The 69,482-nt window shown below is 29.3% G+C and overlaps 7 protein-coding genes across 17 annotated transcripts in view; 3 read left to right on the forward strand and 4 right to left on the reverse strand.

The window, feature by feature from the left end:
* Positions 1-13,979, forward strand: part of LOC119670324 (AMP deaminase 2) — a 43,392-nt gene extending 29,413 nt beyond the window's left edge. For 4 of the 8 annotated variants that reach the window (XM_038080542.1, XM_038080540.1, XM_038080541.1 and 1 more), the window contains 11 exons: positions 7,359-7,660; positions 8,108-8,149; positions 10,474-10,589; positions 10,645-10,739; positions 10,817-10,942; positions 11,006-11,336; positions 11,437-11,600; positions 11,663-11,953; positions 12,014-12,308; positions 13,318-13,428; positions 13,588-13,977. In XM_038080542.1, the coding sequence (XP_037936470.1) occupies positions 7,359-7,660; positions 8,108-8,149; positions 10,474-10,589; positions 10,645-10,739; positions 10,817-10,942; positions 11,006-11,336; positions 11,437-11,600; positions 11,663-11,953; positions 12,014-12,308; positions 13,318-13,428; positions 13,588-13,755 (2,041 nt within the window). In that variant the 3' untranslated portion in view covers positions 13,756-13,977. Of the gene's footprint in view, positions 1-6,998; positions 7,070-7,358; positions 7,661-8,107; positions 8,150-10,473; positions 10,590-10,644; positions 10,740-10,816; positions 10,943-11,005; positions 11,337-11,436; positions 11,601-11,662; positions 11,954-12,013; positions 12,309-13,317; positions 13,429-13,587 lie in introns of those variants that run through there. The other 4 variants (XM_038080544.1, XM_038080538.1, XM_038080539.1 and 1 more) reach the window with 4 other exon arrangements.
* A 467-nt stretch (positions 13,980-14,446) lies between these two features.
* On the reverse strand, positions 14,447-22,626 carry LOC119670326 (transmembrane protein 94). Of its 4 annotated transcripts, none has more exons than XM_038080550.1 (10): positions 22,354-22,626; positions 21,662-22,295; positions 20,868-21,591; positions 19,385-19,544; positions 18,028-18,124; positions 17,202-17,964; positions 15,865-17,003; positions 15,676-15,799; positions 14,877-15,126; positions 14,447-14,811 (listed from the first exon to the last, which is right to left on the reverse strand). In XM_038080550.1, exons 1-10 carry the CDS (start codon positions 22,497-22,499, stop codon positions 14,739-14,741), a joined length of 4,110 nt encoding a protein of 1,369 aa, XP_037936478.1. In that variant the 5' UTR covers positions 22,500-22,626; the 3' UTR covers positions 14,447-14,738. The 4 variants fall into 4 exon arrangements, with proteins under 4 accessions (XP_037936478.1, XP_037936477.1, XP_037936476.1 ...); XM_038080549.1 differs by having other exon boundaries at positions 17,196-17,964; XM_038080548.1 differs by having other exon boundaries at positions 15,865-17,964; positions 19,427-19,544.
* Positions 22,627-22,732: 106 nt separating this feature from the next.
* Positions 22,733-24,813, forward strand: LOC119670327 (actin-related protein 5). Its single transcript, XM_038080551.1, has one exon. The coding sequence runs from the start codon at positions 22,814-22,816 to the stop codon at positions 24,779-24,781; it is 1,968 nt and encodes a 655-aa protein (XP_037936479.1). The 5' UTR covers positions 22,733-22,813; the 3' UTR covers positions 24,782-24,813.
* An 893-nt stretch (positions 24,814-25,706) lies between these two features.
* Positions 25,707-26,907, reverse strand: LOC119670328 (26S proteasome non-ATPase regulatory subunit 7). The gene is made up of 2 exons (XM_038080552.1): positions 26,628-26,907; positions 25,707-26,535 (listed from the first exon to the last, which is right to left on the reverse strand). Exons 1-2 carry the CDS (start codon positions 26,800-26,802, stop codon positions 25,709-25,711), a joined length of 1,002 nt encoding a protein of 333 aa, XP_037936480.1. The 5' UTR covers positions 26,803-26,907; the 3' UTR covers positions 25,707-25,708.
* Positions 26,908-34,350: 7,443 nt separating this feature from the next.
* Positions 34,351-43,064, forward strand: LOC119670329 (protein tweety-like). The gene is made up of 9 exons (XM_038080553.1): positions 34,351-34,488; positions 36,329-36,506; positions 37,804-38,111; positions 38,173-38,936; positions 38,994-39,163; positions 39,294-39,305; positions 39,375-40,155; positions 42,424-42,916; positions 42,982-43,064. Exons 1-8 carry the CDS (start codon positions 34,351-34,353, stop codon positions 42,860-42,862), a joined length of 2,790 nt encoding a protein of 929 aa, XP_037936481.1. The 3' UTR covers positions 42,863-42,916; positions 42,982-43,064.
* Positions 43,065-52,499: 9,435 nt separating this feature from the next.
* LOC119670333 (pyridoxal-dependent decarboxylase domain-containing protein 1-like) lies at positions 52,500-56,270 on the reverse strand. The gene is made up of 9 exons (XM_038080556.1): positions 55,880-56,270; positions 54,960-55,823; positions 54,833-54,904; positions 54,559-54,762; positions 54,432-54,500; positions 54,164-54,370; positions 53,582-54,097; positions 53,322-53,515; positions 52,500-53,234 (listed from the first exon to the last, which is right to left on the reverse strand). The coding sequence occupies exons 1-9, from the start codon at positions 55,952-55,954 to the stop codon at positions 52,946-52,948; spliced, it is 2,490 nt and encodes an 829-aa protein (XP_037936484.1). The 5' UTR covers positions 55,955-56,270; the 3' UTR covers positions 52,500-52,945.
* Positions 56,271-64,081: 7,811 nt separating this feature from the next.
* The window catches only part of LOC119666769 (NPC intracellular cholesterol transporter 1 homolog 1b-like), an 11,446-nt gene continuing 6,045 nt past the window's right edge, over positions 64,082-69,482 (reverse strand). Inside the window, exon 5 of the mRNA XM_038076051.1 lies at positions 64,082-64,232. Coding sequence (XP_037931979.1) covers positions 64,082-64,232 — 151 coding nt within the window. The remainder of the gene's footprint in view (positions 64,233-69,482) is intronic.

The raw sequence follows: 69,482 nt of genomic DNA on the forward strand, positions 1-69,482 counted from the left end.
TAGTTCGCACACTGTTAAGTACTGTTATTTGATTTAGCAGTAGAGTAAAGCAGCCAGAAAGGTTTGAGAAATATAGAATTTCTAGTTCATGAATTGTAACAAAGAATATTTTTTTTTTAAATATTTATTTTGTCACAAACTAATTAATATACTTATATTTTAGATATATATATATATACGTATTAAAAGAAACAATTTTTTATGTAAAACATTTGTTTATTTTGTTTATCATATTTTTTAAATTAATTTCTATTTACAGTTAAAATGACATCTTGAATTTTTAACATAAATAAATTTTTAATAATTATTTTTAGTTTCAGTTTTCTATTTTTGTAACTGCTTGTGCACATTCCATTTTTAGAAGACTTGATCTCTCTAACCTAGAGGATGTGCATCAACATTTATTTTGTTAAGAGTTTTATGCGTCTTAAAAATTGAAAATATGCCAAATTAATTCATTTGAAAAGCAGCTAATTTATATTTTGTAACGTAATTAATTATTAACAATTATTCAATTTAGAGCAAAAAAACTATAAAAGAAAGTTCAATCATTTCAATTTAAGAGATAATCTTTTAGTATATTTTTCTTCTTTTAATTTTATGTCTCATATCTCATTCCTTTCCTTTTTTGAAATGAATGTTTATTAATAACTCAACTTTCAGTAAATAAATTAATTTAAATTTTTTTCAAACCAAACTACTTATTTTTAGAAAAAATGCTGTCAGATATAAAAACTATAATTTTAAATTATAAATTCATAAAATATTTTAGTAAAAATGAAAAAATTTGGTACAATATTTTAATTTTAACATAGAAAATCTATTATAAAGGCATTCTATGAAAATATTTAAGCTTAACATGGTGTTTACACTGGCTAGACTTCGGCAAGATTTCTATGTTCGATATTTTGTTTTTTATTTTTTATTTTGTTTTTTATTTAAATATTTTTATTTTGTATGTGTGAATAAAAAATTGAAAGTGTATACAATACAAATAATCTGGGCAAAGTCTAGCTATTATAGGACGTGGAGTAGTTGAGTGTATGCAATGCCTACACTTTGCCAAGAATATTATGTTCGAATGCAAATATATATAATTTTCGAATTTGTCAGCGAACAATAATTTGTATACGTCAGCGACAAAGTGAGACTATATGCAATAATCTGGCCAAACTCTAACCATTTTAGATACTTAATGTTATGCGTAAAGTCTAAATTAGTTGCTGTAAACATATTGAATGTAGAAAATGGTAACGGCTGTACGCTGTGCACAGAAAAATAGATTATTTATGAAATACGTACAAATCAAAACAGCATAAAAACACAAACAACACAAGTTCAATCCGATCACCAAATACTTTACACACAAAGCAATGCAATGCAATTGCTTTTTTTATTGCGGTTAGGTAGCACTGATTGTCTCTCGACATTTTAGTGCTTTTAGTTAGCAGTTTTGTGCTCTATTAAACTTTTTTTTAATTTTTGGTCGTTTTAGCAATTAGTTGCATTTTGTTTTTTTAGTTAAAATTAGTTGCATTAAATTTTTAGTGATTCTAGTTAGTAATTTTTTTTACTAAATATTTAGTGGTTTTAGTTAGCAATTTTTCTCAAAACATTTTCATTGCATGACTTATTTGCTTTTATAAATGTTGTTGTAAATTTTTTTTATTTTTATCTAATAAGGTTCTTACTTTAAATTTGCATACGATTCTGGTTTTAAATGTTAACTAAAATTCATAATATTTATAAATATTTTGTTGCCATTATTAGTTCATTAATTCCTTTATTCAGCTCTCTTCATGAACATTTACTTTCCATTTTCTTTCCGGCTGGAATGGGGATTAGTTGTGCATATATAAGAACATGACACATGTTTCTCGTTACCTTTGTTTTATTTGTCATTTGGTATAAAGTATCGTCCAATACTCAACTTACCCACCGTATGCATGCCAGCAACTTGGATTTTGAATAGTTTCAGTAAGAATTTTGCATTCAAATGACTTGGAACGTTAGTTATATTAACTGCATTGATTGAATGAACAAAAAGTTGCTTAATATATACTGCATTTCAATTGACTCGAAATTTACTTATATTGCATGAGCATCTAATATCTCACAGCTATTCACAACTATCAACATGGAAATTAGTTTTCTATTCAAATTAATTTATGCATCAAAATATTCGTACGCGGTGTCGTATACGTGATCTTTTGGACTTTTGCATATTTTAGACAGTTTTTTTTTTGTATTCGCGTATTGATTTACAATAAGTTTGTTTGGTGTGAAAAAAATTGTAATAATTTTGTGTTAATAATTTTGTTAAAAAACATTTCAATAAAAAATATTACAGTGTTTGATTTATTAAAAAATGATGAATAAATGAATCTATAAATGCTCCTCTAACATTTATTTCATTATTTGTTAAAGCAAATTTCGTAAAATTTCTACATACAAGTATGAATATATATATTTATCTTTCTATATCTCGTATTTATTTTCCTTTATTTTTCTGTTTCTTATTTCGTTTAATATTTGCTTTGTGATTACAAATCACAAATATGCAACGTCAAGAACTAGAAATTATTGCTAATATTATTTCTTCAGTCAAGGCCGTGTTATTCTAATAATTATAATTGGTTTAGTAAGGCAAACAATCACAAAAGGGAAAAATATATATATGTACTCATTAATGACGTCAGAGTTGGACAAATATTGTATTTATAAATATTGTCCAACATTATTAAATACTTTTCTGCAAGAAATATAGTTCAATGAATTTAAAATTATACAATATTTGTATACATTTGTATACATATATATGTTTCTATACATACGAGCGGTGTTTGAAAAGCTTTGAACTAACATCTGAGTCAACCATTTTAACTGTTATATTGTTTCCTATTTTTAAACGTAATCTTCTCTTAACATAGTATCATTTGCTTAAAACTGCTCCAACTTCTTAACTCCCTCCAATAATGCGTTATGTCAAGGTTTTAAGAATACCCACTTAAAACGGATATAACTTCTCGATTTACATAGGACTTATGAGTTTCGAACCAAGCCTTCAACTTTGGAACCCGGGTGAATTTGATAGAGGGTCAATCAATTCTTAAAAGAATTCATAAATTTAAGACCTGTCAACTACCCACTTAAAACGGATATAACTACTCGATTTAGATAGCAATTATGCGCTCCGAACCAGCCTTCAACTTTGGAACCCAGGTGAATTTGATAGAAGGCCAATCAATTCATAAAGCAATTCATAAATTTTAGATATGTCAACTACCAGTCACCCATCGAAGTTAGGAATTCAATCCAACTCAGACTACAGATACCATGTGCTGTAGTCTATGTGCTTGGGAATGCCCGGCACTGATGCACATGCAGAAGAAACACCTAGGAGGATATTTCATGGATCGTAAGGATCCAAGAGTAGGAAAAATAGGCGCTATACTGTCTTTCATTAAAGAAATCGGACTCGGAGAAACATTCTAATTCGACTAAGGGGCACAATAGATCTTTTAGGTTGCAGTGCACGATCCCTTCTTTTTAATAATAATAATAGTGTATTATTGGACATAAATCCATTGAAACACACCCATTTTTTTTGACCATCTATCTTATTATTAAATTTTGAACTTAGTGTATTCACAACTATTTCGTACAAATTCTTTCCATGCGTCTTTGTTTCTAGCAGAAAAACGTAGCTGGTTAAAAGTTTTCTGTGTCCTGCGAGAAGTAGTCTTCGATCGACCTGGTCTTCTTACTCCATTTCATGACATGAACAATCACATTCATTGGTTTTCTCAATGTGTGATCTAAAATTTTCGTTTTAAACGAGAGACTAGAGAGAAATCGATTAATCACAGACTATATAACACGAACTCATAACAGACTTAAAATATATACATATAATTTCTTATAATACAGTTTTGGTTATTATTTGTCTTAAACACGGTTATATATTTATAATATTCTATATATAGTCATTATTCTTAAAAATATAATAATAATAATTTTTTTAGTTTTATTTTTAATGGATGTTTACACTTATCTTATTCTTTACATTTCTATACTTGTATAATAACAACAGTAAAGTTTTAAAAGTAAAATATTTAGAAATTTTCAGATGACTTGGTTTCCAAAACTCCTATAGTATTCTAATGTACTGTCGTGTACAAATGAACCCGTCTTTCCATTAAATAAGTTGTAAGAGACGTCTGGCTTATATACTTCTTCCCCTTTTATAAAATTGATTTTACATGTTAAAAGAAGAGCTTTCAGACGAGTTGATAATTTTGTTCTTGATACTTTATTTATTTATTGATTTATTAAAATTGTTAATAAATAGGTTTGTTTTTTTTCACTTAACATAACTTTAATTTTTCCTAATCCTTATATTTAATAATAAATTGTAATAAACCTATATATGTAACTATTTATTCTATACAAATATTTTAAGGTTAACACCAGAAAAAAAAAATTACAAGACAAAATGTTTGCCCATTAGATTAGGTATGTTATCCTTACATATAATTGTAGTATAAACAATTATTAGTACTTTTCTCAGCAGTATCTGCAAAAATAAATATTGACCAACAAAATTATATTGATAAATACACAAAACGAAACAATTATTAGTGTAATTTCAGTTGGATACTATATGTAACAATTTGCTGCAGACTATTTCCTTTGTCTATTATGACATAAACACCCTACATGCAGTTTTTGGAATACTCAACGTCTTAATTTTGGTATAAGTTATTACATGATATCTATTTTTGCTGAAAAAGGAGGATTTTTGGGTGTAGGATTGGAACTTTAATACATGCAGTCCAAGTTTTTTAGTTAAGAACATTATCTTTTAAGATATAGGTATAACCTAGAAAAACTTTCCGTTATTTGATCTCTAACAGTAATTGAGAGCAACATGTATTTATCAATTACTAGTGGTTTTGGAAGGTAAACCCGGTCGTTGCTATTATTTGAATATATTTTTTTTTGCCGACTGGTGTTTAGCATCGAAAGTCACAGTGTGAGACCACTTAGAACCACTTTTTAGAAATCAATTGAAAAAATGTGAAAACTTTATTTCAGCAAACAGGGAAGAGAGATGTGGGGGGCTTAATACCTCGCGCGTTCGATCTATATAAGTTCTATAATATAAGTTCTAAGTGCGATTGGACTAGTTATAGACATTGTGACCAGCGTCACGAAAACCGTGATTGTAGAGAGGGATAATAGGGACATTAAAGTGCCACTCATCAAAGTGAATATTTATGTTGTTATGTTAAAAAAAATTTGCTCAAATTTTCGATTATTGTTATTCTTGTAAACGTAGCTTACCGATTTCTAATTATACCGATTTGTACAATTATGTTGGAGTGGAGTGTAAAGGAGTTGGTAGTTTTTAAAGTTTTTAATTTATGGCGTTTTAGATTGTTACATCTGGTTTCAATCTAGATTTACTCTCGATCTGTCAAATTAAGTTACCCAATCGAACATTTTTAGCATAATCTAACATTTTGGTAGTGATATTAGTAGACATTTATATTTTTCATAAATGCATACATCTAATCAAATAACCTTTTATTTATCAAGTTATTTAAAACAGCTGTTATTTTAGGGTAATCAGAGTACCAGCTAATCTGGTAAAATATCTAGTGTTATAAATTAATCTCTAGTATCATACATTTCGTTCGAGATTTACCAATCGAAAATTGCTGTAAAAGTGAATCTCGATTGAGTGATTTACTATTTATCGACAGATTAAACAAAGAAAAGCGGAATTACTTTTTTAGAGAGCTAGTCAGAAACAGAAGATGTTCCAAAGTTTATTTAATAGCCGATTGCTTGCACTTCCTGCATTTGTCACTGGTGCTAAAAACGGAATTACTTTTTTAGAGAGCTAGTCAGACACAGAAGATGATTCCAAATAACTTCTTGCAATTCTTGCATTTGTCACTGTTGCCAATGTTTTGCATCTGCAATAAATAAAATAAATAAAAATACTTTGTACGTCATTTCAATGTAGGGTATTATAAATTCATTGAAGACCAACTACATTAATTCAATTTCTGTCTCACGCAATGTTGCAAATGAAAAGTGATGTAAATTTCCATAGACCTACGGCACGGCATATAAAAGTTTAAGGTTTTTCCGTATGTCTTTGTCACTTGAAGTTTTTCGTGCGAGAAAATATCGTGCAACACGAAATCGTCACATTCATTTGCCTAATGGCACATTTATCTGAGTAGGAGTAGATACGAGTATTTGCCCGCAACACCAACTCTGGTGAAATTCTTGACACTTAAAACTTATAGTGACGTCTACGTTGCTATATATAATACTATTTGCAGACAAATAAATATTAATTCAACTACTTTTAATGTTATTGTTAATAAATAAAAATTTATATTAAAACTTATTTATTGTTGTTAATTGCATTGCTCACACAATACTTCGCTTAGCTCCCTCGTCTAGAACTCATTCGTGTGCGTAATTTGCCAATTGTTGTTCTCTGATTAATGATAGACTCATCAATCGTTCATTTCATCATTGCAAATTGCGAAAAGGTTATTGTTATTATTACAACAATTTGAGCTTCTAGTCAACGTTGCATGGTAATTGGAATTTTTTATTGCAATGTAATAGTGCTATATTGTTATTGTTATTGTTGTTGGTTGTTGTCTTGTAAGGTATTTTATATTTATTTTATTTTATTTTATTTTATTTTATTATTGGTCAAAAATGAAATTTTTCACAACATTTGCGAAATGTTGGTAACTTTTTAAGACTTTCATATTTTTTTATGTTTAAATTCTGAATAGGCGTCTGTCAGAACTGGTAATTGGTATTAGTCGACAGGACATACTTTTGTGGTGATTAAATAATTTTGAATTATTTTATTTTTGTTATAAAATAATTAAGTGTTAACAAAATCCTGCTTGAGTGTGAAAAGTCTTAAATTGTTAATTTTTTTTATTTTTTAATAATTATCCTGAAGGCGAATTATGTCTTTTCTTAATGATTCTTATAATTTCTTTGTGCCGGATTTGTTGTCTCCAAGGTAATTTAAATTTAATATACCATATATATATATATATTTTAAAAAGATATATTTAGATATTTATAGATAGATAGATACTTCCTTTTTATTCAATTTAAAAATTTTTTAACATAAGTAAGTATTATGCCTTAAATGTAAAAACATTGTTTAGAGTTACTTGATAATATATTAAAATAAATAATAAAGAATTGAATAATAAAGAAGTAATACCATAATAATAATAATAATAAATAAAGATAAATAAATAAGAAATAAAATTTAAAACTATTTTTTTTTTTTTTAATTTTAGAGCTATGGGATCTGAAAGATCAACATATGATTTTTCTGAAGCTAATAATATAATACAAGACGAACATGATTTTGCTGCAAGCTTTCAGCGTGTTTCCATATCTGGTGAAGATACAAGTGGTGTGCCATTGGAGGATTTGGAACGTGCTTCCGCACTATTGATACAAGCCTTAGAGTTACGTGCACGTTATATGCAAATGTCTGATCAATCATTTCCAACAACGACTTCCAGATTTCTAAAAACTATACAACAACGAAATCGTTTTAGTCACATTGAACATGAGGACCGCAAAACCATAGCAGGTAAATTATATTAATATTAAATTTTTTATTATAAATTTCTTAAATATTTTCTTTCGTGTAAAGAAGTGAAAAAAAAAATATTTTTTTATTATTTCCACTTTTCCTCAAAAAATATATAATAATAATTTTATATTATTTTTGTATAAATCATTTTTGTAAATTGAATTTTTTATTTTTCAAACCTCATTAAATTTCCTTTGCAATTTTTTTTCAAATGAGAAAAAAACTTTAAATTTTATGTGTGCAATTTTAATATTTAATAATAATAATTAATAATAATTTTTTTACACATTTTCTGAAAGGCTGTAATGTAAATGTTTCTTTCTTTTGGCACACAAATTTTTTTTACTATTAAATTTCTTCTTTTTATATATTAATAATTTATATTTGTATATATATTATTATTGTTTTTGTTGGACATTTTTATTTGACTATTATTCTTTTTAGAAATAATCCGCAAGATCAGTCTTCCCGACATCCAAACGGAAGGTAATTCGTTCGTTGTTTCATATTTCCTCGGCGAGCGAATCTTTATAAGTTTTAGTTTTTCTTATCCCTTGTATGCAATATAAATTTTAAAAATTGTTTTGCGTTAAAATATGTTTGGTTTTTAAACTATTTATTGTTTTAAATTGTTTAAATTCATTTATTTTTAATTGCATTTGTATTTTATTTTCTATTATTTAGTTCAAAATTTATTGCTTGCCATTTTTTTTTTATTTATATGCTTTCTGTTATATATTATTTATTGATTGTTTGATTTTACTGCTTATAACTTAAATGAAGTCTTATAGAATAACACAGTTCATTTACATCGATACACCATAATCAAATATGTAGTTATATAGATATTCTACAAAAATAGTACACGTCTATCAAAATCTTAAGATATAGTTTAATTCACATCTTTGTAGAATTGATGGAATATATCCAATAGATAAATCACTCTCTTTAACTGCTACACATAAAACGTAATTTTCAACTATATAACTCTTCTCAAATATATATAACTTCCCTTAATAACTCTCCAAAATTTGTAATTGAAATGAAAAGTAATTAAATTATGTTTAATTAATCTCACTGATTTGAGCATAGGCCTCACATAAACCTATTGGTTTCTAGGGTTAAAAGCATATAGAACGTCGACACTTTTTGCGAATCTAAATAATACTTCATACTTTATTCCTGTGACGTTCTCCAGCCTCTCAAATTGTGGAAGCCTCAAATATTTTAAGCAGAATTTAAACATCGGAAATGTTCGAAAGTCTTCTTTTTATATAGCGCTCTGTATTTTCTATCTTCGTCACTATTAGCAATCTATCTATCTTGTATGCATATCCCACTAATAGACTGCTTTCAATCAGCATACCTATATTATACTCAATAGTCCTATCCTAACTCTTTCATTTGTGTTAAATAAATAAATTAAAAAAAGTATAGTAGTATAGTAGGTTTTCTAATTACTTTTTAATGCAATTTAATCAATAAAATTTGCGTAATTTGAAAGCAGTCATTCTTTGCTCTAAAATATTAATAATTTTTAACTTAGGTTAAGTTAGGTTCGAATGTCAGCCTTGTGACCAAAGCCCATTTGAACTCAACTAATGGCCCATTGTGATGTCATAATTTATACTTATTTATATGCAGACCAGTAGAATTTCTGAAAGGACAACGTAGAAATCGTTGTTTATATGCAGACCAGTAAAATTTCCGAAAGGACCAAAGCGGTCAGCGTCCGAGCAACGCCAAAAATCATGACTACCGAATTCAAATGAAAATGAACCAACCTTAATATTCAGGATGATAGCTCTGTCAGGTCTGTGAAAAATGGGGTAAAGACTTTAAAAGTTTTTTTCTAGCCATTGATAGAAAATGACATATGAGGTGGAGTACATTTTCCTCCACATCGTCAGAGCTGCAACACTACATTTGTGGGTATTATTTACGGAAAAGCTTGTTTAACGACTTTTATTTAGTTTATTTAATTTTCAGCTTTCGTTTTTTAATAATACAATACGATATCAGAGACTAATTGATTTGAATTTAATTTAATTTTTGAATACGATCGTAGTTAATAAATTTGTTAGCTTTAATTGTGGGGTCTTGAACCTGGAGTAAGTTTTGTTTAGAGTTAGCAGAACAGATCTCAAAGTTTATGATGATCTATTGTCCGTTAAAAAATAATTGATCATAAAATATAATAATGTTTTTAAAATTCTAGTAGAAGTAAAGAATATGTTCATTTGATATATATATATTGCAATTAACACACTTAGTAAATACTATAAGGTTAGAAAAAATTAGTTAATATGCTTGTTGTCTGTCAATAACAAAAAATTGTACTTCTTTTTAAATTTTAGTTTGATATATTGTAATTTTTATTTTTATTATTATTTTTTTTTAATTTTATTTTTACAAATGCGTTAAATTCCTTACACAACAGGACATAGACACATAAAAAATTGCTTCGTTTTCAGCAAAAAGAAACCACTAAGCAAATTTAAACAAAGAGTTTATCTGTTAAAATGTTATATTTTATATTATTTTAATGTTTTTTTATAAATTTTTATATTTTTATAATAAATTATTTATAAGCAATATATTCTATAGCCTAAATTAATCGTAGAATTTTTTTTGTACTTTCATATATTTTTTATGCAAACGTAATGTAAAATTTAAAATTGCAATTCTGCATTTTTAAATAAAAATTGCACCACCTCACAACAACACCACCAACATAAACACAATTGCCATTGACACCAAAAACCACAAACCACATCACCAACGTATTTCGAAATGTGACCAACATGTAGATCATCCCATCCATCCACCCACGGACACCGCTAATCCATGGGATCTAGAATTTCCACCAGATAAAAACTTCGTGATTAAACCAGTTGATGGCGTATTTCACATATATGAAGATGAAGTATACTACAAAATTCCTTTTTTTTTATTCCATATCTCTATTTTCCTTTTTTTAGGTAAGCGATACTTCCATGAATTATAATTATCCAACGTTGAAGGAGTTTGTGAATGACATGCAAATTATGTGCAATATGATCGCCGATGGACCATTGTAAGTTAGCGTAATAAATATTATAAATTTTAATTAATTGATGAGAATAATTTATTTTAAATATTTCTCATCTATAGAAAATCATTTTGTTATCGTCGCCTTTGCTATTTATCATCCAAGTTTCAACTTCATGTGCTACTAAATGATTTGCGTGAGTTGGCTTCACAAAAACAGGTGCCACATCGTGATTTTTACAATATAAGGTAAGTTCAAAATATTGTTTTTATTGATTTAAATATTATTTAACTGTCCCTTTTTCTTTTTAGAAAAGTAGATACTCACATTCATGCAGCTTCATGCATGAATCAAAAACATTTGCTGCGTTTTATCAAAAAGACACTTAAGAAAAGTGCCGCTGAAGTGGTGACTGTAACTAAGGGTCAAGAAATGACATTAGCACAAGTCTTTCAATCAATGAATCTGACTACATATGATCTCACAGTAGATATGTTGGATGTGCACGCAGATCGTAACACTTTTCATCGATTCGATAAATTCAATGCCAAGTATAATCCTATTGGTGAATCCCGTTTACGTGAAGTCTTCCTTAAAACAGACAATTACTTAAATGGCAAATACTTTGCTGAAATCATAAAGGTATTCTAAAAAGCTTTCCAATTTTTGAAATCAAACATAAAAATAAAAAAATTTGATTTTTAATTTATAATAATAAAAAAAATATATGTATTTATTTTAGGAAGTTGCTTTTGATCTTGAAGAATCTAAATATCAAAATGCGGAATTACGTCTTTCGATTTATGGTAAACATCGTGAAGAGTGGACAAAACTCGCCAAATGGGCGATAGATTATAATGTATATTCTCCTAACATACGTTGGCTTATACAAATTCCTCGTCTTTTGTAAGAGATTTCAACAAATGTAAATTAAAACTCCAACTTAATAATTTTTTTTTGTCTTATAGCGACATCTTTAAATCCAATAATTTAATGAGCTCATTCCAAGAAATTTTAAATAACATATTTTTGCCATTATTTGAAGCTACAAATCAACCTAGCAAATATCCAGAACTTCATCGTTTCATGCAACACATAATAGGTTTCGATTCAGTCGATGATGAGTCCAAACCTGAAAATCCACTATTCGATGGTGATATCTCTACACCACCGAATTGGACAGAAGTTGATAATCCACCATATGCATACTATATTTATTATATGTATGCGAATATAACAGTTTTAAATCAATTCAGAAAGTAAGTGTAATAATAGCATAATTAAATAATAATTAATTAATATTATCTAAAATATTTTAGGGATCGTGGCTTGAATACATTTGTATTACGCCCACATTGTGGCGAGGCTGGTCCTGTACAGCATTTAGTTTGTGGCTATTTAATGGCAGAAAATATTTCACATGGTTTACTTTTACGCAAAGTGCCTGTTTTACAGTATTTATATTATTTAACACAGATCGGGATTGCTATGTCTCCGCTATCCAATAATTCACTTTTCTTGAACTATCATCGTAATCCATTACCTGAGTATCTAGCAAGAGGATTAATTGTGTCACTCTCAACAGATGATCCCCTACAGTTTCATTTCACAAAGGTATATAATTTATATATATAAATTTATAATAATAGCTAAGTATGAAATATTTATTTAAAAAAACATATTTATGTATAATATAAAATATAAGAGCATATCTCTTGAGGATTATATATACCCATGATTGTATATTGCATGATTTAGGGTAGACTTTCACTACTCTAAATGTAAAAATTTTGTTTGTTGACATCAAGCAAGAGATGAGTTTCATCACTATAGAAAATCCGATACCAAAATTCGTCACCATATATGTTTCCATTTTGTCTCTATTTTTCAAATAGATTTCACTATTTTAACATATACTGCGGCTGTTAAACGATCTTAGGTGTAAAATGACAAACATTAAATTGGGAGCTCTTTTTGACATACATATGTCATTGAAACATTACTGTTTAATTTAAAGGACGATATCCATTTCGTATATATTTCGATAACCCTATATATTATATTAAATACTAGCGCAGCTCATATTTTGACATTTCTGATATCAAACTTTTGAAATAGTCCAGATTTTCAAATACTAGTTCAAACTAATACAAATATTCGTATTTGTCGAATAGTTTGAATAAAAAATAATTCGATTATTTTATATTGCACTATTAAATACTTCTTTACCGGCGCGTGAATGCAGAGTTATTGCAACTTGGTAACGGTGAAGACGCTGTAAAGTTCACAAAGTCGCAGCGATTGAGATGGATCGGACATATCATGTCGGATGCCGGATGATAGACCACAAAAACGAATACTTCATTTCACGCCGTGACTCGGGAATGTGACCGACGACATCAGAAAAATGGGTATTCAAAATTGGAGGTCTAAAACAACATGCAAAGCAGATTTGTGAAAGTTGGTTGATGTAGCTAAAGCTCACTCCAAGCTGTAACGCTGATGATAATAATGATGATTAAATACTACATATTCAATGAAGATAATTTAAATATGAATATATAAACATTTAAACTATATTTTTTGAAACTACGACTCTAATTAGAACTATCTATTATTTCAGGAACCGTTAATGGAGGAATACAGCATTGCCGCACAAGTGTGGAAACTAAGCTCATGTGATATGTGCGAGTTAGCAAGAAATAGTGTTATAATGAGTGGCTTCCCTCATAAGGTACGTTTGAAATGTGTTACTATTAATAAATATATAATTTTTTGAGTTGTTCGAAGCTTAGAATATTTTAATGTTGAAGTATACTTTTTATTAAATTTAAAAAATAATTAAACTTAAATATGTAAAACTAAAATAACTAATAAAAATTATTATATGTAGGTGAAACAACACTGGTTAGGACCAAATTACACACGTGAAGGTGTGGCTGGCAACGATATAACACGCACTAATGTGCCAGATATTCGTACTGGTTACAGACATGAAACGCTTTTGGATGAATTATCGAATATTTTCAAAGTGCACGAGGCACCAAAGGAAAAAGTTTAAATTTAATATGAAAAATGAATAAAAATCATAGAAGGCAAAACTAACTTTGTTTACAGGAATTAATAAATGTATTATGAATTTACTTAATGTTAATTAATAATAAAATAGCTTTCAATTTTATTTACAAATGTATTTGAATATATCGAAATTATTCATTAGTTATATGCAAACAATTTATATATGAGATTGAGACCAAATTTATAAGCAAGAGCAGCTAAATAGAAAATAATTTTTATTCAACTGCTTTTGAATTAAAATACATTGTATATTAGTAGTATTTTTTTATTGTTGTTATTCTTATATTTATATAAAAATTAAATATACATTGTGGTAAAAAAAATATTTTGTGTACAACATATGAGTACAGAGCAATTTTTAAATAAAAATAAAATAAATAAGTAAAAATAATTATAAAATAAACACTGTTTGATTTTACTATTATTAAAGTTTTACTTATTAATTCACATTTTAATGGCTAGTTTATGATTGCGTGAACACTGAAAAACAAATTTAGTTTCAGAGTAGAAAAGTCTAATTAATTTTAATAAACAAAAAGTACTGATTCTTAAAAATTAGATGAAAATATTAGTTTTAAAATAAATATTAAATACAGTAAAGTATATTAGTTTTACAACATTTATGTTTTACTAAAAATTCATAAAAAAAATCAAAACATTAAAATTAGACAGACATAAGTACAAAATAATATATGTATGCTTAAACAATCTACGCTTAAACAATATGAACAATGTTTAAATTCTAAACTATGTACAAATAATTTCTGTGTTTAACACATAAACATACGAGAAAGCAAATATAGACCATAGCTAACCCAAAAGTTGAGATACAAATATGTCTTTCCATATATGACTTAAATTTAGAATAGAGTCTTTAAAGCTATTGTCACTGTATCTCATTTGCTTTCACATATTTGTTTTTGTCTTTTTCATAAAATTTTTAACGATATTTGTTAACGATTAGTCTTAAAATGGTGAATTCATGCCCAATTTTGTACCAAAATCTAGTCTAGCTCTACGTTGATATCGTGTGTTAACTCTGTTAATAAAAGAGACGCACTAATTAATATATAATATCTTATAAATATATTATTTTATACTTACTTTATTTCTTGCCATTTTGTTAGTTCAGTAACAAAAATACTAATCAAAATACCACAATAAAGAAATACTATAGCAGGCCATAATTGAAAAACTTCATCGTGTATATCTTCATCTAGAAGTACTTGCAATGCGCAGATAATGCCATGCAGTGTTAAAAGTGATAGACACGTTAGTGCCCATATGCGATTTCGAAATGGACTCTTCTGCCAGAGTGAATGGTCACGATGCACGAAGGATGCAGATATAACCACTATTGTATAATAAAATATTTTTAGCATTATTATTAATATCAACTAATATTAAAAATAAGGTGATATAAAAAGTAGTGACGGTTTTTTTTATAGATTTTTAAATAAAAATTTTCTTTATCAAAAATTAGTTTTAATTAAGTATATATTGGTCATTATTATCTATGACCTATTGTCATTTTGCGGGTAGCTTCTTAATTTCTTTGGTGTAGAACTTTTGTGATTAAACGACGAAAAACTTGGCCAAGTGATTTTCAGCGGTTATTTGGTTAGCCAATTTTTTACTGTTAAGAAAGTTTTGCAGACACCGAAACAAACAGTAGCCTTTTCTGTTCGCTAATTTTGGACACAACTGTCTTCACAAAAAATGTAACCTGTTCAAATATATGCTCATTTGTAACAATCAGATTAGTGTTGCAAGATGTGTGGGTACCAACATCATCTAGTTATAAAAAACCGTTGATACTTTCTTTATCACCTAATATTAGTTGAGGTGTTTAGACCGGACTCGATAGTTCGATATTCAGTCTAAATACCACCTACATTATTACCGAAATGCAGCAATATTCCAAGAAATGAGAATATTCTCGCTATATGTAAATTAATGTGTAAATCATCGTCATCTACGTCAATGATTTCAATTGGATGAGCCATAAATGCACAATAAGCTAAAATCTGAAAAGCAAAAATATTATTTATAATTACTTTTTAGTTAGGCTTCAAATAAGTGTTTTACTCACTATAATTAAAATAGGTGCTAAAAATTTGCAGCCATAACACCATAATACGAACCCAAATACTCTTGTATCGTATTCAGTCTGCTTTTTGCCCGTAGCTCGATTCATAATCTTTGGATCTACATCGATATGTGCCAATGCTAATGATATGAGCGGTACAGGAATACACATTAAATATATAACCATAAGTGGTGTTAATATTGGTGGTAAAGATATACATGCACTAAGCATATTGATAATTGACAGAGTACCAGCACAGCATGCCCAGTATTGGATGCAATTCCATAAACCCGAAGAAAAACGACGTGATAACTCAATAATGCCTAGTAAAGATAGTGGATCCTCCCGACTGACGGCTATCGAACATGGCAGTGAATTAAGCATACGACTTAGATAAACTGGTGAAATTGTATTGCCTAAACATTGCATAGGACGCGCAGTCTCACCATTCTCTAATAGTTCTTCATTAACGTACGGATCGCTATATTTATTATCATTACTTAAACCCTTTTGACATGTTTGTTGACGTAATTTATTATTTTGTAAATTGGCCTCAGTGTAGGCAGGCATTTCCTTACAGACCTGTGGATAGAGTGGTTCTACAGCTATACTGCAATCAGCTTGCAGAAATATTTCAGCATTAGTTCGGCTAGCTGAAGAACCTAGACAAACAACAATTTCACCATATGATTGCATTATATCTAACATTTGGACAGTTGCTTCCGCTGAACAATCGGTAAACAGTGAAACTTGTAATGGCACATTATCTACTTTCTCCAAATGTGGTCTTATATTTTCAATGCCGCGAGGTAATTTTGCACGATTTGACATATCGAAATTTACCGGCACACTATGTTCAGTACTATCAGTCAAAATGCTTAGTGAACGACAGTTTTCATCCAAAGCTGAGTCTTGCGAAGGGCGACGTTGTTTGAGGCTCGCATTATCGGGCTCATTATCATTTAATGATTCTCTCGAGCCTACAAGGCTGACATTAGAAGAGGAAGGATTGATACCACGCAACATATTGTAGTTATGATTGGATATGGCGCCTGGCGCAGATGAACTTAGTGTTTTTGAAGACTCTAGATTTGCTGGTGGTAACAGACAATTTAGGTCAGTTTCGTCGTTTTCGCTGGTACCTGCAACATTATGTGCAATTGATATTGGTTGAGTTTGATTCGTTGTGCATATAGTGGGAATACTAGTGAAATCATCAGGATGAGTTATTAATGGATTGGGGGTTATAATGAAATTTGTGGTAGTGGTGGTGTTAGCATGATTTGACTCAATAATGTTCATGTTAGTCGCATTGTTAGTTAAGTCTTTTTTACCAGTACTTTTTGGTGATTGCGCAGTTACAGCAGAAGTTTTATCATCAGTTTCACTTAAAAGTGATATGTGACAATTCCAACCTGATTCCAGACCCATTTTCTCAGAAAAGACGCGTGACCGTAACTCATTTTCTTTACTGAAATGCACGAAACGTATGCAGGCACGTTCTAAATTTTCAACTAATTGAACAATATCTGTTTGGGCTTGATATTGCATTGTTACCATGCCAATAAAAACTTGGTGACATTGCATTTCAAAGCAAGCATCCACATCATTTATATCTTCATCTTTACTCTCAGAAAATAAAAGAGAATCGGTACTGATGCTATGACTTAATTTAGTGTTACCGCACTCAAAATCACAGTGCGCTTTATCTACATGCTGCATACGTATTTTCGACTCGGGTGGTAATTCAAGATAAGCAATAGGTCCACCCTTATGTTGTGCACCATTTAGGGCACTATTTATGCCATGACGTAGTGGACGATATGCAAATGCAGTGCAGTAGGCTGTTAAGGCGCTTCTCTGATAAAAGTCCAAAGCACGTTTACGGTCCTGTGTTGATAATGGTCGAAGGTCTTTACCATCCCAAAAATCATCGCAATAATCTAAGATAATATCTGCAGTGCCCTGTGTAAATAGCGATAAATAGCCACCAGGATTTTCACGCATGACAACCGACAGCGAGTGGGGAAATGGAACCTTTACTTTAGTCGAGAGTTGTAATTGACGCGCAAAACGTATATCACGGCGCACAACGTCTGGTTGCTAAATATTTTTTTTATTTATTATTCAGTTAAATAAAAGTAGAAAAAATTATTAATTAATTACCAAATGTCTATATGAAGCCAATTGTCCTTCTAGCAGGAAACGATCGGTTGCATGATCTGTAAAACCTATCTGCTTAGCTAATTCGCACAGACAACGTCTGCAGCATAAATTTTTAAAATAATAAAAAAATTGGTTTAAAATTTCGATTATTTTAATATTTCTAAGATGATAGTGAACTTTGTAAATGTGAAAGAAACAGGTTATATATAAAATAACAATAATGATATATGAATTTTGATGATATGTAAGTTTTGTGACTGTAATCACTTTAATAAAAAAAATTTACATGTTGTAAAAATCAATTTGAACTGAAAACATAACGAAAAAAAGCACTACTAAATGAAAATCTACATAAGTGACATCAAAACATTAAAAAAGTTATATAGGAATTCTAATAAAAAATATATATTTTATACAAGCCAATATTTAAAGGTATATAGATTAAATAATATCTGATACCAGATAATAATAATGCCAATACAAAAGAGTCATCAACCTACAACATACAAAATGTTGATTTAAATAAAATTTTTGTTGTTGTCTTTTCAGTTCTAATCGAACCCTACTAACTTTTAAATAGTTTATTTTCCTCATAAGATGCGTTACTTTCGGCAAAAAAAAAATTAACATTAAAATTTTTTAATCATATTTTAAAGTTATTTAAGCCAATATTTAAAGGTTTACATACAACTACAGCTAATAATGATGTGCCATACATAATAGACATCAACCCACTAAATCTTATACACTAATTCCAATATAAGAAATTATGTTTAATATTTCAAGACTACTTAAGCAAATAAACTGAAAGGTAATAATGATGTCACTTATGTTTTAAACTTAATTTTAAAGCAAAAAATTTATGATGTGTAGAAAATTTGCCAATTACATGCACTAAAAATGTAACTGAATCTTAAGAAAAAACAATAACAAAGGTAAAAACTGAACAACATATTGTTTAAAACAAATACTGAAATTAAATTCTTAATTTTTCTGACCTGGAGAGCGGCTTCGCAGTTTCATTAAACATAACTTTTAGTTTAAAAATTATTTTAAAATATTTACAAAAAAATTGCTATAAATTATAAGTTAAAAGCTTTTAAGTATGTGTATATGTATATTATATACAGGTACTGTTTCATAAAAAAAATTATAATAATAATATATAAAAATGTTTTCTTTTTTTGAATTTTGCTTCCTTGTAGAAATTGTGGTTTGCTTTTTTGCGCTGAAAATCAAACATTTTGGAATTTTTATACAACAAAATACAAAATTATAAATTCCAATTCAGTCATTTATGTTTAAATAAAGTAAAAACTATAGAAAATCAAGCAGAAATGAAAATGAAACTACGTACCCATGCAAAAATGTATTCATACTGGTCTCAATCATCGCATACCGATTTGTTACGGGAACCAGATCTTTATCCAACGTAGCAACTGCGGTGACATGACCGCAAAACTGAGAATAATGCGCGTGCGTAAGAGGAGAGCAAGTGTTGACCAGTATAGCAAGTCCTAATAATAGTAAATTATTATTAGTTTTATAAATTTATATTATATTTTATTTTTAAAGTCAATTATGACGAAAGAAAATTTTTTTTTAATAGTAAGGTTTTTTGATAAAACAAAATTTTATAAATTCAAATATTTCCTAACACTAGAAACAGCGTTGTATGGTCAATCAAATTTCAATAAATTAACTAAAATTTTTGTGGTTGCCTTTTGATTTCTATTCGAACCCTTCTAACTTTTAAATAGTTTCTTTTCGTCATAAGACGCGTCAAGTTAAGTTAATTAAATTTTTGGCTGACCATACAGCTATTTCTAGTATTGCCAAATATTCATCATCAGTTATCCTTTTGGAAATTCTATTTATATTTCATTATACGTAACATATATAATTTTAGGCAGCAAGTACCTAGACTTGAACTTATAACCTGTCAAATATGAAACTCAGAATCAGTGCTAATTAACCAACTGACACAAAGCCGTACTTGACTGCTATTGTTTTGTTAATTTGTTTTGAAAATTCTTTAACAAATTCACTTGCTTTGTTATATTTTTGATAACATTAGACAGTATTTTAATTATTAATTATAGCTCTTTCTTCTTGGACTTTCAAATCAAAACAGGTCCTTGAGTGTTACGAGCTTCTGCAATCACTTGCAGCTCGGAATAAGGTAAGCCTTTACTGGATTCCGGGCCACAGAGGAGTTTTGGGAAATGAAAAAGCTGATGAGCTAGCCAGAATTGCATCAAAAACTGCTTTTATAGGCCCTCAACCCTTTTGTGGAATAAACTGGGCCAGTACAAAACAGATTATCAAGGAAATGAAAAATCATATGCGGCTGAAGTACTGGGTAAACTTTCCAGGACTCAGACAAAGCAAAGCACTGATAACACCGTACTCCTACAAAGACATTCTTAAATACTCAAAATGTAATTTAAGGTTGATAACAGATTTCATTACAGGTCATTATGGTCTGAAATATCACCTTCATAAACTACAATTATCTGCTAACTCGGAATGCAGATTATGCATCGAAGATGAGGAAACGACCATGCACATTCTTTGTGACTGTCCAGCTTTAATAACGCACAGAAGAAACCTGTTTCATAAAGAATTTCTGTCACCAGAACAGATTAAGAACTCTTCTCTAGATTTAGTTCTAGACTTTATTCACAAAGCTTAAGGGGCTTTATTTAATCAATAGTTAAACTGGTACAATAGGTCTCTTCTGGCCGCAGTACCGGCTGTTGGGCAATTTTCACGTCTACTCTCTTAATAATAAAAATAATAATAATAATTATTAATTATATTATATATTTCCCACTTACCAAGCGGTTTTAATGAATTGATATGCGCTTTCCATTCATGATCGTCAAACTCCAAACGAAATGGACAATGTTGGTCATGTGTCAAATCCAGCACTTCAGCGACAATACCTCCATCTTTATTATTATGATGTACTGGTGGTTCGTCGCTTTCAGTATGTAAAGTTGATTGACTATTACTATGTTCCTCCAAATTAATTTCATCGTTTTCGTGTAAAAAGAAAACCTTCTCTGCAGTTGGGTTAGGCCATGATAGTATACCTTTCTTATCAACACAACATAGTGCAGTTATGGAACCTAAAACTTGTACTACATTTGCAGAACGAGCTAGAAGTTGACTATCACCATTCCATAATTTCATCCAATTATAAAATACATGCGATCTCATTAATTTAATATTATCATAGTCGTAAGTGGGTGTATCTAAATCTTCCTCAAATGATGTCTGCATGTGTTTCGGTAGTAGTGCTTGTGGTGTTTTTATAAAACACTGCAACCTGGCTATACCCCAAAGATTCATTGAGATCCACATTATTGGAAATATTAATGGCAGTAATGGTATAACGGCAGCAGCAGGTGATTCAAATAGAATATATTTCCAGTGATGCTGCTCATCATTTGCATTCGCTGGTTTCAGACCAACACCATGCATACGCAATATTCCAGCAAAAAGAGTTAAGCACATCATTAATATAAAGCCCCATTGCTGTATGTATTTTGTAACTAACTATAAATTGTATAGTATATATGTAGATAAAAATACTAATAGGCCATTTATTATTCTAGTCATAACTTACCAAATAACGTTGTTGATTATAAATTGTCGGTGGACGTTTAAGCGAGTTTTCCAAAATTGTACGTAAATGTTCTGAATATGGTGTATTTTCTAATGAGCAAATTAAGTCGGGCAAAGGTGCTCGTGCTACTGGTTTTACAGGTGGATCTGTATTTACAGCCACACCATAAACTTCATTCATTTTGAAACATTTTTTACCTCCAATTTCGCTACATGGTCCTGGCGTCATATGACCAGGTCGAATTACTATGTGATCACCTCTAACTAATAGTGACCAAGGTAAATTTACAATAACACCATCTCGATATGTCCATTGCAAAGTAACACATGGCGATATTGGTGAGCTTAAATGCGGATAATTACAAGGTTGCCAATCTGCAGAAAGCTCCTGTTCGGCAAGCTTTATGTCGATTAGACAAGCACGAGTTTTACGATAAATTTCAGTACGTCGTAAATTATTCTCACGTATTACAAAATATAAATCCAATATTGTACAAAGTGTTAAAGATATAGCTGCCAAATATGAATTCGCTACAAGTAGAGCTATTATCGTTAAGAGAGATGTTGTGATAGCAAACCAACCAAGTGGGCTATCGTATCTCTTTACAAATGCTGAACGTATTTTGCGATAACAACTATAATTAAAAAAATTTAATCATACCACATAATTTATAATAAAATGTTGTACAATACCTTTCATTCGCATATTTTTGTTCAAATTCTAATAGTATTTTCTCTAATTCGTCATGCAGTCTTGATAGTGCAAAACGGGTAGAGAATCCTTTGGTGGTTTCTTTTCCTGTCTCACAACTATTTGCAGTTTTTGCTTTGCTGGACATTTTTAACCTTTAAGCTCACATTGAAACATTTAATTATTTATTACAAATTGTTTTCTACACAAATGATGAGCTATGATGCACTATTTACAGGTACTATTACACTTTGCAATTGAGAAAGGATGAGTATCTACAGACATATTGTCAAAATTTTAATTGACATTTATTGGGATATTTTCTTATCAATAGCCATATGCTGTTTGTTTTGGGATTTTTTGCGGTCTCAACAAAGAATTTCCCACTATATGAAATGTCAAACATGACGCTCTGCGCTTTATAACAAATTTTTGCAAATTCCACAAATTGAATGCTACAAAATGAATATTATAGAATTGAGCGATATTAAAATTAAGCCGGACGTGTTTTATGAATATAATGCAAGTATTAAAGATGAGGAAATTCCACTAGTTATCGATAATGGTTCCTACAAATGCCGAGTTGGTTGGAGCACTTGTGACAAACCATTGCTTGAATTTCGAAATTTAATTGCAAAACCACGCAAAGATCGAAAAAAGGATTTAACTGAGCTACCCGCAGGACCTGAGTTTCAAATTGGTAACGACATTACGAATATAGAAGCTGTGCGTATGCAATTGAAAACACAATTTGATCGAAATGTTGTAACTCATTTTCACAATCAGCAACAATTATTCGATTATACTTTTGAGCATTTAAACATAGAGCAAGATGGGTGTGTACCACACCCAATAGTTTTAACCGAAGCTATAGGTAATCCAAATCATAGCAGAAAACTAATGAGTGAATTGCTCTTTGAGTGTTATAATGTACCTGCTGTGAGTTATGGCATTGATTCACTTTTTAGTTTGCATCATAACAGCTTACATGAAGATGCATTGATTTTATCTTTTGGTTACTTCACCACACATGTCATTCCTGTACTGAATGGAAAGCTGCAGGCGGCCAAAGCTCGACGGCTTAACATTGGTGGTTATCATATAATAACTTATCTCTATCGACTAATGCAAATGAAATATCCAGTGCATCTTAACGCTATTACTATAAGTCGTATGGAAACTTTAATACACAAGCACAGTTCTATAGCGGTTGATTATCAAGATGATTTACGTCAATGGTCTCAGGCAGATTTCTATACAGCTAATGTGAAGAAGATACAGTTGCCTTATACCGTAGCCCAACCTGCTACTACACTAACAGTCGAACAAAAAAATGAAAAGCGTCGGGAACTTGGAAAACGTCTTATTGAGTTAAATGCACGTCGTAATAGAGAAAAGCTTGTGGAAGATGAAGAACAATTTATGATAATGTCAGATATACGTGCATTGCATGAGACTGGCGAAAAAGATAAATTTCAAGCGGCATTGAAGGATAATGAACTTGCAAATCTGCAGGAATTAGATAAACTTATGACTACAGTCAGTGCTCGAATTGAACGCACTAAACAAAGATTAGCAACACCTACAGATAATACAACTCAAGTTACTAAAGAGAAGACAGTTAATATAGCCAAGCCACCACCAGAAATACCACTCGATGAGTGGTTAACAGATTTGAAAGCACAAAGAGAAGAATTGTTGAAACGTAAACATGGGCGAAAGATGCGTCGACAAGACTTGGCCAAGCGACATACTTTAGCTGCACAGGAACGTATGCGTATAATATCTCAACTGGCACGTAATGAAAAAGGTGCTGATGAGTTTGGTATGGATGACAAAGACTGGGATGTGTACAAAGTAATAAGTCGTAATGATGACGATAGCGATAGTGAAGTCGAAAATGAGAAGTTGAATGAGTTTGAAAATATTCTGCGGCATTACGATACAAATTTTGATGATTCAACCTCTGGCACAAATGTTGAGATAACAGCAGAAAATTATCAATTACACGTCGGAGTTGAATCTTTGCGTGCACCAGAATTGCTTTTTCAGCCTAGTATGATTGGAAGCTCTGAAGCAGGTATAGCTGAATTGATTGACTATGTGCTCAAACTTTTTACCCCTGCCGAGCAATTGAGATTGGCCAATAATGTTTTTATGACTGGTGGTTGTGCACAATTTCCGGGACTTAAGCAACGATTATCAAAAGAACTGCTAGAAATGCGTCCATTTCAAACAACACATAATATTATTGAAGCACAAATACCAGATCTCGATGCTTGGCTTGGTGCAAGAGATTTTGCTAGATCAGAAAATTTTAAGAACACAATAACAACTAGAAGTGATTATGAAGAAAATGGCTCTGAATATTTTAGAATACACAATAATAGTAATCTGTTTTTCTCAACACCACAGCAAATTATTCAATAAACTAAGAAATATTTTGCATCGAAATGATATTGTTGTTTGTAATCAATAGAGAAAAAAAAGTTTTGTAATAAAATATGGTATATTAGTCGTAATTGGTGTATAATGTATGAAATCTATAAATATTCCTTTTATTTATATGAGATAGATTTTTTACTTAATATGCCTGGAAATTCTTTGGAAGGTTTCAGCATGAAAGTTGGGCGCACTCTATTAAGAAATAATCCAGCACTATTATTGAGATGTGACGAAAAGATATTAGTCTAGTGGTAGGTTTGTTGTTGGGCCACACGAATTTAGAGAACCACGTTTGAAGATTGAATGTCCCGTTTAATCATTCGTATATCAGTTGTGGTGAGGACGATAAAAGTACCCCCCATCCGCCTTGTTACTACTTAGCGCAGTAAAAGAATTCTAATTCTTCAATTTTTTTTGTATTGAGTCTACTAAAAAGGGCAAGCAAAAACCCGAACATAATTTTATTATTTATAACAATAAACTATATAATAATTTTATTAGTTATATATCATTTATTTGATATAAGCTTTTTATAAACGCTTACTTATACATAAATGAATACTAGCAGTTCATATTGTTTAGTAAAAATACATAACTTGACAATTCATTATTAATACTAACATTTTATATTCATTTAAGTAAGAGATTAGTTTAAAAGTGAAGACTTGCGAATTTGAATTTTTGAAAAAAAGCTTTTTAATTTTTTGAAGTTCATGGTGGAAATTAAAACAATTTTAAATGAAGTAACTAAACTTATTGATAAAAAATTTGTATTTTAAATTTAAGCCAAATTAAATGAATAAATTAATATAATTTTACCCACGTACGCTAGTAAATTAAATTGATTTATGAGTTTGATGGCTATTTGTGTTTGTTTTTCTTTTTTTTGCGTCGTGGTTTTTTCTTTCGATTTTATTTCTTACTACTTTTACTGCCTTCATCCTTGCCCTTATCAGATTTCTCATCAACTTTTTTTTCTTTTTCTTTTGTTTCCTTGTTATCCTTATTCTTAGCATCCTTATCTGCAGCATCATTCTTCTTTCCCTCCTCGGCATCACGATTTGTAAGCTTGTTGTTGATTAAATTATGTAAGGCAATAATTGAACGAACCATAGATGCAAGATAAACAACCAGCATTTGATCATTAGTTTTAACATACATGGTCTCTGTGAAATGATCACTTGTTATATCTGGCAAGAGGTTGAAAATATCTTGCATTTGATAGACTATTTGATGGTTTATTGGTATTTTGCCATCGCCAACACGCTCTAAGTAATTTTTAATATCTTTTAGTTGGGCATTTAAGCCTTTAAGACCCATTAATTGGTTGGTAATTTTTTGTGACAAGCTGCCGACTGTTGTGTCCTTGATATCACGTAACAAATGCTCAACACCGACTTCTTCAGCTTCTTCGGCACCTATTTCACTTGGAACATGTTCAAAAGTTTTACTAGTGGGTGAACCGTCCTCGTGCACTTCTTCAACAGCAATATATGCTTCGGTTGGTAGGCCAAGATCTTTCGGTTTAGCATCAATAATGACTAGCACAGAATTGGGACAGTATCGTCGCACCAACTCATTTATTTCAATATCATTTTGATGCAATTTTGGGCCTGTGTGATACCAACCTACAACACGTTCTCGCGCATTCACTTTTTTAAACATTCCATACATATTTTCCAAATAATCATGATCCAAAAACCAAACTGACTTATCTCTTTCATCCTCATCAAATGGAACTAAAATGTATAAACAGATATATAATATATATTAATTTTAGGCAAAATGCAAAGTTAAAAATATATCTATACATAATAGTGTTATTACTAACCCGCAAAGCTGTTAGATATATCTAGAACACCTTTCGAACGCCAGCTTCCCAATAAAATTCCACATACACGTTTGTGGCTACCAATTTTGCCCATTCTGTTGAAATGATCCACAACAGAAAGCAACACCAAAGGGTGCACAATAACTTTATTGATGTTAACATCCATGACTGGCATTTAATAATATTTAAAAATTATCGTAAGAAAATAAATAAATCCAATGAACACTCAATATTACTAACTTTGCGCCGCTAATACAAAGCAGGGCTTTTTTTGTGGAATAAACGTCAAAAATATTCAAGTCATTTTTATTTACAGCGTTGCCAATTGTTGTTATTTTTTATATATTCAAAGTTGACAGACTTTTACAAAAGGTTTACACACGCGTGCGTTACGCGTGTTTGATTGGTAACGGCTCTAAATATGTACTTATCCGTTTAAAAGATGTTATGAAATAAAATTTATGCAAACGTATAATAAATCTAAATAGAAGAATTTCTATTTCGATTATCCGAATCTTTAATACCCCCCAAACAAATAATTTTGTTAGAAGTAAGTTATTTGCGTTACACATACAAAATATTTTTTGTTGTATATTAAATTATAATTTAACGTTACTTCTCATATTATAAAATATATTGGTTTATAAAAAAAATAAATTAATAAGGTTTTATGATTAAAGAACGTATCAAAGCGTATATGAGTTTAGAACAGGATTAAAAGCTAAACTGACATTGTATTTAATGATTTTCAAATATAATTTCTATTGTTATATGTAAACTAAAATTATCAATACATAAAACTAAAGACTTGTTACGTTGGTTAAAAATATCATAGCAGTTTACGCTATCATATTTAAAACATTTATGGGTTAAACGCTATAAGCGTGTAGGATTAAGTCACATTTGCCATACAAAATCCACACAAAAACATACAATAGTGAACAAAATAAACACGTCACTTTTGTCTTGTTTTCTATTTGCTTTTGGTTTTTTTGTTTTATTGTTCGTTAGATTTAAAAGTTAAAATGTGAATTAATTAAATAATTCTTAAGGCAAAATTGATTTGTAGTATATATAAGCCAAAATTTATTTATAAAATTTCCTACATTTTTTACTTTTTACAAAATTTATTATGAAGGGTTTAACAATTATTGTTTTCAATAGAAACGTAACCATTAAGAATTATAAAGACAAAAAATTCAAATATAATTATTAAAAGAATTAAAATTGGTTAGTTACGTCTTTTATTTAGCGCAAAATGTTTCTAAAATTTGTTGTATGTTGTATAAACTATTAAACACTATTTAAATTTAACCAGTTTAAAAAATGTTTAAGAGTTTTTTTAAGTATTTATAATATATCAAATCAAAGTATCAAAACTGTAAAACTATATTAAAAAATTAACTACAGATTTAAGGGCATAAATAGGTTAAATTATTTACCACTGCTGACGAATCTGAAACATTATTAACAAAATTTTCTAAACATTTTACAAATTGATTTTAATTAATAAATAAAAAATAAATTTTATTTTTATAATATTTTCATTTATAAAAATAAATTTTGATATTAAAAAAAATATATATATGATATTAAAAATTCTTTTTCTTATTACATTACAATTATTTATTTAAATTTTCTGTTGCAAACTAACAACAACTTATTAAATGTTAAAGCTTGTATGTTTTATTATGTTTCCAATACTATTTTACTAGAAAATGTACCATCATCAATTTAAAATCAATCAATTGGAATCATTCGAATTTTACTATTTATTTGTAATTATAAGTAAATAGTTGTTAACTTCAAATAGCATATTATCAATTTATTTTTGCTTCTTTTTTTTTTTTAAATAAAGGTTTGACTTAAATGCATACCATAAGGGCGCGTTAAACGGAGTGAGCGTAATATAAAATGAACCCTCGCCGAACTGATGAGTAAAAATTTTACACAAATAATAAACAAAATGATGAGTACGTTACGCGCTTACAAGAAGAAGAACTGCTACAACAAAAGCATTGCTACAACAGCAATGGACTGCAGGACTTCTCTTTATTTTGTATGGTACGCATAATCGTGTCCTGTGTATAGAGGGTGTGACCGGGTTAAATGCAAAAATTTTTTATAGTTTGTTCGATGCTCAGAATGTGAAGTCCTTTTAAGCGCAGTTATTGTGCGGAAATTAAATAAATTTTATTAAATTATAAACAAATATTGTGTATTTTTGAAAATGCGGAAAATAAAATAAAATCCCGTTGCAGTAAAGTTCGATTAAATAAATAAAAATGAAATCTAATGAATATAAATAAGTGAATAAATAAAAGTAATGATAGTGTTTGATTTTTAGTGAGAAAAATATGTACCTATAGTAAAAATTTTACTACGATTTTTTTTGCAATTAATTAAAATAATAAGAAATAAATGAAATAGTGAAATATGTTTTGCTAATATATATAAAATTTTAGCATATTTTTTTTAACGATAATGCAATTTTGAAATGTAAAAAAATTTACATATAGCAAAAATGCAATGTTAATTTTTAATACATTAAAAACTAAAATAAGGAAAGAATAATTTGTTTTATAAATGTGAAATATATAAAATAAAAAATTGCAAAAAATAAAAAATAAAATAAAAAAAAAATTAGAAGTTGTGCAATTTGTGTGCATTGAATAATTTAAAATTAAAATTTGAAGTCACTCCCTGTCTGCTATAGAAAATTTTAATTTCTATTGTACACTGCTTCTTTTACTTTTTTGTATCGACGACCTCAACACTGCACACTACACCACCAATACATCGCACTGCCATTGCCATCCTACCACCCTCCCACCCGTACTCGCAAACTCGTTAACCCTCGTGTATATGTATGCTGAATGCACGACCATACTCGCTCGTCAGGCATAAAGTAACAAACAGGAACAGCGGGAACACTTGAGTATCCCGAACTTAAAAAGGATTTTAATCAATAAGATACACATAAGCACTTGCCGATATAGCAACTGTATAACAGGATAATTTTGCTTTGCTTTTTGTTACTGTGTTTTCATAACTTTGTTTTTGTTTGCTTGCAAATTTTGTTACTCTCAATGTGAGTATGAGAAGTAATAATAAACAATACTAATATGAAGAGTAAGAGAAAGAGAGTGAGAATGAGAATGAGAAGAGAAATAACACAACACCGTATTTTTATGTGAATTTTAGTACCACACGTAACTTAAAAAATAATTTACATAGATAAAAATAATTAAATAAATTGTTTATATATATTTTTTTATTATTAACATTTCAATTTTTTCCTAAATCTTTTAATAACAATTTGTTTTATCGGCAACTCATTTATTTATACCTTCTCGCTGCGCTCTCTCATATTTTCATGTGCATTAAAAGTCCCGGAAAATGAGAATTCGTTACCAACATGCACTCCATAACGCACACACATATCTAAACATTAATAAATACATACACAGAAACACACTATAATCAAATTATGCTTTTACGTTATTTAATTTTACGAAAGGGTTCCCAACCAAGCAGACAAACGTCCTAGAAACGAAGTGTTCTCGTAAAAGTGCGGTTAACCAAAAAGGACATGCAATTCTTTAACCGACCTGAAGCAATGAAATAAATTTCTTCTTTTTTAAACTTACTGTTCGTTGGACAAAGCAAACAAAAGTGTCTCGTCGTTGCGCATAATCATATTTACACAGCACATAAAGTGCATTTTCTTTAACTGCATAATACTGTTAAAATAGCTCATACTACAAATAAGCTTGCCTCACATAATAAGATAATAAAAACCGCACATAATAATAACAAAAAAAAAAATCTTAATAAAATATGCAAGATGAATGTGATAATAGCAGCCCAAGGGTGCGACGACACCAATTAAGGCTGTCAAACCATTTTGCAAGTATCATTTCCAAGCTGTGCAATGAAGCTGTGCAGTAGACAACTTCAAACAGGACATTCATCAATAAACCCTTCTTTTCTTATAAAAGAAAATACACATAGCACATCACAATCATAACAACAGACACATGCTTGATTTTTGTTCTTGTATATGGACAACAAAATTAAACATAACAACAACAACAATCGAACAGAGATTCAATGCTTCTGACAACACGAGAGTTTAGGGCTTTTTAGTGAGAGCTGCATTTTAGCAACTTCCTGAAATGTAACAATTAATGTGGGCGTAGAGTAGCAAAAAAAAATTCCTGCTTATATCTTTTTCTATTCAGTGTATGCAGGGTTTAGTATGTGTGTGTGTGTGTGTAGCATGTAACATGTAGAAAAGCTGTGCTTAGGGCAACATTAAGTACAAAGAAATAAAAACATAAGTTGAAGGATAAATGAATGTAATGTACTAAATTTTTTTTAATATATCTTTGGAAGAATGGAAGTTTTGATGTTTGTAGTGTGTTGTTTCGAGTGCAGTAAATTGCTGAATTGTTGTCTAAAGCATACTTGACATACTTCCGCTGACTTAAGACTTTGTTTAACTTTAAATGAGTTTACTTGTACGTGAGCTCCGTTGACGTTCTCTGACTGCTAAGGCGGATTGTTCTTTAAGATACAAATATTCTTCAAATTTTAAAATATTTATAGGCTATGACTAAAAAATATAGTTTCTTTTATGAGATTTACGCTAGATATAATAGCCAATATGTCAGATCCCGAAACATTTCTGTAATGTCATATATGATATGATATCATATGATTTATATATGATATATATGCTATAGCTATATACACTGCTTGTCTCAATAAAAAATTTAAACTTAGATTTAACGAGCAATTAAAACATCGGTGGTTGCTACAATTCATGACGATTTTTACTGCAGTCCAATTGTATGGAATATAGTGTCCAGCGACTGTGGTTCTTTTGTATAACAGAAATGGTCAACTTGATTTTTATTATTTTTAGCTACTATAGTCAGTTATTGTAGTGTCTGGAGCACCACTGCAGGAAAGGGGTTAGAATTTTCCCGAGGTGAGACATGCGTATTCCGAGAGGCGAGTAAAATCCAATAGTCACTTCATTCTAGTAGTGAGTGAGTTTTACTTGCGGCATCCGACTGGTGATATTAATGTGGTACAGCGAGGGTCAGGGCTAACAGCTTCAGCTGTCCTGGCGAATGGACCTTGGTATCTTTAATGATTATTCATTTACTTTACTTTAATGAGATTATTGTGTGGGATCCGCTTAAAACTGAAAGTTACGCGAAAATACTAAGTGTATTCAGAGCTATTAGATAGTGATATCTCACTATTGGCACCAATGCAATCCCTTAGAATTCCAATGATACGTGTGTTAAGAACAACGTAGTGTTAAGTTTAAATAGCAGGTAAAAAACCATGGAGTCTGTATTTTGACTGTGCATTGGGAATTAGATTGAGATGAACTATATAAAAAAACTTATTTTTAAATGCAATAAGGTCTTAATAATGATAAATGTGTTGTACTTTTAACACTCGTTTAAATCAATGGATAGATTATTATTTTTAACTACTGGTTTAGAATGATCACATATTTAAGTAAATCCTATTACCACTTTTGTACACCGGTTAGTGATGAATTATTCTATTATAAAAATAGAAATAAAAAATTAGTCTATTATAAAGATTAGTTAACGTTAACGTATTTCGATTTGTTAGTTAAACTGAGAGACTGATCAATATTTTATGTTTAGATTATTGCAATTCACTTGACAGATACAGAGTAATATGAACAATGTTGCATACAAAATTCATACAAAAATATGCTATAGAGTTCAATAAGTCAAAATGTAAACATAATATTAGATTTTAAAAGATTTACATTAAGACCGAAAAGTTTTCGGAAATTCTCATTTAAAATTCGCGCGCTGTATATTTTTCGATATTTTAAGTTTATGTAGTTTGGCAGCAATGTCCTTAATTACTATGCCAAAAATGAGCGCGATCTGTCAGACAGTTCGTTTACGGCAGCTGTTGAAACCAGTTCACCTCAGTAGGGCGTTGCGAAAAAAACAATGGAAAAAAATATTGAACAAAGAGTTTGCATCAAATTTTGTGTTTCGAACGAAATTTCGTGTGCAGAATCGTTGCGAATGCTACAAAAGGCTTATGGGGAATCAGTTTTATCGAAAACTCAAGTTTATGAGTGGTACAAAGCCTTCCAGGACGGTCGTACGACCGTCGAAGACATTTCGCAACGCACTACTGAGGTGAACTGGTTTCAACAGCTGCCGTAAACGAACTGTCTGACAGATCGAGCTCATTTTTGGCATAGTAATTAAGGACAGTGCTGCCAAACTACATAAACTTAAAATATCGAAAAATATACAGCGCGCGAATTTTAAATGAGAATTTCCGAAAACTTTTCAGTCTTAATGTATGTTAGACTGCTGCCAAAGGAATTTAATTCGTAATTCATAGAAATTATAATATGAAAATAATTCACTTCAGCTTGTGTTGCATTATGAAAGTATTTTCTTTGATATAGTTCTTATTTAGCGTTAATTTGCAAAATAAATAAATAAAAGAAAACTATTAAATTTCATAAAAATTTCGAGCAATCCATAAAAATCGCTTAATCAGCAAATTCACTAGTTAACTAATCTAATCAGAATGTTTCCAGCTAATATTAAGGGGAACAGATTTGATTTCCGTTTAACCGTAGAAATAACGGACACTTAAAGTCAACCGACACTGAAAAAAACAGGGCCGATGTGTGGTGTAATCCATTCTCTTAAATTTCTAAAATATTATTTGAATTAATTTGCTTTCTTCATAAATGAAATTTATTTGTAAAAGTAAAAGACAATAAGAATCACTTATAAGTAAGGATTAAATAGATAAAAGGAATATAGTATTTTTTTTCAGACAGGCAAAAATATAGTCATAATTATTTACAAATAATAAAAAATAAATGGAGAAAATACAAATTGTAAATATAAATAGCTATATCACACAGTTTTGTTCCAAAAAAGCAACTGTAATGTAATATATCATATTAATAAATAAGTCGAGTGAAACTACAATAAAAATATCAAAAAAGCGAAAATAGAAATTAAATTAAATGGAATATGAATACATTTTTTAATAAATTTAAACAAACAAATTAATTTTTTAACATTTTCTATATAAAAAATTAAAGTAATTAAACAAAAAAATATAAAAAAGCAAAATATTATTATTTTTATTAAATGATCTCATCCTTATGAAGGTCATCATTTTATTTTGTTTCTAATTACATGCATTACAATATAAACAAAATAAGCGCCATATTGTTTTTCCAATTGTCAGAATATTTGCTTCATCAGCTGATAAAATTTCAGCAAATTTTTTAATTGAACCAAGGTTAACAAGATTTATCAGAGTTTAAAGAAAAGTAACCGAGCTTTCTCCTTAACAAACACGATTACTTAGTTCAGATTTTAAAAATCTGTGTCTGATTAAAGAAAAATGCAATAATATTTTAATTGATTTTACATGAGTTTGAAAATATGTTTGCGTCGATGAAATTGGGTGGTATATGTCGACGAGATGCTTTTAAACATTACAAAATTCTAAAAGTGTTGTTTTCTTTAATTTCAGTGTAAAATGTTTGTGAGTTTTGAAGCAGTAACAAATCTTAACAAAACAAAGACTTTCTTTGTTTAAAGTTAATAAAAAAAAAAATAATAAAATTTGAAAAATAAAAGTCGTAATATAAAAGAGAGAAACTTTGGTAAAGATGGGTGATTATCACGAGTACACCGACCAGTACAAAGTACCTGTGATAGCAAAACTCTTGCATGCCTTGCCGCATTACAATATTACATTTCACAGAATTAACAGCACTTTTAGACCAAACGATGAAATCTATTTGGAGGTTAGTAATAACTAATTATTATTAAATATATTATTATAATTTATTGTTCATTTCACTCACTAAATAATAAACATTATAACTTTATGTTTGACATTAAGGAATCAATATCTTTCGGAATTTTTTGTTATCAATTAATTATTGTTATAAATGAAGCAGACATTAAAAGTCTTTTTCTAGTTTAAATTATTATATAAATATTTATGTAAAAATTCAAATTAATATAACATTATGGTATGTTCATATTAATACAATTAACACGAGATAAATGTGTAGCAAATGTGCCATTCTTCATACAAACACTTACAAAATATACGTAGAGGTTAAATATTTGTAAGTGTAAACGTAGTATGAATATGGGTTTACTCGTTACATTCAGTTTTAATATGTGATATATAAAAGTACGGTTAAAAAGTATTTGGTATTACATATTTGTAACACATTAGTCAGAATGAGAGTGACTTTTGTTCGTTAAATCATTTTACTTCGATTTTAATATAATAAAAAATTCCATACTTTTCAGCAAAACCCATATTTAAAAAACATTAGTGATAGTTATTTGTTCGTTAGTGATATATTTTTTTTCTTCTTAGGTTGACATAATATTGCACAATCCCATATTGTGCAGTATTATTTAAACCATTTCTTTCAGTTAATCTCTATTCACTGTCCTTCTCAAATACTATATTTCCATGGTCCCTGAATCGACGAATTTTGAAGTTAACCATATTTTTTAAGGCAACCCTTTCTTGTTTACCTGATAGGTGTAACCTATAGTTTTTATTTAGGTATATATAGTATTGTTAATAGTTTATCTTATCTTTTATCTAAACTTCGGAAAATCATTTCCGTAATAAGTTTTATTTTTGTATCAAATAAACTTCCTGCACCTGTAGTACAAAGCACTCCTGTCAAGCCATATGCATGATATAACCCGCCTGCAGTTAAGCGATTTTTCTTGAATGCTTCGTTGTTTAATGCAGTGGTATATAAAGACAGGAAAGGAGATTCTTTTAACTACCACCGTCAAAATTGTGGGTAAGAGGAATAAAAGACTGTAAGGTACTCACCACTAGGAATTATTAGCTGATCAGAGCACTCTGTCTTAAATCTTTGTTCACAAAATGTGTCTTAACGGCATTTACTTGTTTTACTTAATCGGCTTAGTAGCTCCTCAGTGTGAAATACAAGTATTTCGAACCAAAACTCTCTTGCTGAGAAACTCTCTCAGTGGTTAAAAACTAATATATAGTATCTTCTTTATTAAAAGTTTAAGCGTGAAATCGCCCAACAATCGATACTGCGTCTAGAAGAGTTCTATTGTACCAGTTTCACCATTGTTTACATAAAGCCCCTTAAAGCTTTGTGAATATATAGTACTAATCTGGCTTAATTTATAGTGCCTCAGTGAAATGGTCTAACATTTACGTTGGTAGCTATGAAATATATCAAGTAAATTTTCTGAACCTTGGATTACAGTCATTCTAAAATATTTTTATTTTATATACACCATAATATATTTATTTACAAAGAAAGAGAAGATAGTTTCACTTAATAAAAAACATTTAATAAAGACATGAACATATTATACTGTCATTCCATACTGTCGTTGGTAATTGGTATATATATTACCATAAACATATTAAAATTTATTTATATTTTTAAAATAATTTAATATTTTTATTCATTATGAAGAAGATAATTTTACTAAAAAATAATATTTTACTTTAATCAAAAAAATTATTTTTAATAAATTTTCTTTACTTTTGATGTCCTTATAAAATTCCTTTGAAAATAATTTATATTTCAAGTGCATTATTTCAACTAATTTCTATCCTTGCAGAGCTTGGGCATTTTGGGCTCAGTTCCAGCAGCGTTGCTCATCATTTCCCTTCTGGGACTGCTTTTGTATTTAATGACTCGATGTTGCGACAGAAAACCGCGACCAGCGCACTCAATAACGAGTCTGAAAGTTGCCCTATCCATCGTCACTGTGATGTGCTGCGCAGCAATTGGATTGGGTAAGTTCACATAATTAAATAAAAGAGAAAAATGCCATTTAGGACCAACCAAGCAATTTAAGTTGATTAGGCTAAAACATTTGTTCAGTAACTCCGGGATCCTATGGGTATTCACTTCTTGCCATGAAATAGTAAAACTTATGCTAGCGTTTAAGTTTACAAAATGCAAGACTAATTTTAGTTTTTGTGTTAATTAAAAAAGTTTGATTGCTTAACTTAAATAAAATTTATTACTTTTCTTCTCGCATTATAACAAGTTCCTTGAAGAAACTTTTATATAAAGAAAATGTAATTATATTAATTTGGCATTAATATGAAGCTTAAAATATAGAATTTATAAAAAAAATCCTTTAGAGGACATTAATAGTTACATTGCAAAAGCTTATAATACGAGAGAAAAAATACTAGTAATTATAAGGCTAATCCATGTAATGTAATATCCATTTAATTAACATTAATATTAATATTAATATTTAAACCTAGGTTTACTTATTGTTCGCATTTTTAATTGATTTTTTGCCATTTTGGTTCCGTTAGATGGCACTTTGACTATACATGTCAACACGTTTTAATGCATAGATATGTTTAAACGAAGTTGAGCTTTGGTTGCATGTGTAATAGAAGTGAATCCGTTAACTGCGTTATTTATAAGTCTTGTCTTGATTATTTCATTAAATGAAGATGGAGAGTTTTATTTACTTTTATATGTTTTATAAGATGATAGTTAAAGCTTAAGATATACGTATACGGAATTAACAAAGTGCAAGAATTACTTATTTGTTTAAACACAATTTCTGTAAATGCTATAAACTGAGCAGCATCATCTGAGGGACTAACCGATTACATATGCAACATCTTTGACGGACACCGTCAAAGATGGTCCGTTTATTAAAGCCCACTTGGTGTATAGTACTCCACACTTAATCAATAATAATAAATCGATAATATTAATCATCGATATAATTTATTATATTTATTAAATATTTAAAAATTTATACGTTAATTTAAAATAACGTTGCTTATATTAAATCCTTTCAAAGGAGCAAAGTTGGTACTTACCTTGGGCTGCATAATGTCTTATACTGATTAGTCGAATGGGTTTACAGGTGCTGACTATATTTATATACATATACATATATCTGTGTTAGCTGGCACTTTGACATTTCCCTGCACTAAATATATTTAAGCTTAGTTGGGTACTTAGTTCAAAATTTACTTCTTATTTATTTGGAATGTTTTTTGGAACATTCAGAATATTCTTTACTAATTAAAAAAAATTTACAAACGTTTAAAACAGGACTTTATGGCAACGATGATCTACACAATGGTCTCTTGGAAGTTTTAACTGCTGGTCGTAAAGTGGACAACTTAGTAACCACAATAAGGAATCAAACTCACATACTTGAAAATACACTAAAGAACCGCATAAGACCGCAATTGGTAGAATTGGCTGATATATTTGATCAACCAGTGTCTAACCAAACTGCATTATCTATATTATTTGTTTCGCTCAATATTGTGCAAGGCAATGTAACACTCGCTACTAATGCGGCTGGTGATATAGGACGACCACTAATGGGTATTTCAATGACACAATATTTAACGGTAAAATATCTCACATTACATATGTACTTTGTTTTAAAATTATAATAAAATTGAATTACAGCGTGGTGATCAATGGGAATTGATACGTTGGCCAGGTACTGTTGCAACTCTGGCCTTACTGCTTGTATTGTGCGCAGTTTTACTGGTGGGCGTGGCTCGCCATTCTCGTTGTGCACTCATACTATTCAGTGTTTGTGGTTTATTGGCAGTAACCGGATCATGGTTAATGTCTGGCCTCTATTTATCATCCTCAGTTGCTGTTGGAGATCTTTGCATCAATCCAGCTGATTTTCTTGTATCAGCTTCGCCTCGTGATTTACCAACAAATGTGTTACTTCACTACACACAATGTGAACCTGGTCACACTAATCCGTTTACTCAACGTTTACGCGAATCTCAAAATTCTTTGAACAATGCTCGCAGCGCCATGTCTACAGTTATGAAAATATCTTTGGTTCTCTTCAAAGCTTCAGGTTTACAACCGAAATTGGGTGCCGTTAATGCAGATTTAAATAGTAGCGAACGTTTGTTAACTCAATTAACTGCTCTTGTTGATTGTAAGGTTGTGCATCATAATTTCCTTGCTGCAGCCAGAGGTCTCTGTGAGGGTGGATTATTGGGTTTGGTTCTGATGCTCATTGCTAGTTTCATAGCTGCAATTTTGCTCACTATTATGGTTTGGGTCGATTCACATACCTGGATTTATATAAGAAAACGCAATGACTATGCTCAAGTTGATGAACCGTCTTACATATCTCATCCAGCTCCACAAAATCATCAGCAAATGATGAATGCTGCGCGCACTTTGCCGCGAAATCACAATGGGTGAGATTATCTATTGTCAAAGATTTGTTTAAATTCCTCTTTAAAACTTGTTTTCAGGCACTTTAGTCCACCCGTTATAAGTGGTTCCCATACCTTACAACATCCCTCGAAGAGGCAGCACCACGAAATGATGGCGCACGCACATATGCAGCAGAACATGAGGGCTATGGGCACTCATACCTTAGGTAGATTGCCATCGCACAATCATAGCCCCACCCACATGACTGGTAAGTTACATAATAATTAAATAAATTTATTTAATTGGAAAATTGTAATTGTTTAATATAATTATTTACTTGTTTTGATTATGAATTATGAATTATGAATTTTTACTTACAAATAATTTTTATTTTCTAGGCCCTAATAACGGTAAATATGCTACATTAAGCAAACAATGCAAAACTTTGGAAGCAAATGATTTTTACTGAAAATCATCAGCCTGTAGCGATCCCACACGAAGTCAACCGTCAACACAGCAACAGATGCCACCACAACCGATCTACTGTCATCATCCACATCCCCATACACATGCAGCCGTTGCAGCAGCTGTTCAACATCAACATGCTATCTATCATCAGCAACAACAACAGTATGGTACCTACACAACAGCGGCACATCATCAACAGCATCACATGGTACCGCAACAGAGCCAAATTTATCAGCAAATACCAGCTCACATCCCTGCACAACTGGCTCCAAATGGTAACCCACATTCCATTTATCAGCCTTTGGTGGCTGTAAGCCAGGGTTCTATATACGTTTCTAATTTGGCTACAATGAGACGTCAAAACTCACAGGGTCATCCACAGATAGCAGCTCATCATCAGCAGCATCCACATCCTCAACATTCGCAGCCACCACATCAACATCCCTTACAGCAGCAGCAACAACCTCCACCACCGCAACAGCAACAGCAACAGCAGCAACAACAACAACAGCAGCAACAGCAACAACCACAACATCAACAGCAACAGCAACAACCAGCACATCATATTAAATCTCCACAAGATACAACGGAAGTGCCGATTTCAAGTAGCATCGATTCTGTTCTGTACGAACGTGACAAGCAGATCTATAAGTGCTCAACTCTACGTCAAGGTGGAAAATTTGATCCAAAATATAAACCATCGATTTTAAATTGCCCTCTACCTGAAATACCGAAGGATGCCGAAACGCCTCCTGTTGAGTCTATTTATCAACAACAACAGAACTACTCAAAGTGAGTTCAAATAATTGAAGTACAATAATCAGAAGAGTGATATATATAGAAAGAAAAAAATTTGAGATTGAAACTTATATTACTACAACTTTATAAATTTTATTAGTGACATGATATTTAGAAGCAATTCTCACTTTATTCATTTTAAATACAAAACTATAAAAGATGAATAGATATGTTAGATTGATTTAGTAGTATAAAGTTAAATACCAACAGAACTATTATGTATTTTGATATTATTTTGATAAATTTCTTGGTATCCTGTAACACTCTCCCGTAGAGTGATACCGTACAGTTTATTTACTTCATTATTTCAGTTTCTTCTCAACCGTTTTCTTGAATCTTACTTTGTTGCATTCATTATCTTTGTCTCTATTACTTACAGGACTCCTATATTCTGTTTGACTAGATTTGTTAACAATAATAGAAGTATTTACAGAGGTAGATAAAAAATGGTTAATGGTTTAAGATCAGGCGTTTATTTTAACTATTTTGATTTTAAAATATGATTCTGCCTAAATAATTGCATTATAAAATTTAAGATACCCATCATCTATATAGTCTGTTATTTTATCGTTATCTTGGACTCTTTGACAACAAGTTCAGCATATTACAGCTCTAATAGTAAGATACCATATGTATTAAAGTTATTTCGATCGTTCTCATATTTTATAAACTAGTGATGGAGTGTAGACGAAAAAGAACTTCTTTAATACGGATTATTGTCTTTTCAATAATTCGGTCTTAAATAACTTTTACAACCATTTGGATCAAAATCAGATATTATAATACTTTATTTTTTAATTAAAACAGAATGATCCCTAAGATCAAGGTAAACTTAACCATTGTATTTCATTTTTTCATGTAAAGGTACTTCGTATATAATCGTTGGACAAACGGAAAATTGTGACATGAAATATCTTATATTTAGGTTAGGAGGCATGCTCATTTACATAAGATTAATTGGAACCGCGAATAATCAGCTGTCCCACTTTAAAATTCATTATATAGTATTTCTAGCTTAAAAATGACCAAATGATGGCTTTTAAAGAACCATTTAGCTGAATATTATACGCGTTATATCTTCTCTGATTTTCATGAATCAACCCTAAAATAAAAAGGCTCGGTAGCTAATTGTCGTTGACTGGTGGTCTACATTTACCTATGAAATGTCATATATTAACTCTATTAATAATTATTAATAATATTGCATAGCAGTTAGTTATGTTGGCTATCTATTAAGGAGATCGTATTTACAAAATTTGAGTTCTATCTAATTAGTAGTAGTTTATGGAAATAAAATTTTAAACTCTCGTATTTTATATTTACTCTTATACAAGTACTATCATTACTTATCATGTATGGTATCAGAAAGTGATTGCAAGTCAATGGGATTTAATCTTAAAGTCTTAATATATGACATTATAATCGAGTTTTGGTTTTTCTAGTCTCTTAAATAATAAAAAATGGAGAGGGTTTGTATTATATAGGATATAGGAATAAAAAACTTCCATAGCAAAAAAAGTTGCTTATTATAATTGTATATTGAAATATATTATACTTCTCATAATAAAGTTATAGAGTAGTAATTAATCGAAAGTGTTCATTTTATATGAAAAAAAGGTTTTGGTATTACAATGGTATTAATTATATCATACCCCTTAAGTTTAAGCTGTATGAAAGTAGTAAAGCAGAAGTTTTTATATAATATATGGGATTTGATTATGAAGTTCTAATATGTTGTATCATAATCGATCTTAAGTTTGTCTAGTATCTTCGGTAGCAAAGAAAAAATATTTTTTTAAAGAATACAATATTAATAGTATTGTACCCCTTATGATAAAATTATATGAATGTTTTTAAATAAACATGATCTATAAAATCTCTTATAATTTATAATTAATAATCTATAAATAATTTATAAAATAATATGCGTACATATATACATACATATACATTACATATATAAAATATATTATATATATATTATATATACATTTTTTTTTTAATTACTGAACCTTATTTATACGAGTACTATTTTAAAATATTAAACAATTTTTTTGTGTGTATAAAATTTTGACTTTAGAAGGAAATTAGACAGTTTTGTACCTCTTGGTTTTTTAATTTTACTATATATTTAATAAAATAAATTTTTTATGTATTTAAAAAAATTTTAAATTTATATAATATAATTTTCTACTTATATATATACCTATGTCTCTTCTTTTTATCTTTATATATAATTCATAATTTTTTATCTTAATATAGAACTTTACAAAGACCTCCAATGAAGATACCACAAATGAAGGCAATTCCACCACCACGAATTGGTACACCAACTTCCCCACCTCGAGCTAATTTAAATAGTGTTCAAGTGCAGAATGGACCAATACCAACAACTACAACAGTGACAACTATTGCTCAAAATGTCGATTCACATCGAACAAATGATGATACATCGCTGCCACCACCACCACCAATGGAAACGTCAATTTCTTCACCAAACAGTAAAGCCAATAATATTATGAATCATAACAACAACAACAATAACAACAACAACAGTAATAGCAACAATGTGAATAGCAACAATGCAATGCCATTACAAAATGGCAGTTCCTCTAACAACATGGAGGATGATGATGATTTACCGCCACCTCCACCGCCAGCACTTAATGACGAATCCAATTATGCGGTGACGGAACTTTAAAAAACCACAAAAGAATAAACAAAACAAAAAACAATTAAACAATTTCTTAGAAAGGTAAAATGTGGAATTAAATGATTAATGCTTTGATTATTTTTTTTTTTTTTTACTTCCAATTACAGTTGACAAAAAGTTGACAAAAAGTTGACAAAAAAATTGATTGTTTTTAGGTGAAACGTAGGAATTAAATGTTGATGTGTTAGCGAATTTTAATGCATTTCAAGCTATTGTTATATATATATAAATAAATAAGAAAAATATTCTTAATTATTAAAAAAATTATTGAAAGATTAGTTGCAGTTGCATTCGTTTGCGGCTTTTCAGTAAAGTTAAAAAATTTTTAATTTATTTTAAAATGTTTTTAACTTCTTACATGGAAGCAACAAAACAATCTATAAGTTCAACGTTACAGGCTGGAAAAAGAAACGATTTTTGGAATAATTAAATTTAATTAATTTTAATTTTAATTTGCTAAATTAAAAAGAGTGAAATCAAAATAAAAACAATATAAGATTATTAATGATTAACGAGAAAATTATGAAATCACGTCGAATTATTATTTAAATATTTTATGTAAAAACTATACTCATTATAGATCGCAGTTTACTCCTAAGTAGTGTGATAAGTTCGAAAATGTAGGTTTGTGTGCGTTGTAGTTTAAATATAGTATAATTATAATATATATTCATATAAAAATATATATATATAGTATATATATATTTACTGAAATGAAGAAATGAAGTATAGTTAAGCATGCACATACATACAAGCGCATAGTCAGTAGGTTCTTCCAGTTGTATCAGAGATGAGAGGCATTTATTCGTGTTTAGTAGTGTTCAAGATTCCTAGTTCATTCGATATTTAGTTATCATAATTTTAGAATCATTTTCTTTTAGACATATACATTAAAACGAACCGAAACACGATACATGCATAATACATACTACATTTACATAGTTACAAACAAATCGGCACTGTTCTATAATCTTTAGAATAGTCCTCATACATATAATACAAACATATATGCATACTTATATACTTAAAATTAAACACAAAATCTACACTGCTTAAGATATTTGTAAATATTTATTCTAAATTATTATACATGTAATTTTTTTCTTGTAAATATATTATATTTTTGTTGGGTGTATTTATATATACATATATATATTTATTATTATATATTTATTATTATACATTTATTATTATATATTTAGTATTATTATTGCTATTATTATTACTAAATTATATACACAGAAATTTTATAACGAATTACTTACTATACATGCATATAAATATAAACTTAAAACTGACTACATACTATATACATATACCTATATGCAATTTATTACATTAAACATTATTTCGGAAGTCAATTTTGAGAAATAAATTTTTTTTTTATTTTATTAAATTTTATATGTATGTATTTCGAATCTTTATGGACAATTTTAGATTGATAAGCTAAAATATCTTATCAGAGTCTTATTATTTATCTGAACGGATATATATAGTTTATATTTTTATGTGGTGCAATTCCGAAATCCAGGGTATAGCAATTTTACAACAGATTTTAGTAGATTTTACTATTTTCAGTAATTTTTTTTAGTAAGCCAGTAAAACTAACTTCTCGAGATATCGAGTTTTAAAGTTAAAAACTTTTTTAATTACTGATACTAACAAAAACTGCACATGCCATCAAAAACCTAATCGTCGCATAGCAAGTAGACACTATGTTTTCGAGACACTATATCTCGAAAACTAAACTATATCAACATATAGCGTAATTAAAAAAAAATGGTAAAAATTGCTATCTTTACTAAAATTTGTTTATAAATGGGCTTGTCTAGAAATTCGGAGTCGTTCCTTTTATGTATATAATTGTGTGTCCCATTTATGTAGTAAAACAAGTAAATAATATATAACAAATAACAAAAAAACGAATTGAAATATATAAATTATATATAAATATAAGTACTATATTTATATATTATAAATAAACTAATCTATTAAATTGCAGTTCAGCTGTTCAAGGAAGAAGAAATTAAAGCTATATTATATTTATCTTATATATATGCGTAGATACCATATGCTCAAAAAAGTGGTGTTATAATGAAATATCATCTGCTTTTACGAAACCCTTTCCTAAGATAATAATGCGTTAATATACAAAAAGTTAGATCATTTATTGGATCATTAAAGTTGATCCTCAGAGTCAACAAAGGGTTTTAGCCCATTGTGTTACTATATAAATTTCTAATAACATGTTTCCACTTGCCTCATTTCATCGGTTTTGCTTATTAAGGCCGTTAATGAAGATAATTTACCATACAATATGCTTTTATATGAAAAAGGTCATTATAAATAAATGAACTGATTTAAGAGAAGAAATATCGTATACAACTCATTAAAATAAATTGCCAACAAGAGAAATGATCATAATTTGAAATATTTGTCATATATTTTATATGTAAAATGTACAAACAAAGCTATTTCATATGCATAAATCAGATAATGCCAATGGATACAACCAAAACTTTAATCCTTTAACGTAACGCTAGTTACTTGAAAACATTTATTTGAAGAATAAATAGCAATTATGTGCAATCAGTATAGGTTTATATACTGTTTAAACGTTCTTTCAGCACAGACATAGCTCACCTCGGTGCCGCTTAATATATAATCTGCTAGAAATCTTTTTCCCAGCAGGCTTTGCCATCGGTGTCTACCGAACTTAGTTTCTGTAACTACGTCTACTTCCAAATACATCGTATAGAGTTCATGATTGCTGTGTCTCTGGAATTGCCCTTTCTTACATATGGGGTTAACAATTCTTCGTATAACTTTTCTTTCAAGGGCGATTAAGAGGTCAAAGTCTATGTTTTGGGTTCATATGTGAATACTGTTAAGATCATTTTGTTATGCCGCAATAGCTCAGAAGTAGCTCGGAAATTTTCTGAATTTACAGATCCTTGACATACTATAATAGCTTTTTTGCTAGATTGAAGCAGTTGCTCGCATATTTCTTCATGCGCATTATTATCAGCTGCTACAATTTACCATGGTAATTGAAGTTTTACAACCCTCTTCAAATTCTTACCCCTCATTTTTTGTCATTGGACCAACTGTAAATTATTACAGCCAAGATCACCATGGTTTTCGCTTAAAGAATACAGATTTAAACTTCTTTCTTGAAATCTAGATGACATACTAAACAATGCAGTTTGCTAGATTAGACTAGAGCTAACCAAATTTCTAAGCTAAAATTCATCGAAGATAAAAATAATATAATAAAAAAAAAACAGCGACATATTTAATAAAATCGTACTGATTATAAAAATCGAGGACGAATCTGACAAAAAAAGTGTCAGGAATTAAATTTTATTTAAATTTTTTTTCGGATACAGTATCGAAATTAAAAACAATTAATGTTAACAATTTTAGACTGCCACCTAAAGCAAATTTATTTAATTAAATAACTATTCAATTAATAATTTCAATACTTTTTGTAATTGTTGAGCAATAATAAACTGGAACAGTTTTTTCGGGAAGCATTAAATTAAATGTTCAAGGCTCAGTTCCGTAGTGTCCAATTATTCATTTATGGAGTTTGGAACACTTTATTTAACTGCCAAAAAAGGACTTTAGAACAGACTTCGAATATTTTCTTTTCTTTTTAATATTCAATTTGATGTATTTTTATATTATTTAAATATTATTCTAAAGCAAATATATGAAACAAAAAAAAAAGCGAGACAGAAATATTTTAACTATATAATATATGAACACTGTATAATCCTTTTCATATATAAAATCTCTCTAACAAATATTTGTATAACTTGTGTACTAAAAACTTACAATATAAACAATAGAAATATAGATATTTATATAGATTGGTATATTTGTTAATTATAATAAACAGAAGATTACATTTTTAAACAGGTATAATCATATAACAAATAAAATAAATAAATAAAAATAATATATAAAATAAAAGTTATATACGAAGAATCTTATATTCTTAACGTGTTTAGGATAAGACTAGTCTGATCCTTTGTAGAATAAAGTGAGCAAATCTAAATTCAATTAAAATAAGGGTTTTTTATATTTTTATTTTTTTATGATTTATTTTTAATATTTAATTATTAATATGTTTGGGAAAATATTTAAATTTTTAAGTTTCCACAAACAATTTTGTTTTTGAAATTATATTTACGTTGTAAAAAAAAATAAATAAATACAATTTTTTTTATTTATTTAAAAATTAACAAAATAAATTTTTATATATAATTATATAAATTTATTAACTTAATTAACGTGCTCAACTTGTAGAATAGTGTAGCAATAACTTTAACACTATAACACTCGTATAAAACTAAAAAGAACAATTAATTTAAAATATTTATTGTTATTTTTAAAATGCACAAAATTTGTAAAAAGTAAATTATCATTTTTATAAATGCTTTATCAATTAAATTCATTAATTAAAATTAATATGTCTAATGTATGTGTTAACATGTGTATAAATATACTATATACATATAATATATATGTTACATATAAATATATATTTATATATTATATATATTTATATTTATATAAATTATAAATATATAAGTTTAAGCAGGTACATAATAAACTTAAGTATATAATTAATTAATATATAGTTATCTGACTTTGTATCTATAGTATAAACATGTTAAATTATCACAAATATTAAGAAAATAATATTACATTTAAATACTAATATTAATTAATTGATTCTGTGTTAAATGTTGTCGTACTTATAGTAGTTACTATTAAGAATTTAAATAAAAAATATATAAAAATATTATTATTTATAACAAAAATAAATATATTATATTTATAATAAATATTTAACTGATGTAATTAAAAAACAAAAATATGTATAAATTAGCTAAATAAAATATTATTATATGCGAGGCTAATTTTATTTATATTTAAAAGATTGTAAGAAAAATTTATAAATTAATTATATACATTTAAGAAACAGAATGCGAATACATTATTAATAAATTATAAACCATATATTTTTAATTTTAGTTTATTTTTTTGGATATATTTTTAATTATTTTTCCTTAAAGCGTGCTATAAACTTATTTTTACATATGTAACATTATTTTTTAAAAGAAAACATATTCAGTGGAAAAGAAAAAACAAACTTTCATAAATTGTAAACAATAAAAAAAACAATTAATACATATTACATTTAAATTTATAAAAATGTAATTAAGGGTTTTTAAAAGAGAAAATACACAAAATTCGTTCATAATAGAAACTATATTGCAAAGAGAATAAGAACATTTTCAAAACAAAAAACATTAACAAAATGTTACAATAAACAATAAATTTATTTAAAAATAATAATGTATTTTTTTTTATAAAATACATTTGGCTACAAGTTTTTAAATATTTAAATAACAACTACAGTAAATTATTGCAAAACAACCATTTTGGATCAGAGACTTTTTGTGAAATAAGTTGATCCACAATTTAGTTAATAATTAAATAAAAACTGAAAATGTCAGTACATGTCTCTCGCTCTACGGTACCGATAGGTTGAAGTATTGGTTCGTCCTTTTAATTGTAAAGAGTCCACTTTAAATAGTAGGACAGAGTTCACTGGCACTTTAATCCGCATTAGCTACACGGTAATATAGTCAGATCTGGGTCAAAAAACGAATACCAGTGTACGAGGTCCTGTACCTATCTTACTAGATTAGTAAATGCTTAGATTTACTTAGTAAATAAATGCACGACTTTAATTTGAAAGCTGAATGTGTTTTATTTGGTAAGATTTAGTTTTCAGCAAAAGATATTTGCAACGGTTTGAGTTCACTGCTCTATTGAAAGTGTAATACCCTGTTATTTTTTATTCTATTTCTATTTTAAATCGTTATAAATTATCGACTTTTCTTTTAAAAATAACTTTTAGCAATTATATGTAGAATGCGAGTTGAATTCTCTACATCATATGTCGCATGAAATAATATTCCGTGTTTTGTCTGCTCTATTGATAGCAGTGCATAATTTATAAATATATGAGGTATTATGAGGTACACAATGGAGAGAAAACTAAAAATAATTAAACTAAGATTAAAGTCGAAATACTAAACTCTTAGATTCATCTATGATATAATGTCACAAAACAATTCATTCTTTCTCCAGTCGCGCATTCATCTGTCGTCCGGAAGGGGAATCAAGTAAATTTTAAACACAATAAACACTAAAAGCTAGTTTGAAATATCAACAATATCTACTTAGTATTCAAAATTTGTCGTCTCTGCTTAGAAGAAATGAAACCTACAGAAATATTCTTATAGATAGATATAATATATAAAGGTATTGAATAATCACATCAAACTTTCTAAATATTATTTATATCAAACACTTTCTAGCGAGCATTGAGATCCCTCGATATTCAGAGACAGCACTTCTTTCCATACGTGTCTCTGCTGAATGCACGGTGTCTCTAGTACACCATGTGTCAGTAGTGCTCCCTCAAAATTATCACTCTGTTGGATACGATTTTCTACTACGTTTTTTATTTTGAATGCCGAATCAAATATATTTTTTCGTTGGAGTATTGTCATGTAACATACCCCCACGACACTACCAAGCTAGTTGGATGTTAGTTTACTGAAAAATAGCAATGTCATGATTAAACTTATATAACCCATATTTCAAAAGCGGTAGCCAACCTGTCGAGAGCTAAAAATCTTATGTTTTAAACATTATAGCAATGGTTATTCTTTGTCTAATTTCCAGGCTGACATTAGGTATAGTATGATTGTTTTTAGGTATCGCGGTACTAAAATAGATAAATCCTTGACAATTTCGAAGATATTATCACCAGCAAATCAGCTCGATTCCCGGAAGATACACATTTCTGTCAGATTTTCATTTCTGCAGGTTACTCTCAATAATGCAAGGATGTTGGTGTCATTAGAGTAAGTAAAATCTGGATATATTTGTAAAATATATAGTACCGCACCATTATGATGAGTACTTGCTAAGCCTATACTTACTTTATTGAAGAGATCAGAGGACTTAAGGAGTGTGATGGAGCGATGCTATTTTTATGGAGTTACAGTTACTGTTTAACCTCATTCTGTAAAGACGTATTAGGTCTATAGTCCAGAAAAAGATGACGGGTGTTGATATTTTATTCGTGCGTATCTTTCAGGTAAAAAATAGTTTGGGTACCTGTTTCTGTAAAAAACCCGGGCCATATTTTTCTAAATTTCTTTTCTTCAAACAAACTGTGAAGGAAAGCACAAAAAACTTTAATGGAAGCGTCATTTATAAAATTTGAACTAATTTAACACTTTATTTTAAAAAGGCAAGTGATTTTTAATGTAACTCCCCTTGAAATGTAAAAAGTGTTACACAAAAATTGGTATACGGAAGATACTAAATCCAATACTGAATTTAAAAAGAAGTAAAATAAAAATACTAGATAAAAGTAGAATACTATACATACTAACAAAAAATAAACTATAGAACAGGTTTGACTCTCAATTATCTCAGTTAATTGAAACAGGAATTTAAAGGAGATCTTATTAATTAAGAAATTATTGCGAGGTTTCGAACTGTAGTGAAATACAACAATTTTTTTTAATATTTTAACTAATAGAATTTTTGGCTAACCTTACAGCTATTTCAAGTATTGCTAATACTCATCATTAGTGGTCTTGGAACTGATTCTTATTATTTAATTATTCGTAAATAATTTAAATTGCAAGTACCTAGGTTTGAAATTATACCCTGCCAAATTTGAAGCTCAGAGTCAGTCACTGTTTCCTAACTAAGAAATTTTATATATAAACTATATATGCTTACTAATATTTTTAGTTGTTCGTAAATCTATAGATTATTTATATATGCGTATGTAATTTATGAATATTGGCTTTTTATCTGCCTTTCTTCAATTGTTCAATGTACAGTGTGATATACGATATCGCTTTATAGTTAGTCAGTGCTTGTTTTTATGACAAGTAATTATTCAAACACACATGTTTTTTAAGTAATTAAAATCTGAAAACCTTCTTATCATACTCTCTATTCTTTTAGTTTATTTTGATATGTATGTATGAATATATTTATACACAACGCATTTTGTATATTAGTATGGATTTAACTGACAAGAACGTTTTTTTTTAATTTTTTATTTATTTGACATTTGAAATAATACTTTGAGATCTAATAACTTTAGAACGACTTTAGAAAAAATCAATAAATTCAGAAATTAATGATTAGGAAATATTTATACAATATTAATTATATGGTAGTTGCACACTCTAGATTTACTGGTTTCTATGATTAAATATGTTTCTTCTTAGTCTACAATAGATCGTTTTGAAGATCATTGAGGATGATCTTCAAAGATCAAAAATTTTTATAGAAAATTAAATTTACACTCTAATAATCAAAAAATGAATCATTTGGATTAAGATATGCAAGATATTATATATAATAAAATGTTTATTCTAAGTTTACAATAACTATAAACGGAGAAATGAATAAAGGGTGCCTTAGAAGTGGTCCAATGTACCTATGTGATCACCATAAGAGACTCTCGCTTATACTCTTGATGACGTCTGATGTGGTATCCCGATTCAGTACACCACATAGCAACATATTTATACATTTTCTGTTTATAAAACTATTTATTTATAATTATTTTATTGTACATTTCCATACAATAATTAAATTAATATCTGTAAGTGTATATTAAACGCATATATATAATTATCACTAGGGACCTGCTTTTGAAGATTAGTTGGGAAGTGTCGAACGGATCTTAATCGTCACTGGCGACGAGTGGCTCCAGGACGTAAACCCTGCCGTTCTTGGAACCCGGATATTCTTTTAGAGTGTTCCAACATATTTGGTCAGTCACATTGTTTTCGTAATTTCTGATGTTGGTCTTTCTTAAAACGATTTCTATTGTGTTTAGTTATCGATTTCAAATGTATACATACATATACAATATAGTTATATTAATTTATGATTGAGAATAATAAGAAAAACTTTTGTAGTACTGGCTGCCTTAAGCGAGCTAAGCTATATATAGATAAATTCTATACATATACATTAAAGAACATATAAAAAAAACAAGATTATTTCTGCAATTGTGCATTTTTAGCTATAAATTTGTATCATTTATTAAATTTACTATTTTTGTTGCGAATATATTTTGCATATTACAATATTTGTATAATATTAAAACATAGCAATATATTAATTAATACAATAAAAGTATACGTTATTTTTTTTAAATATTTTATACATACATGTAAACATATAAAATATATAATATATTAAATAGATTAATAAAGAAAAAGACTATTTATTAATATAAGAAAATAATAATATAATAATTATAATTACATACATATATGAAGAATTACATACATGTAAACATATAATATATATTAATAAGATTAACAAAGAACACGGCTATTTATTAATATAAGAAAATAATAATATAATAATTATAATTACATACATATATGAAGAATTACATAAAAAACAAATAAACTATAATAGTTAATATATTTTAAATATTGGAAAGATAAATTTGTGATTAATTGATAAAATATATATTTATACTGGAATATTAATTAAAAACTTCTTAAGTTAATTTGGTTTAAATTGACACTATTCAGCAAAAGATTTAGTCTAATTACAAGATGAGAAGACAAGCTTCGTTTGCTTATTTCTATAAATGTTTTTCAGAAAGAGTTTTATTTTTTTTTTTAAAGTACATATTATGTTTGCTGATTTCTATTATTTTAAATATATTTTAGGATGCCAACAACAATGTTGTTTGAAGGTTGTTGTTTTATCCTATATAGCTTAAATCTAATATAACAGTTTTAAAACCTTATCTCTGCTTTGTAATAAATTACAAAATATCTATAATCATTTTTATTCATTGCTTAACTACAAAAAGCATTGGATTGCCTTCTACATGCAAGCTAAAAAATGTTAGGCTTTTTGGAATAGGTAGAAGAGTAAAATTTCTCATTTTATTGCACCAGAAAACAACTATTGTATATAAAATTAATTACTGTTGATTACGTTATTTACGGCCACGAGTTCAGGCACCGATGAATTACCACTGCTTTGGCTAACAGTACGTGCATGACCATCGGGAGGTGTGTTAGATACATTTGTTGCACTAGCAGTTTTTGTTATTGGTGTTGTGGCTGCAGCAGTTGTAGTTGCTGTTGTTGGGAATACAGGCGGTGTATTAGATGCGGTAGAAATAACTGGAGTTTGCACCAAAGGCGTTGGTGGAGATTTATTTGCTGGCAGTTGATTAGGTGCACCGGTCATTTGCATATGATATCTTTAAAATAGGAGTAAAATAGGAGTAAAATATATCATAAAATATATATAAAAATATTTTATTTAATCATAATAAACATTAGCTTACTTGTATATATTCTCTGTGCTTTCAACTACGCCCTGTGTTAAATTTAAACTACGGCCTTTAATGCCAGTTTCTTTAGGAGGTGGTGACCACCAGTTAAAAACACGTCCTACTACAGGTACATGTCTTAAAATACCTTCTTGCCATAATTTCTCTTCCGTTTCACGTTGTAGATCAGCAGTTGCAGCTTCAATACCCTTTAAATTAAAAAAAAACGAGTTAAAATTTCATTTTATTTTAAAAAATTTATTTAATAAATTTACCTTTCTGACAATTTCTGACATAGTATCAAGTACTCTAGAATTTTCTTGTACGCTTTGTCCTACAGACACCACCAAATCTAATAGTTCTTCTACGTCGGTTTCATGCGTAACCATACCAAATCTTACGCATATAAGGCCATCCGGACCTTCGCCCAGTGAGAAGGCATTATCCGTACTTTTGAGTGCTTCAACTAAATCAATATTTAATTTATTAAGTTCAGTTTTTGCTTGATCTGTCAGTAATGATTCCCAATTTTCAGGCACAAAACGTACACCACCCATTCCGGCCCAATCTGGTAAGTTAACTATACGGAGCACATCACTCTTCTCCACCAAATGTATAAATGTAGCTTTGTGTTTTACAGTAGCACGTAATATATCTACATGATTTTCTAAACTTAGCGCGAAGTTTTCTAAATTTTCGACAGTAGGCGGCTGTTCGCCTAAGCCTAATTCTAAAGGACAATATCTAATGCAAGTTCCATGCATTTGATGCTCAATAATTTCAAAATCGAACTATATATAAGAAAAAAATTACAATTTTAAAATTAATATTATTTAAAACAATAAAAAAAAACTTACATTTGGACAGTCACGTTGTAAAATTTGACCCAACCAAGAATTTAAACGATCAAAGTAAGAAACATTGTTGACCTTTTCAAGCGTTTTAGCAGCAGTTTCGGAAATACTTTGTTCATTATCTGCTGAATTTGTAGATTTATTAATGGGTATTGTTGTGCTGCCATCAAACTGAAATACAACGACTGGTGCAGCAGTTTCAAATAGAAGCTAACGAGAAAATAATTGAATTAGTATTTCGTTAAGCTGAAGAGTATGAGACTTTACTTACATTTACATCAAGTGGTTTATTAACCACATCAGCAAGTGTGACACCAGATTGCGCCCCTGGTGCGCGGCTCTATATGAAATATATAGTTTTAATATATGGATTGTGATCATGACTAAATATTACTTACAACTACTCTTATTCCTTCACATTTCGAGGCAAATTCAAATAATAAACCGCAAGTTTCAAATGCTATATGTATGCGTTCAGAAATGCTTTCACGACCTAACGCTTGCAGACTGGTCCATAATGACAATGCATTTAAACGTCGCGACAGAATGGGATCAGATTCAAATGCCGTCAATGCTGAGTTTTGTAGTTGCCTATGTAACAGCTAAAAATATAAAAAAAAAATTAATGATGACATAAATTTATTCAACTTTAAAATAAACAATTTAACTTACTACAATGGGCAAGCTCGGCACTCCAAACCAACTACCTAAATTAAGAACAATGGAATCCACAATTTCGCTAACCTGAAAATACAATTGATATGATTAAAAATTATTGACAATCTATATAAAATCTTACTGCGCCAGGTCCATGTGAGCATACAAGTGATGCTAAACCATGTCCAGTAGCATGCAGCCACATATTGTGCGTTTTGCATATGTCGCGCATCCGTAATAAGTTATCAACATAACCGCATAAAGAAGCCCCAATATCTGCGACTACTAATAATGGCGTACGATTTGATGCTAAGTCAAACTGCACTTGTTTTTGTAGGAGTGACAAATCCATTGTGCCAAATGTGTTATTAGCAGGAATAAGTCGAATAGCTTCCAAAGGCAAACCCAACTGCCTGCAAGCAAATTGAAGTCGCAATGGTGTGGTGTTTTCAGATATATAAAAACAAGGTTGTGCTAGTGCTGGTATGCCACCCTCTAAATAACCGGGACAATGCGCTACAATTGCTAAACGAACAGTACGTAATATAGCGTCAGCATTATCCGTGTGAAAACTACTAGCGGGATCAACAAATCTGAAAAGTGTGCCCAACCAGCGTGTGGTATCTCCGGCTATACTGTTAGTAACACGTAATAATTGCTGTCTATCCAAATGTGATAAATATGCTACGATGCTATGGGAAATAAGTGCTAAGTGTGAAACATCATCCAATGCGGGTAACGGATATTCGGGATCATCTTCAGAATCTGCATATGATATCAACCATTCTAATGATTTTAATATTTCGGCAGGAAGCTTGCGATCACCATGCAGTGAAGTGTTAAGTTTGGAAGAAACTGCTGCATTTGATTTTTCCTTAGTGGCTTGTTCATTTTCTGCTCCATTGGCAGACTCTTCCCGTTCAGTTGCGGGAATCGTTTTTACGTTTTCTAAACGTTGAAGTACTTGCGATGTTTTCAATTCCAACTCTGCGAGACCGGAACGAATCTAAATACACAAATTTTGTATATATGAAAAACTAAATGAATTTTGATATGGCTTACACTCGATGCAGCTATTTCAGCAACCTTAGGTTCAGTTTTCTCTTCCAATTTGTCTCCATCACCGGTGTTAGACATATTTTACACAATTTTTCAACTATAACGAAAACTAGCTTTATCCGGCTTCTAAACTACTGCTTTGGATTTGTCTACGTAAACTTTACGTGTTGAAACCTATGATGTGGATATTATCGTTTTATTTGTTTAGCTGTTTTTTTTATTATTGTATTTCTATGCAGAAGCAAAATAGAAATCTGTCGTGTCAGAACTTCGCTAATCTCTTTTCTCTCTCAGTTTATGTTTTGATTTGACATTCTACTTTGATATTTCTTTTGTTGACGTCTTGTTCCACAAATCAAAGTTATAAAGGCGATAATAAAATATATTGTAAATTGTCTAAATATATATTATTTATATAATATGCAATTTTATTTATATTAAAAACAATACAATGAATTTTAAATGAACTAATTATTAAATTAATAACGTGTTTTTAACTATTTTTAATTAAAAAATAATTCTACTAATTAATAAATTGTGGAACCTATATTAAAAACATATGCAATTGTAACTATTGTGAATAACACAATAATTTGCAATAGATTTGAGTAACGGACGGAAAAAGGTAGTAGTGTTGCGTGCGTTGCATATGCGCAGAGTGAAATAGCGTTAAAGAATTTAAAATTAACTATTTTTAATAATTTGTACGCATTATCAATAAAATATTAATATAAGTGTATTGAAGAAAGTATATTTTGTATTTGTTGCTGTTAATTAAAACTACATCATTTATTATAGTAAAGAATGTAATAATTGTGAAATTCTGGTTTGTGGAAAGCAGACATATTTAAATTTTAAAAGAAATGTATTAATGATTAAATGTTTGAATTTATTAGCATTTGAGTTACGAAAAATGTGAATTTTAAAGTAAATTTCCTTGAAGTGCTTAAAAAAATTTTATTAAAAAAATGCTTTACTTACATAAATTAACTGAATCACAGCGTTCAATGGCGTAAACACATTAAAGCGAAACGGTATTATGAAGTTATGAAGCAGATTTATGTGTACTCAGTACTGTTATGAGTAGATTGTGTAAATAATGTTGTTTTTTTTTTCAAAGTGTCGATCATTAATAGGCGTATTCGGTGGCTCGCAAGTACGGCAAAAAACAGCAAGTTGTTGGCCTATGCAGGCCTATACTGGCCGCAATGTACGCAAAACAACAACACTATTTTCTCTACCTCGGTCAGTAAAAAAAAAAATGTTACCAACGCAATAAGCGAACTATTGTGAACCTTCATTGAAAATTCCAACGAATAGTGCAATTAAATGTCAAAAATTGAGGAAATAAAAATTCAAACAGAATTCAAAAATTTGAAAAATCTTGAAAAGTAACGAAGAAATAATAATAATGGAGAAATCGTAAGTATTAAGCACATTGAATTTTTTATTATGTTAGTTATTACCAAGTAACATTTTTTTTATTTCATTTAATTTGTAGTTTACATACGTAAAATTAATAAAACAAACATAATTTTTGAAGTTTTTCTAAAAAATTTTTTTATAGAAATATACGCAAACTATGGACCACAAAGGAAACGAAGTGTTTTCTAGAGTGCTACTTGACACGAACATTTATAACATTTAAAAAATCCATGAAATAACTTGCATTCCTCGGCCGCTGCAAAACGTTGCTTTCTTCTCCCTACACCGACAGTACCTACAAAAATTTACTTATCTCATTGTTTTATTTTTAAATTTCCAATATTCTTACCATTCCTTTTAATTCCGTGTTCATTTTAATTTTATAATATTTTTATAAAAATATATTTGATTTATATGCACATATACAAGATTTGCTGTTTGTCAAAACAAAACATTTGACAGATTGCAACAGTGATGCCAATGACTCGCGTGGCCAACATAGGCCAACATGCATTTTTTGCCGTACTTGCGAGCCACCGAAAAGGCCTAATGATAATGTTACTATTAACGAAAAACTATCGGTTGTGCAAATAAACTTTTATCAGTGAAAAGAAATAAGAATAATTCTTAAAGATTAATTTTAATTAAATTTATATATTTCGCGTTAATAAAAAGGAATAGTCTTCAAAGATAACAAATCTTCATAGTAAAAAGGTTCATATAGATCAGAGGATTGGTATGGTAAGTATAAGAATTAATATTCCTATACATATGTATGTATAAACTATAATTACATCTATAAGACTAATGTGAGTGTTTGGTCAGTACATAAAGAATAATGCACAATCTCGTAACCGATCTGACATACAGTAATGTTTGAAAAATATATTTTCTTAATATTTTATACATCTATAATGTATTTTATATAAACATTAAGCGTATAAGTATTAGTCAATTCTGCACAAAAGATTTACTCACGTCGCAGCGCATGCACGGCCTGTCCATAATAATTAGTAAATTCATTTTAAATACGTTAGCTAATCTTCTATTTTATCAGATATATTCGACTATTTAAAAAAAATTTTTTTTATTTATATTTTATCCTAATAATATTTATCTTATAAACACATTCAAGAAACAATTACCAGAAATCTTACTTATCTTATTTGGGTTATGCCATATTCGATTAGTAAATCTGGGGTAGCTTTTTCAATCCAGATTCTATTTTAGTGCCAATTTTCGTTTTTGATTGGTAAATCTAGATCGAAAGGTGTAACACTTGAGATTAATTTGTAACACTCTAAATATTTTGTCAGAGTAGCAAGATTACCCTATTAATAACAGCTTTTTATATAACTTGAAAAATAAAGTTTGATTTCATTCGACATATGTATTTATGAAAAACATAAATATCTACTTACTCTATTACAAAAATATTAGATTACTCTAAGTACGATCGATTGAGCAACAAAATTTGACAGATCGAGGTTAAATCTAGATTGAATCCAGATTTGCCAATTGAAAGTGCTATTAGAGTAGGTTTGGGAGAGCACGAGTGGATGCAACTATTAGCATTTCTAAAATGGTGACATATTTTTCTTATTGTAACATCCTCAAAGTTACCACAGAGTCCGAATTGTTTAAAGATTTATAAATTAAAAATCAATTACTTAACATTTATTATAACATATCACATAAGTATATATTGCTTTACACCATTAATAGAGTTATCTAAACCCCTAATAAAAATTTAAATATGTAGGTATTTAGTATACTTTGCTTGTTTCAACCCCCTTTCCATTATTCGATTCAAAATCACTGCCGAGGCACTGCTTCACTTAGTATCTTGTCAATTCTAATTCCAGGTCCTTCGATCAATATCGGTCTTCGTAGAGTTTGGCCAGTCCAGCGCCATTTGTGTTTCGGAATTTCTTCTATTATTCTAGTTATGCTTGTACCACAGATCAATACATTCCATTGGTTCATATATTTTCCTTAGTATTATATTATGTGTCAAAAGTTTGCATATTTGATGTGATAAAAAGCATATATCTCGCACTTATAGATACGATCTAACCAGATTAGTTGCTTTTAAAGTTTTTGATCTTTACATGTAAAGAGCTTTATATGACATTAACTGCCAATCATTTTTATGATTAGTCTGGTTCGAAATTCTTGACATTTGCAATCCAAAATTTTTTTTTTCACAATTAAACTACTAGACGTTTACAAAGACCGCTAATGATGGATATTTCAGGATATCTGAAACAGCTGTATCTGATACGATGTTTTCCAATCACATACACTAATGACGTTTTTAGATTGGTAAATCTGGATTCAATATATATTTTTTGTCAATTTGTTTAATTTTCTTGTCCAATCCAACATTTTTAGAGCAATCTAACATTTTTTTAGTCCTATTAGTGGACTACATTTACATTTACATTTTTCACAAATACACATTTTGTGCCAAATCATAGTTTATCTGTCCAATTATATATAACAGCTCTGGCAAAATATCTAGAGTGTTATAAACTAATATCGAGTGTTATAGATTTTGCTCGAGATTCACCAACCAATCGATAACAAAATTGCACTAAAAGTGCATTAAAAGAGCATCTCAACTGCAAAGATTACCCTAGATTTACCGATCGAAAACGCCATAATTATGTCAATCCACCTTTTCCTTGACATTGTTCCAAGAATTTACTTAATTTATTTTCTTACTATTAGCTCTCTCTTTTTTATGAAGATTTATATGAGTACTATAAATATAAAGATGTTCTTAAACTGAGTTAATATTTTTTGTTTTGACTAATAAATATGACTGTAGTTACAAAGCCCTATGTAACTATTCTATTAAATTTTGCACTGAACTTCACTTAGAAATTTAATAACAATATTCTAAAGTCGTCTATAAGAACTAACTCGCATTTCAGTATCTCGTTTACTAAAATCGAAATGCAAATCTAAATTGGTATGCAAATTTCGAACCAGTTTAATCGTAAAGATCATTGGCAGGTAATGTCACTTACTCCATTAGCCTAGAGAAAGCAGTGAGAATACCAAAAATATTCTTAAAGTAAATGGCTAAAGAATCCTTTAATCCTTTTGAATGTGAAACGTGACTTGAATTTATGCGCACAATTGTAACTACAAAGAGAATTCAGTTAGGTCAGCAGTGAAGTGTTCAGTAAGTAGAGGCGAAACTGAAGTGGGGTGGTGTAAGTGGTTATACAAGGAAGGGTAAATAATTTCTTTAAGATAAATTGAATACTCCTACCATAAAAATATTTTATTTTATGATTTTTAATTTTATTATTTCATCTCAACTATTTCCATATTTGTAAGATACGACTTGAGTAATTGCAAAAATTATGTTTGCTGTTAAATTTGAGTCGTTCTCCACTTTGACTTGAAACCGTAAACCATCTGCTGGATGGATTTTTTTTCTGGAGATATAAAAGATGAATAATTAAATATGGGTTTTGTATTTCGAATTGAATTTTCCTTTGACTTTGAATTATTTTTATCATAAATTTTGCATTATTATTCTGCGTATTGCTTCAGTTTATTTATATTTTTTTATTTTCAATTTTTATTTTTTCTAAGTTTGCATTAATTACATTATATATGGAATGCATAAAATACGTATTCATATTGGCAAGGAAACGAAATGTTGCCTCCTTACTAGTATCTCTCGATATTTTCAAGGGCCTGGAAACGCATTCCACACGCTCCTTAATATATTGAATGGCTTTTGTAGTGTAGTGTTCATTTCGTCTGTTAACATTTAATGGCATAAATGAAGTCAACGTGAGTTGTTTGCAATTAACTATTAATGAGCTGGTAATTGCTACCACCGCCTTTCGAAGTGTCTTCCATGGTCATCATGTATCACCGAGGCAATATATACTCACGTCAAGTGCACATACTTTATATTGTCATTCATCTTGTAATTATGCGGTTGTTATGTGGCATTAAAATGTTTTTGCGTGAAATTCCTTAAATTGTGTTTCCTTTGGCCGATACTAGGTAGTTGGCAGTAGGTGAAGTATGAGTTTGAGTACTGAACACAAACGATTTATGAACAGTATTTGATGGTACACGAGTGTAATAAAATTAAATAATCAGTTAGTATACATACATTCGGGAATAGGAATGAATAAATAAAAGTTGAATATTTATATCAAAAAATACTCAAATTGACAGGTAAAATTGAAAATTGATATGGCATCACTTAGGTAAATATATACGAGTATATAAATACTGAAAGAATAGTGAAATATATGCAAATAACATAATTAGTGTATTGATGTATGAAGAGATAGATAGATATCAAATTGAGTCCATCATTTTGAAGACAACCACAAGAAATGGTATCATTGTTATATACTAAGCTATCACAAATTGTGCTTGTACATGTGTACATGTTTTATAGAAAAGAAAAGATTTCTTACATGTTTGAATAGAAATTTAGGTCTTCTTGAAATTTGAAATTAACTTTCTTAAAACTACAACCGGATTATTCAGGAATACACATGTGAAGAGGACTTTTCACTTTCTCTAACTTATTCCAAGACTATGGGCAAAATGGCGTAAAAGTTCTGTAAATTGCTTTTTTGTGCATAAGTGTTAACATTTGCAATAAGACGAGTTTCTTAAACCTAACCGAAAATTAATAAATAAATTTTATTCGAAATCAAGGATCAAAACATTCTAGAAAAATTAGAATATATGAACTTGGTTTTACAACTATTGTAATAGGTTAGTTATACCGGCGATTCCTAGGAGACACACTCTTGATTCTGTTACCGTATATAGAGGAAAACGCAGGGTTTAAAACCACATAGAACGTTAGGCGAATCTCAAAATGCTGTTTAGTGGCATGTCTTGTAATTGATCCTTAAGAAAGGGGGCCACTAAAATGTTGAGTCGCCACCGCGTCAGACTTGGGCAAAGACAGACTAGATGAGAGGCATTCTCATCGTCTTCCCCACAGCTGCAACAGGAATGATTGAAAAGACTTGTAAGTAAACTTACTTTAAGACTGATAACTCTACGGGGTATCTAAATAAGAATATTAGATTTTCATTTAGTGGAAAGTGGCCAGATTGCGTACAGATGCCTGCATATCGTTGAGTCTTCCCATCTTTTATCAAAAATTTCAGCACAGAAAGAACTCAGTAACAATTTGCATGAAACTATTGTAATAATAAATATAAAAATTAAAGTGAAGGTTTTGATAAAAATCTATCGTCAATTAGAGTTTTTTCTGCAGATCAACCGATTTTACAATTACTATTCGATTCACCAATCTGTGAACGTACACTGGTTTTTGTGAATTCAGGGCACTCTCATGGAATGTGGCAAAATCATAGCATTTAGTTACTTCTTACTAACCTCAATCCTGAAAAAAGGAGATATTTTGTAGGCATTATATAAATTAGTTATCTTACTTAGCGATTTTTGGATTATTGGAAAAGTCAAGTCATAACTGCAGAGCAATCTATTTCATAATTATGTTACGTGTTTAAAGTGTCTGCTGGGAACTCAATCGAAGCTTCACTCTTATAATATTTTTTGCGATCAGTTCTTCGTAAAATATCATTTGCTTTTATATTGCTTATGACTACAGCGTTCCGAAGAAAACGGTTTGTACGATAAAACTTTGGTACCTGTAATTTTGAACGTCATACCATTGGTGGTGGGTAGCACTCGTCGTCGTATGCATAACTACCTGTTAAATGATAAGATCGAAAATAGTATATCACCAACAAAGGATTATGAAAAAAGAGTTATAGACAAATCTGATGATGAACATGTTAGATGCCTTGGAACACAATACTGGAAAATAATCGCTCGAAAGCACAAAATCAAGTAGCAAAAACTAAGGGAAGTTAAGGTGTAACTAAGACCGCCGCATCAATAGAAGAAGATGCACTACCACCTTGGTACAGTGAATGGTGAATCTAAATTTTGAAGATCAATGTATTTTACTTAACTTAGAATAACAAAATAGTTTTCTTTTCGTTTTGTATAAGATTCTATTCCTTTAGTATAAAATGTTTAATACAGGTTCTAAATCGGTCTGCTAATATTTACGATATAATCTATAATTATCTTCCCTGATTATTCAAAGAAATTTCTGTTACTTTATACTTAGAGTCATTTCTTTCAAATTAAATGTCAGTTTAGTTCTTGATGTTTTCTTTTTGTGAACGAAAACCAAAACGAGATTCACTGCTCCATATAAGAAATGTTTTGCTTACTGCTTCAAGGTATGGCGTGACCCCAAATTGCTTCAATATGTACATCACAAATAATTCTAATTTCATTTCAATTGAACACAGTGACTATCAAATCAAGTTTTTTTTATATATTTTTTTCTGTAAAGGAAGAGAATTGTTACTAACTTTAGTATTCGTTGCAGTTTCAACGAGAATCATGAAGCATTCATGCGTAAGTGAGAAACTGTAACAGGATAAAAAGGAATACAACAGTTAAGCAACATGTACAATTTTTTAAAGTAACATAACTTCCAGCAGATGTCCTTTATTGTCGTATGGGAAAAAAATAAGTAGTTCCATGGAGTATGTAACAAAGGTAGTAGGAAGACTTAACACAGCAATTTGCACAACAAGATGCACTGCACTTTCCATACGAGTTTTCTTTTTACGTATGCAATGTATAAAAGTGACATATTGTCAGTTTATTTATTTTTTTTTTTCATTCACGTACATACCATATATCCTCATTTTCATTTTTCTAACAAATTTGTTACAATTTCCGTTTGTCATACTTTACTGCATCCTTTTTACAAAAGATACAGTTTAGTGCACATATTCCATTGCGTATTCCGCAGAATTCGTTAGTTGTAAAGCAATTTTCTAAAGAATTACCAATTCGTCTTGGTGTTGGCTTGAGTATTCTTAAAATGACAAATTTTATAAAAATATTTGATATAAATTTCATTTGAAAAGTACAAATTTATATTTTGAAATTTCGTGCGATTAATAATATATATTCTAAGTTTAATATAACTCTTAATAAGTCAAAATATCGTTTTTCTGAAAATTTTATTCATGCAAATGCTATCTAAGCACTATTGAAATTTTGGGGAGTACAACTAAAAAGTGATAGTGATTTTTTATTCACGAAAATTTCGAATTAATGTTATGGTAATAAAATTGTTTTCAATAAAAGAATCAAAAACTATCGATATACTGAGAACTATAACGTAAAAGCAATACTTTCATTCACGATAAATTCGAATATGTCATAGGTTTTGTTGCCATTAAAACACTGTTAGGAACTACAGCAACATCTCTAATAATATGGGAATACCGCATTTTCCTCAATGAGTTACATAGGCGTCTTAGTGTCCAAATCATATGGGTTCCTAAATACAGAGATATCTGGGGCAATGGTAGGGTAGACAAGCTTGCCAAAGCAGGTACTCTGCTCCCTGACATTAACTTCTCAGATTTTGGCGTCCTACTAGCAGCAGTTAAACTGTCAATTAAACAAATATATCTGAGTATAGCCAAGTAAAACTGGGGAGATAAATTCTGCTGTCAGATCTTTAGAGTAACCTATAATGACTTCTGTCGTGGTTGTTGCTCTAATGAATAAATGAAATTCGTTGACTCTAATTTAAAACTCATGAATACACTAATATTTTTTATATTTAACTATATTTGATTTAAAGAAAATTGGAAAACAGGAAACTGTGATCCACCAAGCTGTTTATAGAAAGTTTTAAGTTTATAGAATGGTCTCTACCTAATGGGGGAGTCATTGCATTTCGGTGTTGCTTGTATGCTGACCTCTAGTCTATGTACCTCTAGTCTATTAGCATTTGTCTATGTATGAACAAATGCTAATCTTGTGGAACTACAACGGGCCATTATATGAGCTCAAGCATACCAGGCCGCTACTCCAACGTAACCTGATCTTATCTTTCTCGGAAAAAAATGGTCGTAAATTCGATAGTTACACTAAAGTAACGGAAAACTATTAAAAATTATTTAGAAATTCTTTAGCTAACTTTCTTTTTATCGTTTTTGCAATAGTTTTTCTCTGAGTATCTTAACATTTTCTATAAAAAAATTATCGCAAAAATTGTGTATAGTGGCTGTGTTAATTAAATTACTGGATGTCTGAAGTCCTGTTGATTTCAGATTGCTGAGTTGAGAATCGAGTCAGTACATGATTCATTTTTCTACCATTTAAATCATACAGATGCACTACTCGTAATATAAAAACGGTGTCCCTGAAATACTATTAAAAGTGTTTACCAAAATATTAAAGTATCTGTTCTTATAATGGTGAAGTTCTTCTTGCATAGTCTTAAGGTTTACGATCTGGTACTAGGGTATTCTAGTGCCTTTTGAGATGCTTTCGTTCTTATAAGTAAATTATGATTGGAATCGTTTAATCTTTTAATTAAAAAAAATTATATTTAACAACTACTATTATTATTTAACAATTACTATATTTGATTCTCTTATTATTTTTAATTAAAATGTTATCAACTTATCTTCGTTGAACTTAGCTAATATTAGTTAGTTAACATTAGTTAGTTAACATTAATGCTTTTAAATTTTATAAACTTTTCATTTTATTTTAATATAATTATTGGACACAAAAGCTAAAGAAATGATCAAATACAAACAAAATGTCTTTCAATATATTGAGTATAATATAGTATTTTCCCTTTTTATCTATAAATGCCAAGGTTTTTAAAGCACGCCTATAATTACTTCAATTATTTGGTTTGGTAAAACTAATTTCGAATCCTTTTGTGTTGCGAGTATATTTGCCATATTTATTTTGCTTAGTTGTGTAAAATTGAATTTATGATGATTACTTTTCCATTATTTGGCATTAAAGTGGGTACGCATTTCATTTTAAAATTAAATATAAATAATAACAAATGCATAAATCCACATTGTTCATACATGATTTAAACTAAATATGGCATGACATTGGCAGAACATATACACTCAAAAAAAATAAATTTAAATATTTGTTTTAAACATAAATGATTTAAAATGAATTATTTCAAATAAATATGATATTGGAATAAATAAATTAAATTTTGTAAATAACAAATTATGCTTTTGTTGCAGTCAAAGTAATTACAAAACAATGGTAAATTCTGTCCCAAATTTTACAATCGATTTGAGCCGTCTGCCTAGTGCTTTTGTAAATATTCAATAATAATTTAATGCAATTATTTGCTTTTATATTATTTAATTAAAACATTACAAAGTTTAATAACAACAGCAAAAATATGCAAAGGTAATCGCAATAAAATTCAAGTGGATATCATATCTGTTACCTTGACTTTTAGAAAAGGGAGTAGATAGTCTATGGCTTTGTCAAACAGACAAGTTTTTTTTTTCGTACAATAACGGGACAGTTATAGGGTCGAAAGGTCATAAGAATACCGAAAGTGATTACGTAAGTTTTACTAAATACATAGTTAGTAACAATGTTGATTGATAAAAGAATGAAACAAGGTTCAATGAGAACTATTAAAAGGGTTTGGAGAATAGAGATTGACAATCGTGGAAAGGATGGATTTAATTTTTCTGCCTTAATCTGTTTCATAAATTTACTCCAATATACATAACTGAATTATGGGGAACGAATATATTATCTTAAAATATAAACAGACTATGATTAAAAAATTTAGGCATAGTTAAAATTCATTAGAAAGGGACAACTTTTTTTTCTAAAAATTGAAACAACTGAAGATATATTAAAGATTATAAGTCAGATTAACTTATTGAGTGCCTTAAATTCCATAATATCACCTAATCAAGTCGTATTATCTCCCAGGAACTGTTGTATCGATCATATAGATGTACTTTTCAAGTAATCAGTTGAATTTAGTGCAACTGTGTTACACATCTCCGTCGACTTCAAAAAGTTGTTCAATGCTCTCAACAACAATAATTTTTGCCCTCCTTAAAACACTTTAAAACATGTCCTCAAAAGTCTTGATAATCAGATTGAACTAGGTAACTTTAAGATAAATGGGAGGATCTAGAATATTATTATACAGAGCTTGTCCATCTCAAACAAACACAGTTTTATGCAGTTAGAAATTATGAATATTACTATTCATAATTTATAAGTAAAGGATATTGGAGATTTAGATCAAATGGTATTCGATTTTAATTTAACTATACAAATATTTGTATTTTCATGCCTTTTTAAGATTTGATAGTTTTGCGATACAACTTCAAATAATAGTAGAATTTTTCTTAAGATTCACTAAGGAATTTCGATATTGGTACCATCGACGTTTCTCTATTTCGATGAAGTTCCTCTATAAGTGGATTCCAAAAGACTAGATGAGGTTAGAAAAAATGCGTTTTTTACTCCGAAATTAATAAGGATCTTGAGTAAATTAGTCTTTGTAAATTGTATGCTTTAATTTTCATCTGAAGCTTCTTGACTTCAATGTTCTTTTGCCAAATAGACGACTATCAGGAAATACGCATATATACAATAATAATATTGCTTATTATCACTCGGGCGCATGTATTCATATATAGGATTATCATTATTGGTTTAAATTTTTGTCCATTAGTTTAGTTATCTTCTTAATAGAATATATGTCGAACTCTTGCTGTCAAAAAAAACTAATTTTTTTCTGGAACTGAAAAATATTCTTGACAAAAGTTGTTTATTTTCCACAACTTTAAATGAAGTAAATTTTCGAGTTGCTCTGTAAACATAAATAAGGCGTGTTTCTTAAATTGCATAAATTGAAAAGGACGAGGTTATCTTCAAAAGAGAAGTGAATAATGAGCACGTCATTAGCGTAATTAGTTGCGCGCAGATTGCACTGGCCTCTGTGAAGTTTTAGGACAGTGCGGAAGTTGTAAAAATGTCAAATGATAAATTATTTCAAAAATATTCAACCATATTACATAGTGTACATAAATATATTTAGATACATACATATGCATTTGTGTGTATATGGGTTTTGGTAAAAACCATATCAACCTTTTTAGAAGAATTATGTTGATTTAAATTTTGGGAAGTTTATTTTGTTATTGATAGTTTGTTGAGTCAAGTTAAAAAATCACAAAAAAAATATAATTTAAATGGTATTGCCAAAACTAAAAATCCTTTATTGAGTCTATCTTATTAGTTTTTGTTTAGTGCAAAGAGATGAACTAAAACTTCCGCCTTTCTTTCTAACATCCATTTCTTTTTTTTGCAGTAGGCATCAAAAGCCATAGTATAAGACGTGAACTCAACTAAAACCACCTCTTAGGAATGAATGAAGTAGATCTCCACAGAAATGTGGAAACTTAATTCCAGTAAACAGGGGAGAGAAATATGAGCAATAGGCTTAATAGACTGGATTTATGTGAAACCAGAAAGCAGGGGTGTGGCGTAGGTTGGAAGAGATGAAGAGGTGGGGTTATAGCGTGGAAAATTGGCTACTGATAGACTTTATGAACGCGATTGTATCGGGGTATAGAGTGAGATGACATCCATTCCTATAAAGTACGTATAAACAAATAATTATAGAAATCCTTAAGAGTAATATGCTTCATATTGTACATGGAAGGGGGGGGGGGGTTATCAGATATTACTTTAAGTGATACAAGTTAGGGGCATTTCATACCCCCGATTTACCGATATTAAATGTGAAAAATCATCATATTTTATTTGAATCAATTTAATTATTTGATTGAGTTAGTTATTAAATAACCGATACCGAGTAGAAAATAGTCCTCTGTCGAGTAACGGTTAAAATATCTTCTCAATAAGTATTTGTTAACATATGATGAGAAAAAACCAAATGCGATTATAACTCTAATCAGAATCTAAAGATTGTTTTTATAGATCTGTTTTCATAGACAGAACCATTTCAGTGAGATTAAAATCTAGGATAAAATATTTCGTTAGGTGCTGCCAGCAAGCTCAAGTTAAGAAGACGACTGGATATGCGTTTTCGGAAGTAAAAGTAAATTCTTTCCGGAATGCAGAGTTATTGATATAAAAGAACAAAATTATGAGAGTTTAGTAGTGGGAGCTTACTGTTTTTTAAGGTTTATCTTTTCCGTAGAGTTGTATGGAACTAGAAGGGAAAATATAATGTTAATTTAGTGCGTATGCATAAGTTTCGATTGTATTCGGGACTAAGAAT

This window comes from Teleopsis dalmanni, chromosome 1, assembly GCF_002237135.1.
Source record: "Teleopsis dalmanni isolate 2A chromosome 1, ASM223713v2, whole genome shotgun sequence".
NCBI lineage: Eukaryota > Metazoa > Arthropoda > Insecta > Diptera > Diopsidae > Teleopsis > Teleopsis dalmanni.

Coding starts and splice junctions, on each gene's coding strand:
- LOC119670326 (XM_038080547.1), bottom strand. CDS start 22,499: ATGTCCAGCAAAGCAAAAACTGCAAATAGTTGTGAGACAGGAAAAGAA. Junction 19,545..20,867: donor CAATTCATTAAAACCGCTTG/GTAAGTGGGAAA, acceptor TACTATTATTAG/GACTTGCTATACTGGTCAAC. Junction 15,127..15,675: donor TGGAATATTGCTGCATTTCG/GTAATAATGTAG, acceptor ATTATACAATAG/TGGTTATATCTGCATCCTTC.
- LOC119670327 (XM_038080551.1), top strand. CDS start 22,814: ATGAATATTATAGAATTGAGCGATATTAAAATTAAGCCGGACGTGTTT.
- LOC119670328 (XM_038080552.1), bottom strand. CDS start 26,802: ATGCCAGTCATGGATGTTAACATCAATAAAGTTATTGTGCACCCTTTG. Junction 26,536..26,627: donor TATATCTAACAGCTTTGCGG/GTTAGTAATAAC, acceptor TATACATTTTAG/TTCCATTTGATGAGGATGAA.
- LOC119670329 (XM_038080553.1), top strand. CDS start 34,351: ATGGGTGATTATCACGAGTACACCGACCAGTACAAAGTACCTGTGATA. Junction 34,489..36,328: donor ACGATGAAATCTATTTGGAG/GTTAGTAATAAC, acceptor CTATCCTTGCAG/AGCTTGGGCATTTTGGGCTC. Junction 36,507..37,803: donor CTGCGCAGCAATTGGATTGG/GTAAGTTCACAT, acceptor CGTTTAAAACAG/GACTTTATGGCAACGATGAT.
- LOC119670333 (XM_038080556.1), bottom strand. CDS start 55,954: ATGTCTAACACCGGTGATGGAGACAAATTGGAAGAGAAAACTGAACCT. Junction 54,905..54,959: donor GCTCACATGGACCTGGCGCA/GTAAGATTTTAT, acceptor TTGTATTTTCAG/GTTAGCGAAATTGTGGATTC. Junction 53,516..53,581: donor TGTCAGAAATTGTCAGAAAG/GTAAATTTATTA, acceptor TTTAATTTAAAG/GGTATTGAAGCTGCAACTGC.